Genomic DNA, 60,948 nt, shown 5'->3' on the forward strand with positions numbered 1-60,948 from the left:
CTGTGTATTTGCATTGAGAGAAGAGCTTCCCCAGAATGAACTTGATGAGAAGAGGACACATGACTGATCTTCCCCTGAAGTAAAGTTCCTGCCTGTTTCCCCGGGCCTGAGTCCCACCCCTGCCCCAGGCTTCATATGGTTTCCTCTGCAGCAGGGCTGGGCCCTGTGTGCCTCTGCATCTGCTGCCTATCACCGTTAGTTACCTCTGGTTTCCTACGTGTTACTGTGGTTTCCAGTGTGTCAATGCTCCCAGAGCAGACCAGAACTGCCCCTGTCAGCAAGTCGCTCTGCTTAGCCAGCCACTGCCCCAGATGAGCAGGCGCTTGTACACGGGACGATGATAAGGATGAGGCTGTGATTGACCCCAGAGATTACCTAAGGCAGGGGTGGGCAATTATTTTGGGCGGAGGACCGCTTACTGAGTTTTGGCAAGCCATCAAGAGCCACATGACAGGCAGCCAGGGGCAGATAAATATTAATTTTCTAAATTTTTTAGCGGCCCCATGGGCTGGAAAGAATGGGCTGGCTGGCTGCCTTTTGCCCACCCCTGACCTAAGGGAATGACTCTTGCCACTTCCTCATCAGCTGCTTTTGCTCATCTTGCCCTGTTGCTGCAGGGAAGGAAGATAAGCTGTGGAAAGGCAGCTCTCTGAGGCCTGGGCTGCCCCTCCTGAGGCTTTCTGCATTGCAGATCTGAGACCTCTGCCACACTGTGACACTGGTGCACGTCACACAACCGTGCAACAGCAGACAGCCCCAGGTCCAGCCCACCCTGCAGTGTCTCTCCAGGATGTTTTCCTACCTGCTCGAGGCTCTGGAAGCAGTTCTGGTCCGGTTTCGATCGGGAAATCTCTTGCTGTGGCAGAGAACTGGAAAGGATCCCTCTCCAGGTCCCCGGCTACAGTGGCAGTGGCCCTTTGAATTCAGCCCTGGCTGTAGACGGGGGGAAGTTTTGACTGCTCCAAAAGCTGTCAGCCTGCAGCTGTTCCATCTGTCGGCACCTGGAGTGGTACAAGCTGGCTAAACCCTTGTACGCCTAACCCTGAAACAGGGTTCGTTATGCACCACCCTAGCTATGCTTCCACCCAGACAGGAGCCGACAGAGGGAACAGCCGTGTCCGGCACTTAGCAACGTGCCACGACCAAGCAGGGCACGGCCCCAACTAGCACAGGCGTTCAGCGTCCGGCTGGCACAAGCGACGCTCTGGGTCAGGGCTGCGAGTGCACAGAGCTCCCGCTTCCTGGGCTAGGGCAGGGCTGTCACACGTACAGCCCATGGGCCCTGGGGCTGCTGGAGCGGCTGGGAATCCAGGGGCGCGGCCTGCTATCGGCTTCCCGGCTACAGAGCCCCCCTGGGCTGCGCTCTGGGGGCGGTGGGATGAGTGATGGATGCCGTAATCCCTGTAGTTTGCTGAGGTATCACAGTGGCTCAGGCAGCTGCAGGGGTTAACCCCCCTGCCAGAGGTGGATCCAGGTGTGGCCCATGAGAACCCCTGCAGCCTGGATCCAGACCAAGGGGCCAAAGGAGTTTGATGCCCTGGGGACTAGAGGATGACAAAAGCAGAGGGAGGCGAGTCCCGCTGGGTGCTCCCACCCCAGCCACTGCTCACGGAGCGGCAACTGCTGGAGGTCTCGTGTGCCGGGAGATGCTCTCTGCTAGAGCTAGCCGAGCTCAGAGCCTTTCCTAGCATCATGGTAAGTCACCGCATCCCCATCATGCTTTGCACGGGGTGTCAAGCGTTCAGCCCGACTTCGCACCGTCTCCAGCCGGACCCTTCTGCTTGGGGAGGCCCTTCTCCTTCCCGGCTGAAGCAGCCTGCGTTGTACACGCCTTGCACTTTCCAGCTTCCCCTTTTCACAACACTGGGGAGGGACCAGGAAGGGTGGGGGTTTTGGACATCCATTGCAGCCCTTCTAGGATGAATGAGCTGATGCTATGGGACAATGGGATGCCTCTCTCCCATGGAGGGAGGGCTGATCACACCCTGTTTGAGACGGGCCACAGAGACATTATGCAGCACTTCGGCTCTGACCCATCAACCCGCTGGGTCCTTCCAGACTCATCGTTAAGAAGTCACTGGCCACGGATGTGCCAGCCAGGAGGTCTGTGGTTGCTATTCACCTGCCCCGATGGGAAACCAGGTGCCTCAAGAAACTCTGCCCCAGCTGCAGCATGTTTTGGATCTAGGGCAAAGAGATGGAGCATCTATAGCTGGCGTTAAACAACTGCTTGGGGAAATGGCTAGTGCATCCAGGGATGCTGATGAGGTGGTGGCTCAGTGCCCAGGCTGGCCCCGTCCCGGTTCTCGGGCTGCCCTAGCACTCACCCCGCAAGTGAGGAAATGATGGAGTATCTGGAGGCAGACGGCTCTCCCCGAGCTGTTGGCTAACTCTGGCTGTGCTTGCATCACAAAGTGTCTGCAATACCCAGTGCACGGGGATCGCAGCATGAAATGCAGGGTGTGGCTGGAGATGGGGGTGCCCCCGTGGGCATCTTCCTGCCAGAAGCTGCTATAAAAGCCTGGATGCTCCTGGGCAGAGTGGGAGAGCGAGGAGGAGACGGCAGAGGAAAGATCCACTTGCCCTGGTGACATCTACCTGTGCCCAGCGGACACTGAGGGTGAGCCACAGGGGTGGGGACAATCTGGCATGGCAAGGAGGACCCCTGATGAGTGTGTCCCAGCAGCCAGATGTTGGGCCAGGCATTGGAAAGGCATGAGGGCCAGCTGTCCTGTGGCAGGGAGTGCAGTGAGAGGCCCGGGGGCACCTGAAACACCAAAGCAGAACCAGGGTTGATCAGTCGGGGCGAGGACAAGTCCGGGCACTCTGCAAAGCTCATCACTGATACTGCGAGGAGGCCGAAGGGTTGCATTTCTCACATTCTGGGTGGACTGTGATCCCATGGCCAATACACATTGCATCAGTGATAAGGGAGCAAGATCTGCAGCTTGGCAGGGCGTGAGCAGGTTCGAGATTGCTGAGATAAGTCAGCGGCCTTCAAAGCAGCGAACTTCAGCCCAGCTGGGGTAATCTCGGAGCCGAGGGAGGCTGGGGGCAGAGGAGTTTCCAGTGGAAAGGAGAAAACAAGAGTGCCTGTCCTTAAGAAGCGGGGAGAAGGGCATTGGAGGCTTTACAACCGCTCAGCCTTGCTGCGGTTCCTGGGAAGAGGCTGGGACACATCATCTGACCATCAGTTTGCGACAAGCAGCAGGTGGATGCATTAAGGACAAGGCCACATGGTTTACTTTGGTGACGGGAGCGGCTGGGGAGATCGGGCAGTAGACGTGATGTACCTGGACCTGAGGAAGGCTTCTGGGATCAGGATTCAGAGGGGTCTGGGCAAGCTAGAGAAATGCTTTGAAATCCATAGGACGTGAGGCCGTAAGGATGAGGGCAGAGCACCGTGGGGCTGGGTAGCCAGCAGCTCTGGCGGGAAGGCACCGGGCGTTATCACCGGTCAGGCTGAGCCCATCAGCAGCATTGTGCCTCTGAAAAAGAAAGCCGGTGCCACCTGGGATGTGTCAAGAAAGGTGGTGAAATCACCATCTCGAGGCGCTGGAGTTGGCAATACCCCCTGGGGATCGGCCCCTACCAGCATTATACAAAGGCTTGGGGCTTCTCCAAGAAGGGGCTGGAGCGTGACCTGGTCTGGACAGCCCTGCCCTGCCAGGCAGTCTTCATCCTGTTCTTGGCTCTCGCCAGGCCTCCCTGCTCGCCTGCAAGTAGCACTAGCAGGCTGAGGATTATGCGGGGGGCGAGGGTTTCTTGGGGTGAGATTGCCTGTTGGACCAACTGCACGGCCGGGAGGCAGTGAGGCGAGCTTTCAAGTGCAAAACATTTCTCTGGGTGGAGGAAGAACGCGAGCCTCTCCTTGCTTGGGCCCTGGGGCGAGGCGGGAGGTGGTTATCTTAGATGGTGCTTTCTTTCTTTTTCCCTTTTACAGCCTCTGGACTATCAGTAGATTGCTCCCTGGCCACCATGCAGTGTCTCCTGCTGCGTCAGCTCTGACCTTAGCTGCCCCGATCCATGGAGAGGGTGGCTGGGAAAAGCCCAGCCCTTTCCCCTGCACTCCCTGGGAGAGGATGGGACCAAAGCAGCCACCGGCTACATCCCCTCGCTGGGACCATCACATCCCAGGGGTACCCGCCTTTGTGCCCCCATCACGTTGCAACCCTCAAATGGGCCCAGTAAGGTCCTTCTGTCATCAGGGAGCATCTCCCTGCCCCTCTCTGAGGTGGTGATGGGCCTTTTCTGTCCTCAGCCCATCCTGTTAATGCTATGACTGCTTCCCTGGCTCTGGCTCGCGCCGGCCGGACAGCTCGGTGTCTTCCTGGCTCTCTGCTCTCCCCACCTGGCTCCCTTTCCTCTTCCTTGACGCTGTGCCAGGCCTGCTACTGCTGCAACCCGTGTGCCAGAGTGTGCGCTTCCACCCCGTGCCGGTGCTGCGGTGCCCCGCCAGCCCACCTTCCTTTCTGGCATGGGACACGCCGGCCTCCTCCCCTGGATCTTCTCCGCTCTTCCCGATTGCTTCCGCTGCTGCTCCTCTTCCTTCCCCTGCCTTTGTTCTGGGGGTTAAAAAGCCACCGTGCAAGCTGCTTCGGCCTCCTGGAGCAGTCGCTCCACGCAGCCGGGTGCATGAGCAGAGACGAGGGGCTGGGCGCGGGCAGGGGGAGAAGCCAGTTGGCAGCTTTGGAAATCGAGGGGCTCAAAAGCAAAGGGAATCGGGCACCGTGTGGGCGGCGCTCGGTGGGCAAAACTGTGGGACCCGCTGATCCGACCTCAGCCCAGGAGCAGATGTACTTTCCGCACGGGCAGGGCTTTTCCCGCGAGGCAGGTGGGAGCTGGGCCATGCTCCTCGCTGAGCGTAGCAGGCTCCAGCGTCATGCTGCTCAGCCCACAGGACCCGGGAGGAGCAGACGTGGCGCTAGACTCATGGATCAAACTGATCAAGCCCCTTCCCTCGGCAGAAGGCCCCAGGGGTGGGGGGAAGCCAGCCGTGGCCTTTCTTCATGTGTGGGGCTGCCCACTTTGTATTGCTAAGGGCATGCCTTATCCCAGGCACGTGAGGCTGTAGCAGGGGGGTAACCACACCCTGCACGGTTGGCCTCGGGGTCCCTTTTCATCCCGGTGTCCCTCCATCGGGGTTTTGTCAGATCCTTTTAAGGGTGCAGCACAATACAAGCACAGTTTGGTGTGCTAGAGACCCTCTGGGTAAAAATTCGTGGGGAATACGGCACAGAGGACACAACGGTGGGAGTCTACTACAGACCTCCCACTCAAAGTCCTGAGCTTGACCAGGAGTTCGCCCGGGAACTGACTGAGGCCGCTTGCTCCAGGACCTTGGCTGTCATGGGTGACTTCAATTACCCGGACATCTCGTGGGAAGATCACTCAGCAAAATCCGAGCGGGCGCAAAGCTTTCTCTCGTGCGTGGATGACCTCTACCTGACTCAAGAAGTCTGTGGGCCGACGAGAGGCAAAGCGCTGCTCGACCTGGTACTGGCTACGGGGGACGACCTAATCAGCGACCTAGTGATCAATGGGAAGCTGGGTGGCAGCGACCATAAGCTGATCACCTTCACCATCCGCCGTAAAGCTGGCAAGTCAGTCAGCAACACAGAAGTCCTTGACTTCAGAAAAGCTGACTTTGACAAGCTCAAGAGGCTAGTCGGTCAGGCCCTCAGGGACCATGACCCCAGGGAGATGGGAGTTCAAGAAGAGTGGTTGCTCCTCAAGGAAGCGATCCTCAGTGCACGAGCTAAATCTATTCCAACACGGAGGAAAGGCAGCAAGAAGGCACAGCAGCCCCCCTGGCTCTCCAAGGACCTAGTGGACCTCCTATGGCTAAAAAGGAAAGCCTACAAAGGATGGAGGACGGGATTCACCTCCAAGGAGGATTACTCCGCGCTGGTCCGGTCCTGCAGGGAGCAAAGCAGGAAAGCCAAGGCTGCAACTGAACTCCAACTAGCTTCAAGCATCAAGGACAACAAAAAGCCCTTTTTCAGATATGTGGGGAGCCGGAGGAAAAGCAAGGGCAACGTTGGACCCCTGCTAAACCAGATGGGGCAACTGACAACTGACGCCCAGGAAAAAGCCAACCTATTAAATAGGTACTTTGCGTCAGTCTTTCATCAGTCACACGGGATGCCCATGCCTGCTATGGGACAGGGAGAGCCGGGTGAGGGGAATCCCCTACCCTCCATCAATGCTGACCTCGTGAAGGAACACCTTGAGAAGCTGGAGACCTTCAAGTCAGCCGGCCCTGACAACCTGCACCCCAGGGTACTCAAGGAGCTGGCGAGCGTCATAGCCCAGCCCCTGGCACGGGTCTTGGAAAACTCCTGGCGCTCTGGTGTAGTGCCCGAAGACTGGAAGAAGGCCAATGTGGTGCCGATCTTCAAGAAAGGGAGGAGAGTGGATCCGGCTAACTACAGGCCCATTAGCCTGACTTCTATCCTGGGGAAGATCTTAGCAAAGTTTATTAAGGAGGCCATCCTTGATGGACTGGCCCAGGCTAACATCCTAAGGGACAGCCAGCACGGGTTTGTTGCGGGTAGGTCTTGTTTGACCAATCTCATTTCCTTCTACGACCAGGTGACCTATCATCTGGATGAGGGAGAAGAGATTGATGTCATATATCTTGACTTCAAAAAAGCTTTTGATCTGGTATCCCATGATCACCTCTTGGCCAAACTGGCCAGTTGTGGCCTTGGCTCCACCACGGTCCGCTGGCTGGGAAACTGGCTCTGTGGTCGGACCCAGAGGGTTGTGATTGATGGCAGTCACTCATCGTGGTGCCCTGTGACCAGTGGGGTCCCTCAAGGCTCTGTCCTGGGACCCATCCTGTTCAACATCTTCATTAATGTTGTGGACATTGGAGTCAGGAGTGGACTGGCCAAGTTCACCGATGACACCAAACTTTGGGGCAAAGCATCCACGCCAGAAGATAGGCGGGTGATCCAGGCTGACCTGGACAAGCTCAGCAAATGGGCAGACGAGAACCTGATGGTGTTTAACACCGAAAAATGCAAGGTTCTCCACCTTGGGAGGAAAAACCTGCAGCACCCGTATAGGCTCGGCAGTGCTACGTTGGATAGCACTACAGAAGAAAGAGATTTGGGGTCATCGTTGACCACAAGATGAACATGAGCCTGCAATGCGATGCTGCAGCTAGTAAAGCGACCAAAACGCTGGCGTGCATCCATAGATGCTTCTCGAGCAAATCCCGGGACGTCATTCTCCCCTTGTACTCGGCCTTGGTGAGGCCGCAGCTGGAGTACTGCGTCCAGTTTTGGGCTCCACAATTCAGAAAGGATGTGGAGAAGCTTGAGAGAGTCCAGAGGAGAGCCACGCGCATGATCAGAGGTCAGGAAAACAGATCTTACGATGAAAGGCTGAGAGCCATGGGGCTCTTTAGCCTGGAAAGGCGCAGGCTCAGGGGTGATCTGATGGCCACCTGTAAGTTTATCGGGGTGACCACCAGGATCTGGGGGAACGTCTGTTCACCAGAGCGCCCCAAGGGATGACGAGGTCGAACGGTCACAAACTCCTGCAAGACCATTTCAGGCTGGACATAAGGAAGAATTTCTTTACTGTCCGAGCCCCCAAGGGCTGGAACAGTCTGCCAGCGGAGGTGGTTCAAGCACCTACATTGAACACCTTCAAGAGCAAATTGGATGCTTATCTTGCTGGGATCCTATGACCCCAGCTGACTTCCTGCCCTTTGGGCAGGGGGCTGGACTCGATGATCTCCCGAGGTCCCTTCCAGCCCTGATGTCTATGAAATCTATGAAACCTAATGTCTATGAAACACCCGCACAGGATTCACGAGAGAAACCCAGAGATTTCCACCTATTTGCCACGGGAGGATGGCGCTAGTATTTTTCCTGCAGGACAAAAAAGGGAAAATCTGCCCGTGTGGTCCAGTTAAGACTCTCCTAGCGCTGGGGTGCAGCCAGCCAAACTCCCCCAAAGCTTTGCTAGCTCCATCCAGGGCCTGGCTGTACCCTGCGCCGTGCTTTACCCACTCTACTGTTTTAAGAAGTGTTTAGCAAGGACCGTTCAGCTCTAGCAGAAAACAAAAATCTGCAGGGCTCGCACTTCTATTTCTGCTTTTGGCAAAGCCATGATGACTGGGGCCTGGGCAGGATTGTGGTATCTCCTCCTTCCCTTCCCTGATGCAATCGAGTTCGGTCTCAGAGCACCGTGCAAGGGCACGTGGAGAGGCACGTCCATTCGTGGCACTGCACGACCGGTAATGTGGCTTCCCGCCGCCGATGGCTTATATAGTCCTGTATAGCCAACTAACTCATGCTTTTATTCCTCAATGAGCTGATTCCTAATTCATCCCCAGCGGAGGGAGGCTTGGACTCAATCCCTGGCTTTTGGCTTGTTGGGTTTGTTTCTTCCCCAGCGTCCGTGTTTGCTTTGTGGGTGTTGGCTGTTATAGTTCAAGATTTGGAGATTATGCAGCAATGTTTGGCCCCCACCTCTCCAGGCAGGGGATCAGCCTCTGTGTTTTCCCTGGATCAGCACCGCGGTGGCCCGACGCCTGCACAAGGCATCCTTCGTCCTCCTTATCTCCCACCACGGTGCGGAGCAAAGAAAAAAGTTCACGGCACAGTGCTGGGCACAGGGGGACTCCCCTTATAATCATTGGCCAAGGGCTGGGCAGGGAGCTGACCTTTGAGATGGGAAGCGGGCTTGCTTTGGGATCAGTGCTGCCGGCTGCCCCTGTGCCCCCAGCTCTCTGCCTGCCTTTGGGTCGCCTGCATTCAAGGTAACTTCCTAACTGCGATCTGGAGCCGGACGGAGGTGCCCAGTCGGCTCGCTCTGCCCCCGCTGCCAGCTGCCCCCAGCGCCTGGCAGCTTTCAAGGGCGCTTAGCAAAATGCCACGTGGGTGGGGAGCGGTGGGGTCGGGCGGGCTGATATAGCCGTGGGGGTCGGGGGACGATGCAAGGAGCAAAGTTGGCTGGGTGCTGGCTCTTCCGGGGTGGGTGGGAGAGGGGTCGGACGAGCCGGAGCGTGGGGGTGGCATTTCAAGGAGAACGTGTCTTATCGGAGTGAGCCCGCCGCATCCTGGATCCGCTGAGCTCTGCCAAAGGGCAGGGGGCAGCTTCTAGCAAAATAGGTGGTTGAGAAAAAGATTTGCTTCGTGCAGCTGTGTAGGGCCCTGTGGGTGAGACAGGGGTACCCTGCAGGGCTGGACAGCCCGCTCGCGGACAGGGGGAAGGACTGGACGGGGCAGGAGGAGCTGCCCCGAGCCCCCGGCTGGTATGGGGGGAAAGCTCAGTGATTGACTCGTCCCATGCACGTGGGAGCCAAGACCTGGGAGATGGCTAAACCGGTAGACGGGGTGAGGGTGACCCAGGAGCGCACACTGCCTGCTCTGGCGGCCAAGGATAGGGGGCACGGGTGTCTGGCAGTGCCAGCAAAACCCTTCCCTGTTCCACCGCTTCACGGGGGCAAGTCCACCCGGGCCAGGCATGCTGCTCCCTGCACGTGGCTGGGGCCGGCTGTGTCCCTGGCTCAAGCCCAGTAGTATCTGGCCGAGATCCCTGGACCAGGCCTGTCTGGCTCGTGCCCTCAGCGAGCGCCTGATCCTGTGTCACCGGAGGGTGCCCACGGGTGGGAGCGAATGGCGCTGGATGCCACGGCCCTCTGGCCCACGTGGGCTGTAACCATCCTCCCCTTGCTCCGTGGCAGGCAGATGGCAGCACGGTGGGTCCTGCTGGGCCTCCTGGCCGCCTGCACCACTGAGGCCGCCAAGAAGGACATGCTGAACGTGTGCATGGACGCCAAGCACCACAAGACCAACCCGGGGCCGGAGGGGGAGCTGTACAGCCAGGTAAGGGGGCTGTCATCGCCCACCCTGGGTGCCTCGGGCCATGGCAAACCCCAGGTCCTGGGGTCTGGCTCTGTGGCCAGCTGTCACGGCCTTCGAGGACGGCCATGCTGACCCCCAGGGGAGACTCCTGTGACAAACTGAGCACAAGCCAGCTGCCATACAGGGCCCCTTCTGCCACCCGAGCAGGGGTCCTGGCACTCCCTGCTCCCTCGCGGGGGACAGACACCCAGAGCCCTGGCTTCGCTCCCGCTGGCTCAGCGATACCCTGGGTGACGCTGGCCTTACAGAGGGATGCAGGCACCTGCCCCCATTTAGGGGTCTGCCTTGCCTGTGGTTGGATAATTAGCACCTGAAGAGAAAGGAAGTGCCAGCAGCATTTGGGGAACGTAAGAACCGCGGTTGGGTCCATCTTGCCCCATCCCTTTGTCATGCGGGTGCAGAGAGCAGAGGCTGGAAGGGAGCAGGAATGGGGTTTTCCTCTGCTCCTCTTCCTCTTGCAGCCTCCAGCACTGAAGGTCCAGGAAGCTCTGATGCAGAGGCCATACCCTCACCCTCTTGCCCAATAGCCACCAATGCCCTTTTCCTCCAAGCACGCGTCTGGTCCCTGGATGAATTGGGCTGAACTCACAGTTTCCACCACATCTGGTGGCCATGTGTTCCCCAGTTTGAATGCCATGCTGCGGGAAACGAACTTCCTGCTGCTAAGTTTTAAACTGGCAGACTGTGTGTTCATAAATGTTGTGACCCCTCATTCATAAATCCAGGCCTTTCTGCCTTTTGCATGCCCCCATCTCCCCCAGTCCTGCTCTGGTGCTCCCAGCTTGTCACTGCAGCGGCTTTCCCTAGGGAGAAGAGCCAGATTTGCCCCCATCCCCTGAGACGCGGGTGCAAACCTGCCCCCGCCACTAGGGAGCAGTGCTGCCATTGCCCCCCACAGCCATGCACCCACCGGGCCCTTTGCTCCCTTGGCAGTGCACCCCCTGGAAGGACAACGCCTGCTGCTTGGCCAACACCACCGTGGAGGCTCACAAAGACCAGTCCTACCTGTACTCATTCAACTGGAACCACTGCGGGGGTATGAAGGACAAGTGCAAGCGCCACTTCATCCAGGACACCTGCCTCTACGAGTGCTCCCCCAACCTGGGGCCCTGGATCGTGAAGGTAGGAGGGCGGGGGGCAGCAGCCTGGGCCGGAGGAGCTGGGACCCGGTGGGTCACGGGCTGGGCATGAGTCGACCAAGGGATGCGGCCGCCCAAACTAGCGTCGGGCTTTGAGGCTGCACCAGCAGGGCTGAGGGGTAGACGTGGACTGGGACGGTGCAGCTCTGCTCAGTGAGGCCTTAGCAAGATTGGGGGTGGCCAACCTGTGGCACAGGTGCCACGCATGATACAGGCAGGCTCTGCGTGGCGTGCAGTGGATCAGAGAGGGGACAGGTAGCACGGTGGCTGATAGGGCAGGGAGCAGAAAGTAGAGCAGCAGATCAAACAGGGAACTGGGGTTGGGGGGTGAGGTCCCAAGCTTCTCCTGTTTCAGTTCCTTGCCCCCTGCCCCGCCGAGTGCCATGCCATGGGGCTCTGGCTTCCCGGCAGCCCCTGGGGCTCCTGTGGGGGGACTGGGCAGCCCTGGGCTTGTGCCCCAAGGCTCACAGCCCTGTGCCCCCGCAGACAGACACCAGCTGGCGCAAGGAGCGGATCATGAATGTGCCGCTGTGCAAGGAGGACTGCGACCAGTGGTGGGACGACTGCCAGGACTCCTACACCTGCAAGGAGAACTGGCACAAGGGCTGGAACTGGACAACAGGTCAGCAAGCGCCCCGGAGACAGGACCAGACGAGCTGGCTGCAGGCAGGGCCGGCCACACGGGAGGGAGGGGGGCGGGGTCAAGGCCGGTCTAGGGCCTAGCACCCACTACAGACAATGCTCTCGACCAAAGCATCCTCCTCCCTGCCCTTAGACTGCCCCCAAGATCCCTGCCATGATTTCCCATGTAGCAGCAAGCAGGAGCTGGGGCTGTTTCCTGGCTCTGCCACCGATGGCCCAGGTAGCCTTGGGCAAGTCACTTAGCCCTGCCAGCTGGTAGGCTGCAAGATCACCCACACAGCACTAGCCCCACAGTTAGGGGCCCATGCGCAGGGGGGATTGGGAGGCTGGGAGAATCTGGTCCTAGGGAGAAGGAGGCATCACTTCCCTCAGCCAGACCAAAGTAAAGACCCAGGGGGTCCATCCTGTGCCAGCTGCTGCCCGTCCCCTTCTGCCTCTCCAGGAAGCAACCAGTGCCCCCGGGGCTCCACGTGCCGCCTCTTCAAGCTGGTCTTCCCTCGGCCGGCCGACTTGTGCGAGAAGCTGTGGTCTGGATCCTACAAATACACGACAGAGCACCGGGGCAGCGGGCGCTGCATCCAGATGTGGTTCAGCACCGCCCAGGCCAACCCCAACGTGGCCGTCGCCGAGTACTACGCCCAGCTTGGCAGGGCTCCCACGCCAGGGCCTGGCGCCTGGCTGTTCCTGCTGGCCCCTGCCCTGCTAGCTCTGCTCTGAGGGCCAGATGCTGGCTCTCCCGGCCTGGGGGGAAGGCTGCGGTGGCCCCCGCTGGGCTCTGGCTGCCCCTGGGTTACGCTGGACCCATTTTTGCTCTTGACACCGGGACAAAGGAGGCTGCTGAGGTGACAAAGACGACCCCGGCTCCCCTCGACACTTCGCTCCCTGCACCCATCTCCGCCCTGGCTGTGTGCAGAGAACACCTCCTCCACAGTGCCCAGGGACAGAACTTTCCCGCCACTCATCGAGTCTGTCCTGGGTGTCCGTCTGTCCAGCAGAGTGTGTGCAGTTGCCCACCCCAGTGCCTGGCTTGTCTGTGCCCTTCGCTACAGGGGAGCCCACAGCCCTGATCTTGCACCCAAGCCCTTGACTCTCAGGACAGCAGCAACACAGCCCCAGGTGCTCTCCGCGCAGCCTGGGCAGCCAAGCACTCCAAGGGGGCAAGCAGGGGACCGTCATCCCCAAGCGGGGGAGGGCTGGGAGCATGCAGTTACCGGGCACCTCATCTTCCCTGGAGGCTTGGGGCTGGGGGGTCTCCAGGTGAGGTCCGGGCACATTGCCCCCTCCTCTCCCATCAGCTTCCTTTGCAGCGAGGGGCAAGTCACCGCTGCAGGGCAATGCTTCCAGCGCTCGTCCCCCCCCGGCTCCCGCACTAGCAGGCTCCAATATCCCTGGCCGCTTGCACGCAGGCTCCCATTGCAACCCCAGCCAGCGCCTGCTAGCTGCAGCCAGCACCGATGCTGCATGGGCATTTGGGGGTCATGCATGAGTGAGGGGACACATCTACTTCCCCGGTGCACCTGGACCTGGCAATAAACTCGATCAACTCTCCGGGCTCATCTCTTTGCTGCATAAGTATTTGGGGGGTCATGCATGGGTGTGGATGTCACATCCACTTCCCTGGTGCACACAGAGCTGGCAGTAAACTTGGTTGAAACCTCCAGGCTCGTCTCCTCCTTGATGCGCCGGCAGCTGCTGCATCTCTAGCAGTGCCAGGGAGCAGCCCTGGCCTTCCAGCCTGGGCAGTGGCAGCAGGATCCAGGCATCCCTGGCTTGCAGCTGCAAAGTGTGTCCTGCTGGCAGGAGCCCGTGCCCAGAGCGCGTTGAGGTCCCCACGCCGACCCCTGCCTGCGCAGGGAGCGCTAGATGCACTCTGTGCGTGGGCCCATGCTGCCAGGCCAGCCAGCCCCTCTCGGGGTGGATCTAGTTCCCAGCACGGGGCAATGCGGATCTCCAGGGGGGTCCGGCGTCCGCCAGCAGCCCCCCAGTTCTACCCAGCGCACTCAGGCGTCGGCGGCCCGTCTGCAGCGAGGCCCCTTGCCTTCTGCTGCTGCTGGGCCACAAGCGGGTCTGTGGCCGGCTGGCTGCCCCGCTCCCAGGTACTGGGGCTCTTGCTTTGAAACCCGGTCTTGCCCTGCTCAGGGCCGGGGGCCTGGTAGCACGTCCCCTTTGCTGCACTCAGCACCAGCCCCCGCCCCGCAGCGGCGTGGGGCGCCCGGCACGTGGCACCCTGCAGCCCGGGCTGCGGCAGCGGGAAGCACTGGGGCGCGCACGGTGCCTAGGAGCAGGGCCGGCACCTGCGACCCCGGGCGGGCCCCCGGCGCTCTGCTCTCCCCGCTGCCGAGCGGGCGCGAGCCTGGCCCGGGGCGGCTCCGGCCTGCCGGGGCAGGGCCCTGCGCGGGGGCACGCCGCCCAGTCCGCAGACGCCCACGCCAGAGGCCGCCCGGCGCCCGCGGCCGAGGCCCGGCCTGGGGGCTGCCGCAGGAGGCTCTCCCGGGCCGCTGCCCCGCTGCTGCTCGCGGCGGGCAGAGGGCGGCCGGGCTCCGCGACCAGCGCCGCGGGCGCACGCGGCCCCGAGCCCGGGGGCCGGGGCACGTCGGGGCCGGCCGCGCGCGGGCTCCCGGGGCGACGGCCCCGCCGCTTCCTGCGAGGCCTCCGGCTGCCCCGGCGCGCCGCCCCTGCCCCACTCGGCCCGCGGAAGGAGGAAAGGCCGGAGGAAGCCGCAGCGAAGGTGCTTCCTCTCCCTCGGGGCCCGCGGCCGCCTCGCAGCTGCTCGGCTCAGTCTCGGCCGGGTCCAAAATAGCCTCCCCCCCGGGGATTCGCCCCGATGCTCCCCGCAGCTGCAGCTGCAGCCGGTGAAATCCCGCGGGGCCTCCCGCAGCACCGCGAGCGCCGCCGCCGCTCTGCTCCCCGGCCGCGGCCCCGCGCCCTGCCCGCCGGCTGCCTTCGCCCGGGCGGGGCCCGCCGCGCGGGCGGGGGCGGGGCCGGGGGCGGGGCCGGGCCGGGCCGGGGGCGGGAGCGCGTCCCCGGAGGCGGCAGGAAGAGCGCAGGTCGCCGGGAGCAGCGGGAGGCGGCGGCGGCCGGCCGGGCCGGGCCATGGCTTGCGGGGGCGCGGCGGCGCCCGGCCCGGGGCCCTGGTACCACCGCGACCTGAGCCGCGCCGCGGCCGAGGAGCTGCTGGCGCGGGCGGGCCGGGACGGCAGCTTCTTGGTGCGGGACAGCGAGAGCGTGAGCCGAGCCTACGCGCTCTGCGTGCTGTGAGTGCGGGCCGGGGGCCGCGGGCCGGGAGGGCAGGGACCAGCCCGCTGAGTGTGCGAGTGTAGGGGCCGGTTGGGTGTGCACGTGTAGGGGGCTGGGCAAGTGTGTGAGTGTAGGGGCTGGCCCAGTGCGTTGTAGAGGGACCGGTCAGGTGTGCAAATGTAGGGGACTGGTCCACTGTGTGAGTGTAGGGACAGGTCACGTGTGTGACTGTGGGGACCAGTCAGGTGTGCAAATGTAGGGGACTGGTTTGGTGTGCAAGTGAAGGACTGGTCAGGTGTGTGAGTGTAGGGGCTGACCCAGTGTGTTGTGTAGGGACTGGGCAGGTGTGCAAATGTGGGCTGTGCAAGTGTAGGGACTGGTCAGTTGTGACGATGTCGGGGACTGGTTTGGTGTGCAAGAGTAGGGACTGGCCCAGTGTGTCATGTAGGGACTGGTTGGGTGTGCAAATGTAAGGGATTGCTTGGGTGTGAGTGTAGGGACCACTCAGGTGTGCAAATGTAGGGGACTGATCGGGTGTGCGAGTGAAGGGAGTGGTCTGGTGTGTGAATGTACAGGACTGGCCGAGTGTGTGAGTATAGGGACTGGCCCAGTATGTCATGTAGGAACTGACTGGGTGTGTGAATGTAGGGGACTGGTCGGGTGTGTGTGTGCAGGGCATTGGCCTGGTGTGCAAATGTAGGGATTGACCCAGTGTACTAGTGTAGGGGACAGATCCAATGTGCAAGTGTCGGGACTGGTCTGGTGTGCTCTGTAGGGGCCAGTCCGGGTTGTGCGTGTAAGGACCGGCCCGGTGTGCGAGTGTAGGGGCTGCCCTGGTGTGCGGTATCGGGGCTGCTCGGTGTGCGACCTCCTCCTGCCCCCCCCGGTTTGGGGTCTGCGGAGGGACGAGAAAGGAGGGGTCTCTCCCGCTACAGAAACTCCCAGCCCCTCTCTCATGGCCTGGCCCGTCGGTGCTCTGGTGTGCGAAGGAGGGCCGATGGGAGGGGATGTGCCGCGTGTCCGGACACACGCCCACGCCAGTGCAGCTGACATCAGTTTTGTCCCCTTGCACACAACACCTGTGCGTGGAGCGGCCAGATGACCGCTCTCCGGGGCAGCCGCGGTTCCAGGTGCTGTCACGAGGCCGGGTGGGGGACTCGGGGGCACTGCCCGGACGGCTGCGCTGGGGTAGGGGTGGACACACGCACCCAGGCTGCAGCTACCCTGGTGCAGTGCTACCCTGGGAACACTCCCCGAGTCTAGCGAGTTACTCTGGTGTAGGGCAACGTGCCATGTGTCCGCGCCTCGTGTACCCCGGTGGAAGAGCAGGCGTCCCCGGGTAGCTGTGTTGTGTGGCCAGTCTGCGCGTGGCGGTGCGATCACATCCTGAAAGGCGGCATCGCCAGTGCCCGCCGCTGAAACCGGGGTGCTGTGGTATGGGCAGTGAGAGCCAGCGCCTGCCCTGGGGAGTTTGACCAAGGGCAGGAGAAAGGAAGGAGGATTGCCCACGTGTACGGACCGGGAAACCGAGGCACAGAGCGGCCAAGGGCCCTGTCAAAGGACGTGCAGAGGTCGGTGGCAGAGCTGGGGCCTGAATCCAGGCCTCCCAAGCCTGTGGTTAATGGGAGCACTGGACCTCCGGGCCCTCGGGTCCCGTGTGCTGCTGTCGCAGGTCCGAGAGCGCTGGCCCTCCCCGCAAACCAGTCGGGCTGTCTGCTCCCCTTGCCCTGACTGGGCCGGCAGGAAACAGCCGCAAGCCCCGCGGCTGAGAAGCAGAGAGGCTAGGCCTGGGCTCTGCTACCGATGCTCCACAGTCTCGGGCACATCCCTTAGCCTCGACAGGCTGCAGTTTCCCAGCCTGGCTCCGGGGGGAATTAGGTGGAGGACTTGAGAGGTCCCCCCGCTAGTGTGCATGCCCCGGACTTCTGGGGGCAAGGAAGAGGCACGGGCACCCAAGGTTGTGTTCAGCCTCCTCGCTGCCCTGTGCTGCCAGCCAGGCCCGATGCAGTGAGGAGACAGGAAACCCCAGCTGTGGAGGCCCAGGCAGCAGGAGTGTTGGGTCGGGCACTCTTCTTTCCTGCTTCTGTGCCCCACAAGCTTTTTGTCCTGTTGTTTGAGCCTCCTGATGGGGGCGGGGAGGGGGTGCTTCTTGGCCTCGGGCACAGCTGAGTAGCTGCAGCCTCCGCTGCTCTCGGCAGATGTCCCGTTTCTGCTTCTCACCAGCCCCCTCCTGCCGTGTCCATGTTCTGTTAAGTAGGATGCCCCAGGGCTCAGCCGGAGGGATGGCTCTGTGGCATTCCTGTGGGTCCGCTGGCATTCAGATCAGACCCCCTTGTCCCATGCCCGGCTCTGGTTCAGCCCTTACTGCCCCATGTCCCCCAGGGCAGATGTGCTCAGCCCGCACTCAGCAGCTGGAACCGAGAGCTTCACCCCAGTGGCACGGCTTCTATCCCAGGCCCCGGCTGAGAGACTCTCCGCTGACGGATGGCAGTACTGAGACAAGGGCACGTGGATGCGTGGTGGCAGTCGCATACAGCAGAGAGCAGCATTGCGGGCTCATGGCTGTCGTGATGAGCCGGATCCCTGCTCCTTGCTCTGCAAAGGGGTCATGTCTAGCATGAAGGGTGCTGCGGGGCTGTGCTATGTGATGCGTCCTGGTGCTGAAATCGGTACCGGCTGGGCAGGCAGCGCTTTGCAGTGGCAAGGGCAAGGTGCTGGGTTCTGCTCCTTGCCACGGAGCTGCTCTGTGACCTTAGGCAAGTCACTTCTGGGATCTGTGCCTGGACTCACCCAAACCCAGCCTGCACTGAAGGCAGCCGCAGCGCCCGGCTGAGCAGCTCGGGGACTGCAGGGAACCAGCCAGACCCGCGCCCAGTTGCGGCGGCCGCAGTCTGGTCTGCCCCGGCTCCGGGCTGTCCCTTGCCACGCCGTCCTTGTGGTAACCTCCGTGGGTGGGTGCCTGGAGCAGCGCCGGGCTGACTAAACCGGCTGGGCTCATTGGGCTGCCCGCAGAGAGCTTGCATCGTGAGTGCTCCTTGCAAGACTGGAGTCTCCGCGCTGAGGACTCGGGGGTCCCTGCGGTGAGGTCGTAGCACCACGGTGGTCTCCCAGCCGGGAGCAGGCCACGGGGCTTGCTACGTTAGTGGGGTCGGAAGAGGACGAGGACCTGCAAGGTTTAGCGGGTTCACCCTGGGACATCCCAACAGGGTTGCCACAGGCCCAGGCCAGGCACCGATGAGTGAGGACTGAGCCTCGTAGGGGCGACGGAGCCTCCAGGTGGTGGGCTTCGCTCTGTATCCGTGCATCCATGCAGGGGCTGCACTAGGGCTTCCAGTGCAGGGGCTGCTGCTTCCCTGGTGGGCAGGGCAGGGCAGCTCTGGGAGGTGGGAGACAGACGCCCCACGGCTGGTGCTGCAGTGGATGGGGGTCTTCACCACCCCTCCGTGCCTGTCCTGCCTGCTGGGTGCAAGGGGGGGTGGTGTCGGGGACAGATGACTGGCACTGCCAAAAAAATCCCCCCAGGGATTTCGGTGCTCAGGGGCTTTTTTATGAATGGCATTTGGGGTTTTCTCACTCGTACCGGGGCCGATTCAGAGCCAGAAGGTTGCTCATTTCCCATGGAAATGCAGTGCCGAGTTCGGACCTGGTTTCTGCCTGCTGGAAGGGACCTGCCCAAATCCCTGCCAGAGCAGGAACGGCTTTGCTCGGCCTGGCCCTGCGCTTGGCTGTTTAAGCAGGAGAGATGCATTCTCCTCCGAGATGCTGGTCCGGGTCCTTGACCACGGTGGGGTCTGGGGCGGTGACGTTCCCCCTCTCCAGCACCTCGAGGTGCAGCGTGCTGCCCGGCTCCTTCCCTTCTCCTAGGTGCCCGGCAGCCCTCTGCTCCTGCCAGCTGAAGAGATGGCACTGCTTTGGTTGGCAGCCTGTTGGCATGCGTGTGTGCGCGTGCATGTATGTGTGCGTGTGTGTGCGCGTGCATGCATTGGTGAGCGGGGGGCAGGGCCAGGCTTGAGGTCAAGAATTAATCTCCTGCACATGCCATTGCCCCAGACGAAGAGCCGGAGCTGACCCCTGATCAGAAGCCGGCGGGGTCGGGGCTTCCCCGGCACCTGCCCAGGCCCAGCGGCTCGTACACGGGTCGGTGGGAGGGCTGGGTCCTGTCCCGTCGCTCTCGGGCGGTTCTCTGAGGTGCGTCTGAGATGTCTCGCCAGTTTTGCAGCGCCGTGCCAGGGAACCCTCCGCACGGTCTGGCTGCAAGCGGGTGAAGCCTGAGCTGTGTTACCTCTGCGTGCTCCGGTCTTGCTCAGGGCTGGCCCCCTCCCGAAAGAGCGGGGTGCAGGTGATGTTTTGATCCCGGGCGGTTGGTGTAGCTGAGGCAGGCGACGAAGTGTTGTGCTGTAGGCCTGAAGAGCTGCGAGCTGTCAGCAGCAGACCCTGTCCTGGGCAGCCATGGGGTCTCCAGGCTGGTCTCTGTGCATCGGCGATGACTTCTGTCCTTCCGCGTAAGCTGGTCATCTGTGCCCCCGCTCTGTGCTTGCGGTGCAAAATGCAGGGCTGCCTGTGTCGTAGGAAGCGGTGCCTTCCCCAGGCTCTGAGAGCTCCTTCATAGGTGGTGATTACAGGATCACTGAGAAGTCCTGCTGGAAGGGACCTGCCGAGGTCACGTCTAGTCCAACCCTCTGCCTGGGGCATGATCAGCCCTGTCCAAACCAGCCCAGATAAGCCTATTGTCCAACCTGTGAGCAAAACCACACATTATACCTGATCCTGCTGCAGGCAAAGTAGGGGACCACAACATCCTGCTGCTATGGGGTTCACATGTGCATGCAGAAGTAAGGCTGGAAAGACCCTCAGGAGATCACCTAGTCCAACCTGGGATTGAACCAGCAACCTTGGGGTCATTAAGCACTGGGCTTTAACCAAGTGAGCTACAGGTTTAGGTGGGCCCACCTCCCCCGCTACAGGGGAAAGCAACCCCCACCCCCCCAGTCTGGACCAGTCTGACCAGGGGAGCAAATTCCTTCCTGACCCCGGTGCAGCATTGGTCTGAGCCTAAGCAGAGGGACAAGACCCTCTAGCCAGGGCCCTCTGGGGTTGGTCCCAGCAGGAGCACTGGCACAACCCAGGCCCTGTCCCCAGCTGGGCTGCGGCAGCACCCAGCGCCTCTGAGGGCACAACCCCCCCGACACACGTAGCAGCACCAGGGGAAGGTGGGGGTCCCTTCTGCCCCTGCAGCCACCAGAAGCCTGGCACATCCCCAAAGCAGCGCACAGGCATCACTGCACCTAGATCACCCCCAACCAGTGCCTGCCCAAACTCGTCTTGAACCCCTCCAGGGATGGAGAGTCCGCCCCTTCCCTGCACAGCTTGGGTTGAGGAGAATCTCCACCAGAGCAGCAATATAGGGCTCGTGATGCGCGGATGAGCCAGTCGGGTGGCAGCGGTGCACTAGCTCGTTATTGCAGTGTTTCAGTCCTCCCAGGCAACAGGTCCCTGCTTTTAGGGCTTGCGGGTCCTTGACCCCGCTGTCCTCGCTAGCCCGCACGCTGTCTGGAGACTCCAGGCTCCCCGCGCGGGGCTGGAGCGCTTTTTCCGGCGGCTCTCAGCTTGCGTCAGGTCTGGCCTGCCTTGGCTCAGAAAGATGATTTATCTGCGGCCTCAGATGTGGTTTGGGAGGTTTCTCTGCTCTTAATGAAAGAGGTGAGAGAGCCCGAGTCTTTAACAAAGAGGGTTTTTCTCCTGGATGTTTGCTCAGGTGTCTGAGTCCCCCCGGGTCTCCGCTGAAACCAAGCCCACAGAGCCCCAGTTTCCAGTGCAGGGGGGGACCTGAGTCTGTCTCTAAGTCAGAAGGACCCCCGGGGTCCGCCTCCTCCTCTGCGTTGCCTTCGAGGGTGGGCGCCGTGATCCCAGCCTGCCCCGCCAGCCAGCGGGTCACCTGCTCCCCCCCGCATCTTCCCTATGTCCCACGCTTGGCAATGCGCACAGGCCCCTTCCAGTTCGAGGGGGCCGGTCCCGGCATCGCTCCCCGCTGCTCTCGGACCTCGGCGAGGGGTCCAGCTACGCCACGTCGTGCAGCTTGCCCATCCGTGAGCGGGCTTCTCGCAGGCCTCGTATCCTCTGCTCCAGAGGCATCCTGGCAGGCACAGGGCTCGCAGAGGGACCTTGGCGTTGGCAGCTGCCCGAGGCCACGTGGCCAGGCTGGGGTGCGAGCTCCTGAGTCCCGAGCCCACGGCCCTGCTTCCTCGCCCCGGGAGGCCTCCTCTCCTGCTCCCCCGGGCTTGCGGTGGAAAACGTGCCTGTTCTTAATATACCCGCGCCCGGCCGCGGGCACCTCCCTGCTCCATGGGCCCTTTGTTCTGCGGTGGGAACAGTCTGTTCCCTCGCCGGCCGCGCGGAGGGCGGCCTCCCACGTGCTCCCCCTCCGCCACGCCCTGGCAGGCATTCAAAGCCGGCGGCTGCCTGGAAGCCTCCTGAAACCTCCTGCACACCCTCCCGGGGGGTTTCCTGCCCTCTCCTTCCCAAGGGCCAGGCTGCCGGTGCACCCATCCCTGTCCCCCCGCCCCGGCGCAGCACGAGTGGCCCATCCCAGGGTGCAGGGGCTGCATGGGCCCATATCCCCCCGGTACCCTGGGCACTCCTGGCTGGGGGCGTGGGGGTTGCTTTGGATGCTGCCCCAGGCTGGTTTGGACCCCCCGGCATCCCCAGCCAGCTGCCGGGGTGCCAGCGGGGCTGGTGCAGCTCCGGGCGCTCGGTGGCAGGCGGAAGCGACGGCTCGGGCAGCGACTGGCTGGGCGCGCGAGGGAGAGGCATGGAAGGGAAAATAAACCGCTTCTGGGACCTAAAAATAGCTCGGCGGCCAGGAGGAAGAAAGGAAGCATTATTGGGTTACAGGCAAGCGCTGGTGGCTTTTAACCCTTGCAGGGGCCCGCGGGCTCGGCCTCTCCACGTCACGGGGGGAGTGGGGGGGAGCTGGCTGCCTTTCCCGGCCCTGCCCAGGGAAACTCCAGCGATTCGGGCACCATCCGGGCCGGGTTAATGATTGGCAGAGGCCTGGGGGAGGTGTGGTGGAGGAGGGTGCGGAGCAGCTGGTTCAAATCTGCTGAGCCTTCCTCAACTCCTCATCCACGGGGCTGGGGTTTGGCTTGGCTGCCTTGGCCGAGGGCTCGGGGTCCTCCCTCCAGCTGCCAGGTCAGTGCCCTTCCTCTGCCACCGGCAGCCTGTATGACCATGGGCAAGTCACTCGCTCTCCCTGGTGCTTCTGTTCCTGCCACAGGAACGATCATCCCTACAACTTCTAGGTCTGTAGTCTCCAGGGAAGCAGCTGCACGGAGGAGCTTGCAGTCAAAGCAGCGGGCCCGGGCAGCAGGGGGACATGGGGGAAATGGGGGCTCAGCTCCGCCTTTATCTCTGCTTCCCGGGGCTTGCTCCGGGGACGGTGCTTCAGGGCTTCTCCAGTTTGCAGAGGGAGGAGTTGCTTCCCTCAGCCCCCGTCTCCCCCTCTTCTCCATGCCCTGCCGTCCCTGGGGCAGTGACCGGTGGGCTGGGGCGGCCCCGGCAGCCTGACGGCAGCCTGATGCCGAGCAGCCCTGAACATGCTCGTGTCCGGAGGGGAAGTTCCCAGCCTGGTCACTCCAGGTCATGGCTGCTTCCCAAGGCTTGCGAGACCCAGCCCTGCTCCATGCAAGGTGGAGGATGCCATAGGGATCGCCAGGGGTCACGCCGTCCTCGTCCTGGGTGATGGGGCCCTAGCCCTGGCTGTAGAGGCTGCTTCCAAGGGCAGTGGGGGAACCTTTCCAAATAGAGACCCCCAGCTCCCTCCCTCACCGTGCATCCCCACTGGTGCCGGCACGGCCGTGCTGACATGCAGTGGAGCCAGCATCGCCGTCTGCCACAGGGCTGACGGGGCTCGGACCCGGGGCCGCAGAGCTCTGCTGTGTCCAGATGCCCCGTTGTGCCCTCGGGCTGAGCGCCACCGCGCGCTCTTCTGCCAGGTGCGTCTCTGAGGGGAAGGGAAGTGATGCCTGCTGTGACGGCGAGCTATTTCAGGCTGGGGTGATGCCAGCTTCGCTGGCGGGGAAGTTTGCTCTGGGGGGTCCGTCTGCACCGCGCAGTTAGCTTGAGTGCCTGGCACAGGTTGGGGCACCGGGGTAGACTGGTATAGTGAGGTCCGGCTCCTGCCTTACTTTGTCGGTTAGTGGCTGCACGAAGGCTCCCATTCGGTTAAGTGACATGCCAGAGCCGCAGGTTATCCTGTCCTGCCCCCTGGGGAAAATCCCTGCCCTTCTCTTGTGGCAGGGAGTTCCCTGGGTGAACGCACAGCCTGATATCCGTCTGAAAGGCAGGGTCTCAGGTTGGGTTGCGCTGCGGCCTGGCACTGTGGCCCCTGCTCTGATGTAGAGGCCTGGGCAGAGGAAGCATGGGAGGGGAAACTGAGGCACGGAGCGGTGAAAGACAGTGGCCTTGTGCTATCCCCTGCATGGGCTGGTGTGTGTGTGTGGGGGGGGGGCACTAACATTTGTCTCCATAGGCCCCCAGCCTATATCTGGCTGCCTTGAAGGTAGCGCGCGGCCCCGCTGGCGCTGAGGTCACTCGCTGGGAGCCGGCGGCCGCGGCATAAAGGCTCTTTGTGCTCCTCCGAGCTGAGCCGCTGTCTGGAGGGATTAGTCACGGGGCTATCCATATCCCCAGCCTGCCCCTGGAGTCTCCCCTCCTGGCAGGGGAACCGGAGCCGGTGGAATGCGCCTCGTCCAGCGCCGGCGTGGCGGTCCCCAGCGCCGCCCGGGCTTCCCGGCACGGGGCCACTTCAGTGCGTGCCTGGGGGGAAGAAGGGCGGTGCTGTGCCCTTGCTGAGTTTGCAGCCCGGGCCAGCTGCGAGCAGGGGGCAGGGTGCTGAGGCTCTTCGGGTTGCGGCCTTTCTCTGCCCTTGGTATCCTGTGGCTGCTCTAGGCCTCGGTTCCCCTCTGCCCTCCAGCCTGGCGGGGTTAGCGTGGGGATGAGTGCGGAGGGGGTGGATCGCGCCTGTACCCAATGCAGCTGAGTTCAAGGAGGGGCTTGGGGGGGGTGGTCAGACCCCTGCCACGACGGGGAGGGGTGGGGGGGTCGCACCTTCCCGGGGTCTGTGCTTCTGTTCTCCTGGGAGCTGGGCCACGTCCCTGCCCCTCGGCTCTGTGCCGGGGCTGGAAAGTTTGCACAGGCCCTGCTGGCCTCTTGCCACGGCTCGTGTTTTCCCAGCTCAAAAAATGTCGCTTCCTGCTTTCACCCTGGCCCCCGAGCGGGGGACTTCCCTCCCTGGCCTGTCATGAACCCCAAGTCCACCCCACAAGGGACTCCGGGCTGGCTCCGCGGTCTGGCGGCTCCCCGCCCCCTCCGAGTTTCTCTTCCCTCTCTGTCTCTTTATCTGCATAGTTGTTCCGCTCTGGTGACAGGCACGTGCTCAGCCCTTCCCTTGCTGAGCTGCGGCTGCCTCTGGGGTGGAACAGCAGCGTGGCAACGCCGCCCTGGGCGGGGGGTCTGTCCTCTCGTCCGAGCCGACTTTCTGAATGGTCCGGACAGCACGTGAGAGCGCGACCAGCCGAACAAAAAGGCTGAATAACGGCAAGAGCCAGGCTGGGCTCGCGGCTCAGCACTGAGTCAGCGTGGCCTCGCCTGAGTCACCCTCATGGCTTCCTGCAGCCCCCCGGGAATCCCCCCCCGGGCCTGGCACGACCCTGGCGAGCCGCGGACAGAGCGGCACCTCGGGGCTTGCGCAGAAGTGCGTGCGTGGGCCGCGGCGTTAGCGGGCGCGCAGGGGAGCCGGGTGGCGAGGCCGCGGATATGAAACGGGAAGCAGGCGGGCTGTCCCTTTTGCTGTGGGGAAGGAGGAGCCCTGCTTACCAGCACCATGGTTAACTGAGGCATTCTGAAATCCTCCATGATTTCTGTGCTCAAAAAATCGAAGCAGGAGCCCTGAGCCCTGGCTGCTTTCGCCCCCGCCCCGCTTTGTCCTGGAGCGGGGTTTCCCAGGGGTGCCGCCGGGTCCTTTGAAGGGTGCTGGGGAGATATGAGGAGATAAATGAGTAGTGAGGAGATAAACAGCTAAGCCAGGCTTAGGCTGGTCCCCTCCTGGATGATCCCATCGTCCCTGTGTAAGGAGGCAAGCCGTGTAATATATAAATTAGTTATTGAAGTTGGGTGCCAAATGTTACGGAGGGTGCCTCCAATCCAGTGAGGGGTGCTTTGAGTCCCCAAAAAGGTTGAGAACCACTGTCCTAGAGACTCCTGTCCTCAGCGGAGAAAGCAGTCTCACCAAGCCCATTTCACAGATGGGCAAACCGAGGTTTGAGGCTTTTTCCAGAGCCCGCCCGGGAGGTTGTGTTGTGGTGCACGATTGCAAACTGCGGTCCCACCCCTAGTGTCCATGAAAAACTGTGACTTCGGGTCAGGGACGGTGGGAAAATGAGTCTGGAGGGCATTTCTTCCAACAGCGAATGGCTCTGTGTCCATGGGTGGATCTAGGAGTTTGAAAAGAGGGGTGCAGATTGCGTGGAGCCTCATCACATGCAACACAGCACACATTTTTCTCCAGTTAAACTAGAAGTGTTGCCAGTATGCTAAGGGGTTAGCACGATATTCTTCAGTTGAAGATTAAAACAAAAACAAATAGGAGCGTTGGTGTGTGCACTGACTTGCTAGATTATATATTAAGTTTTAAAAATATAGCAGAATAGGCAAAAGTCCGGGGTCGTTCACCCTGTAGTCATTATGGCTGGGATGATGTAGTCGGGGCTGGTCCTGCTTGGAGAAGGGGGTTAGACTGGATGCGACCTCCCCAGCTCCCTTCAGCCCTTTTTTTCTATAATTATCCACAGATGTGTGTCTCTTATTCAGACTGAGCATCTCAACAAGATGCATCTCAAGTATTTGGTGCCTCCAGAGACTTCGCCGTCAGTCGTGTCTGCCCCTGAGCTAATACGACCGCACCTGAGTTCAGGTTTTTAGTTAGTGCTAAAAACAACCTGCCGGGCTGTGAAACAGGAGAGAGACATGACCAGGACCCCGACAGCAGCATTGCCGAAGAAACAACAGCCTGATGGGTGGAATAGCAAGGCCCTTAAGAAAGGGGAGAGGGTCGTTAACCCGCGCGGAGTGGGGAGAGATTAGCAGGAATCGGAGAAGACAATGGCACGGAAACGAGGGGTCTCAGAAGAGGGGAAAGGAAAGAGAACCAGGGCTGGCGGGGTAAGGTGACAGCAGGCAGGTGCGGGGCGGGAAGGACAGAAACCCCTCCGAGGCAGGAAGGCTGAGCGCCCGGGAGCGGGCCTTAGGCCAGGCCATGAGACGTCCCGAGCCTGAACAACTGGGGCACCTAGACGGGCAAGAAGCAGGGGTTCGCTGGGGAAGGGCATGGAGGAGGAGGGCTGGGCATTTGGAAAGCAGGGAGTTTGCAGCCGAGGGCCCTACCCTTCACCCAGCGCCGTTCTCCCACTCCCCTCGTTTAAGGTCTGGGTTAGCGCTGGGCTGGAGAAGCCCCGGGGAAGCTGGCTGGGGAAGACACGGGAGGAAGAGGGGACCCACTGCCCCGGAAAGGTCTCGGGCCGCTTCAACAGCCCCCTGGCCTCCAGCATCGTCCGGCACAGCCCGAGACGTCACTTAGAAGCCCAGGCTGGCCAGGAGGCAGGACTCAAGGATTAAGGGCTGCACGCCTGCAAGGCAGGGCCCTGCTGTGCCTGCCGCCCGGGGGAGAGGATTTGATTGAGTTGTGCTGGGGCGACGTTTGCAGCCGATGCAAAAAGGGGAAGTTTGGCGAGGCCGAGCCCAGCTGGAGGAACGGGCAGCTCCAGCCCACTGCTGCATGCAAAGCAGGCCCCAGGCCGGGCAGGGGAGTGGGGTGGTAATAAGGCTACCCACACCGCTTGCAAGTTAACCGTGTCGGCTCCAGTACGAGGCATGAGCACCACTGGAGCTCTCTGCTCCTGCAGGGAGGTGGCCGTGGCAGGTCCCCTGCCTCTGTGAAGGGGGCTGGGCAGGGTGGCCCCGGGGGTCCCTTCCAGCCTGGGGATGCTGCTGAGTCGGGATAAGGAGAACAAGAAGCATCCAAGGCTTGGAAGTGCCCTGCCTCCCCCCGACCCCTAGCGTCCTTGGCATGGAGATAGCAGTGGAACTCCCTGCTGCGGGGGGCTAGTGATGCCAAAGGCAGAGAAATGGGATGGGATGGGACACGGGTGCCGGGAAGATCCAGGGGAGCCTAGCGCTCACCAGAAGAGGAGACGAGCTCTTCCAACAGGTGCACTAGGGTCTGCAGCCTGAGTACTGTATTGCTCCCGCATTTTCAAGATGGTAGGAACAGGCACCCGCATTTTCCTATGGTAGGAACAGGCACCTACCTTCCCCCCCCATGGAAGTGGATAGCTTCACCCTGCTTCCATCCTTACGAAACCCCACTGGAGCATCAGCATCCCATCTCAGAGCTCAATGCATCAAACGTGCTGGGATAAAAAGCCTTTCCGACAGCCCTGCAGAGAAGTCAAGTGCAGTTTTCACGGTCCCCACAGAGAAAACAGAGGGGTTGACTTATAAAAAGGACAATATGGTGTCGGAAACTGGGGGAAGGGCCGTATGAGCTTATTGCCTCGCCTCTGCTCCTGGGGCTTGTGCCCTCCTTCCCTGGAAGGCGCTGGGGCTGCCACTGTCAGGTGCCTGGTGCATGGCCCTGCCAGGATCGAGTCTGGGAATGCCCTATGTGCCCTGCTGGCGTGGGATCCTGTCTCCTAAGGAAAGGACTTGCCCAGCAAAGAGCCTGGGCACCCTTAACTCTGCCCCCGGTAGAGGTCAAGGTAGAGATATAGATGAAGGTGAAAGTCCAAATGAAAGCTGGATAGAAACCAGCTCATTCAAATGAAAGCCGGATGGAAACCAGCCTGGGAGTTGCGACACATTTCCAAGCACTAACTGCAGGGTAGATTGGCTCTTTCTATAGCTGGATAGCCGTTTTTATGGTGCGGTTGTTACTTTGCGCGCGTGGCCAGCGTAAGTTTGTGGCACGATTCACCAGGGACTTGCGTAATACATGTGACACGTAGTGGGGGGCTGTGTGTCTGATGCCCAGCACTGCGACCAGCGGGAGATCCTCCGGTAGTGCAAGCAACCAGGGCCCATCCCTCTCCGCTGTCCCCGTGCGTGGCACTGCCGCGGGAGCTTCCCGTGGGCAGGGAGGCTGAAGCCGGGGCTCTGCGTGGAGCCACAAGTTCGCTCTTCTGTGCAGAGACCCTGCCCCGGGGCGAGGGGTCAGACCTGGGTGCCCCAGAGCCCCGCAGGGATGCCCGCCCCTCACCTCCTCTTGGCTTGGCGTGTTTTAAAGGCACTCGGTATTTTTAGGTTTCCTGCTGCTGACACGGGCGTGTGGTTGCAGCGAGATACAGTGCGGTCTAACGTCCTGCTGGCGTGCGGTCATGCCACATTCACCGCTCCCCCCGCACCCCCGCGCGACAACCACACGTGTGTGCTTTCACTCCGAAGCACTTCACCTGCGTGCCACGAGGGTTGCTCCGTGCTCCCCGGGGCAGCTCTGGCACCATCGCTGCGTGCCCCCGCCTGCCCACTCGGCGAGGGGCGGCTCAGCCGGCACTGGAAACCCTCGGGTTCTGGGTTTGTGTCCCTCCTTACAGGCCCGTGGCACGTCTCTCATTGCTGCCCACGTCCCCGTGGCCTCCGACCGCGTCCCTGGTTCCTGCGAGCTTCCATGGGAAAACAAAGGGCTTCCTGGCCTCCCGGCTGCCAGCGGCCCCAGGCCTCGCGTGCGCTCCGGGCAGCAGGAGCTGCCAGGTGGCTGGGACGAGGCGGTGGCCACGGGGCCTGAGCGGCGCTGGGCCAGGGCTGGGAGCCAGCGCCTGGTGGGGCCCTTGCAGATGTGCTGCAGGATAGGCTGAGCTGGCTGTCGGGGCAGGTGTCGGTGGGTAGATGGGGGCAGGTTTGCCTGGTCTGACTAGTGTGAGCTCATGCCCGGACCAGGCTGTGACACAAATGCATGCACACATGCACGGATGTGTTTCGGGGCTGGACTGTTTGGGTTTTTTTAACCTCCCCCAGAGGCGCCGGCTGCTGCTGCAGCCCAGGGTGGGGATGAGGACTGGGCTGTGCCAACGCTCCAGCTGGGACCACGCTTGCATGGTCTTGGCTAGAGGGTCTGGGCCCTGTGCTCAGGGCCAGACCGATGCCATTTTGGGGGTCAGGAAGGGGTTTTCCCCCCGGTCAGACTGATATGGATGTGGGGGGTTGCCTTCTTGTGTAGTGGGGCAATCCACGCTTCAGTATAACCTTTTGCAGCAGCAGGACGTTGGCAGCCACTGCTTTCCCCGTGGCAGGGTGGGGTGTGATGCCTGGCGCTGCGTCAGGGGTGACTGGAGTTTTATGAAGTTTAAATGCCGGGTTTGTCCAGCTGGTTTGGACAGGGCTGGTCCTGCCTCGGGCACGGGTTGGACTAGATGTGACCTCTGCCGGTCCTTCCAGCCCCGCGGCTCTGGGATTTCTGTGCATGCAGGTCTATATGCACAATGCAGCCACGTACACACACATCGTGCACGCGCATAGTCTTGCACCCATACACACGCTCATAAATGCATATACACCAGGCAGGAGCAAACATGCGCTGACAGATTTACACTGATGCATGCGTGCGCGCACATGTATGCACAGAGATGCACATGGGTCTATATGCACACATATGGGCACATGTATGCACAGATATACACATCACACACAAATGCATACACGCCCTGCAGACACACACACGTATGCACAGTTATGCAGGTCACACACACACGAATGCATACACGCCCTGCAGACACACGCGTATGCAGTTATGCACGTCACACACACACATGCATGCATACATGCCCTGCAGACGCACACGTGCACACACACACAGTGTTGAAGGATGTCTAGCTCTTCGCAGGAGCTGATTTCTTCTTCCCTGGGGAGCCCTTTAGCCCCGCTCTCACCCCAGATGCAGCGCAGCAAGAAGCAGCCGCACCCAGCCTGCTTTGAAGTGGTCGGCCCTCGGCTTCCAGGGTAATCAGTTGCTGTGTGCATGGCGCTGCAGCTGAGTCCCACCGCTGCCCAGGCATTGCTACCCGCTTCCACCATGAGCCCAGGTGGAGAGTGTGCAAGGTGGCTTCTGGCCAGGAGGGTCAGAAGCAGAGCTAGGGAGCCCCGCCATCACTAAAAGGAGGGCAATAGCCCTACCGCTGTTGCCTCTGAAAGGAGCCCTCCCTCACTCATACCTGTGGTGGTGAAGCTGGAGAGTAGGCAGGGTTCGTCCCCCGTGCCCCAACTGTGCTGGAGGAGAGCGGCTGGCACTGGCCTTTCCCCAGGCACTGGAAAGCGGGCTGCATGTATGTGCGGTGCGTGTCTCACTGCCCCGGGACTGGGAGAGGTTTCTTTTGATGTGTAACCAAAAAAGCCAGTGAAATGCTGGGCATCATTAGGAAGGGAAGTGAAAACTCAACAGAGAGCATCATCGTGCCGTCATAACGATCCTTGGTGTGCCCACATCCTGAATCCTGCAGGCAGGTTCTGGTCCCCGCCTCTCCAAAATGGTGGAGTGGAGTTGGAAAAGGTCCAGAGATGGGCAGCCAAAAAGTGATTGGGGCCTGACCAGGACAGACTAGAAGATAAAGGCCGGGACTCTTCAGTTTGGAGAGGAGAAAGCGGAGGGGGAGTAGCAGAGACAGCTATATAATCGCAAAGTGAACAGGGAACAGTTGTTCACCAAGTCCCAAAACACTAGGACGAAGGGGCACCTACGGGGATGAGCAGACGGTAGGCTTTTTAAGACAAAGAAGAGAAAGGACTTTTTTGACTCCATGCGTTGTTAACGTGTGGGACTCACTGCTGCAGGGGCGGTGGAGGCAGAGAGCAGAGGTCAGCAAGGGACTGGATATGTTTATGGGCGATAGATCTATTCATGGCTACCGAACGGAGCTGCTGGAGACGTTTCCTCTGGCCTCTCTAACCCAATGGATGGTGGAGGCCAGGGAGGGTAGTGAATAGGGGATAGATCCCTCCAGAGATACCCGGTCCGATGCTCCCTCTCGAGCGTCCGCTCTTGCTGCTGCGGAAGATGGGCTGGAGGGACCCGTCTGGCACCCGCAGTGCTTTCATGTTCTTGTGAATGGAGGCGGGTGGGCAGGCGCAGGAGGGAAGAGAGGCAGCGGGACAGGGAGCTCAGCAAACGAACATTCCCGGGGGACATTTGAACTGGGGCAAGAGACGCTGAGCAGCTGCTGCCGCCTGGCACAGGAGCCTCCGGGATGTGCCTGCCAGCATCCGTGGGGGCCCTCCACCGGGATTCAGGCCCCTGTGGTCTGTGCTTGGCTGGCAGCATGCATGGGGCGTGGGACACGGGACATGGTGAGCTGGGCTGGCGCTCGCGGCACCCTGGGGAATCGTCAGCAGTAGAGGGCGTTGGACACGCGACAGGGCAGTCTTGGCAGCGTCGCCAGGCTCCAGTGTCTGTGCCAGCTTCCCACCAGTGCATCTCAGGGCAGCTGGGGCGGGGTGGGGCAGCCGGCGCTGGGACCTGGGGAGGCTCCGTCTGCCTGGGACAGGCCTGCGCCACCCCTCGCCTGCCGCGGGCTGCTTAGACAGCTGCCAGCGGGGCTGCGGACAAAGCCGGCACTGTGCATCCCCGTCGGGCAGGGGGGTGGTAAACACAGCGCTGGTGTGGGGTCAGGGCCAGGGCACCTTGCCCCGTGTTTTGGCAACAGGGCGGGGGTGGGAGGCTGAGCGGAGAAGCCTGGACAAGGTGCCTCCGGAGAGGGCTCTGCCACTGACTCTCTGGGCGACGGTGTCCCCGTCACTTCTCCCTGTCTCAGTTTCCCCTCAGCTTTGGGTCATCACTTCTGCCCTATGGCATTTCTAGAACGCAAGACAAGGGGTTTATTCTGGGGGAGGGGACCTGAGAGGCAAAGGGACTTGGCCACGGTGACCGGGTGAGGCAGTGGCAGAGCAGGGGTGGCATGGGGCCTGGCTGCGCCGCTGACACCTCCCTCTGGCTCCCCGCAGGTTCCAGAAGCACGTCCACACCTACCGGATCCTGCCCGACGAGGACGACTTCTTGGCCGTGCAGGTGGGAGCTTCGCATGGGGTCACGGGACCCCACACGGGACACAGGGCACTGCCACACATGGTACACACTGCACAGCACTGCCACACCCAGTTCACACCACACACAACGTGGCACACGCAGAGTACGTGCAGCGCACAATGTGGCACACCCACAGTACATGCAGGGCACACACACAGTACGTGCAGCACACAATACGATGCTGCCACACACAGCACACAACAATGGCACATCCACATGCTACACAGCACACATGACACAGTCATACAGTATCTGCAGCACACAGCGTGGCATACCCACACTTGGTACACAGTGCACAACCTGGTACACCCGCACATGGTACATGCAACGCAGAACACAGCACTGCCACACACCAGGCGTGTGGCACACAATGTGGCACACCCACACGCTGCACTCAGTGCGCAACACAGCACTGTCAAACGCCGTGCACACTGTGTACAACATGGCACATCCACACATGCTGCATGCTGCACAGCATGGCACACTCGCACAATACATGCGGAGCACAAACTGGCACACCCAGCCACGATACATGCAGTACACAACATAGTGCACACACACACTCAGTGCACACACTACACAACATGCCGTACCCACAAACAGTGGCCCTGGATGCACCTCCCCACGATGGGGCTGTGTCCTACTGGGGGGGCAGGGGTGCCCCTCTGATTTGCCGTGATGTCGCATCCGATGCCCTTCCTATGAAAGGACCTGTGCCGTGCTCTGACACCACCCAGTACAGCCCCGTGCTACTCCGTGCTTCACTTTCCCCAGCTGGGCAGGGCACCCCTGGCCTCGAGTGCACGGGGAAGGGGTCAGGGCTCGGCCAGAGGCATGACCCCAAACACACGAGGGGCTGAGACCTGCTGCTGGGTGGCAGGGAGGTAAGTGGGGAACGTGTGCACTGGGGAAACACGCTTCGCCCACCCTGGTGTGGCAGGTGTCTGTGGCCAGTCCAGAGAGCCCGTGTCTGTGTCCGCCTCAGCGTACATGTGTGCACGCCCACGCCAGGCCACAGGATCACACCCGCCCTGCTCCCCTCCAGCAGCTGCCGTGCTGTCTGGGCAGAGGGGCACCGGCAGGTGGGATGCCAGGGCACGTGTGGGGAGAAGACACACCGGGCCCCTAGCTCGGCTGCCCCGCAAGCCGCCTCTCCTGGGCTGAGCGGGGGCTGGCAGAGGAGGCTGCAGCCCTCTCCAGGGAGGGCTCCTTCCTGTCTGCTGGACTGGCACAAAGGGGCCAGTGTTGGGCTATAAATACTTCTCCCACGCACCGGCCGACTTCCTGCTCAGAGCAGCCGCCTCCGCAAGGCCCCGACACGCTCCCAGCCCGGCGGGAGCCCGCGGCGCGCACAGGCACCCCCAGCCGCTGCAGCTGGGAGCGGGGCACGGCCGTAGGGGCTCGTGGGGCAGAGCCCGCACGGAGCCTGCCCGTGGCAGCCGCTTCCTCGACGTCCTCGGGGGGGAGGCGTGCGAGTGTGTCCCGTTGTGGGCGGGGGGGGAGACGTCCCGCGTGTCCGGCGTCTTCTGTGTACTGCATGGGTGTGCGTCCACTGGTGCTCTGTGTGGAACGCGTGTGGCTGTGGTCCATTGTGTCCTGTGTGTGTTATGCCCCCCCACTAGGACACAGCCCCACCGTGGGGAGGTGCATCCAGGGCCAGGTGCGCATGGGGCCTCCAGCTGGCAGCTGCAGCTCCAGGGGCACCTGCCCCCTTGCTGCCTCATTGCAAGCAGAAGGTGCCTGCCCGCTCCCCTGCTGGAGGGGAGCCCAGCCTAGTGGTTAGTGCATGGGGAGGAGCATGCCCTGCATGGTTGAGGACAGCTGGAGAAACAGATGCACAGAGCCAGGCAGCACCTGGAGCCCCTGTAAGCAGGGGCTGGTGTGTGCCTGGGCCAGCCCAGCCCAGCCAAAGCGGTGAGAGCGCCTGGGCCGAGCAGCCTCAACTCTGCCGGGAAGCAACCCCACGTGCCAGGAGCCGCCAGCCTCCAGGGGCAAAGTCCAGGGGGGTGGACCTGCAAATGCTGGTTCCTGAGGCAACCCGGGGCCTTGCAATCTGCCTGGTGACGTCCTGCCTCCCGGGCTGGGAGGATGGGCTGCTTGGGCTCTCCCGGCACAGGGGCCGTGAGGCAGTGCCTCGTTCCCTAGGCATCCCCGGGGCAGAGGTGCTAGAGGCCCGGCAGGACCGAGTGCAGTGCCCAGGTGCAGGGCTGGGAGCCAGGACGCCTGGGCTCCATTTGTGGCTCTGCCCTGGCCCAGGCTGGTGCATGCCCAGGTGGGGAGCAGGCAGGTGAGTGCCCCGCTCCCAGTGCTGAGGTCCCCTCCTGCCCTTGTGCCCCCAGACATCGCAGGGCGTCCAGGTGAGGCGCTACAAGACCCTGAGCGAGCTCATCACCTTGTACCTGCAGCCCAACCAGGGCCTGGTCTGCACCCTGCTCTATCCCGTCGAGCGCGACAAGGACAAGGAGAACGCCGAGGACAGGGATTACTCAGGTGCGACCGGTCTTTCCTCCCGTGGCACTGGTTACCGGGGTCCCAGCCTGGTCTGGGGGTGAGCTGGGCCAGCGGGCCTCTGGTAGCTGCAGAGGAATTACCCTGACCCATCCTGGCCTCTCTCTTCCAGATGGCGAGGATGAAAAGCCCCCGTTGCCACCACGCTCTGGCTCCACCAGCTTCTTCATGGTCAGCCCCGGGCCTGGCTCGGCCAGCCTGGGACCCACGGCTGCGGCGGATGGGGCAGTTGAGAGGTAAGAGCCACCAGGCATCCCAGCCCCCCGCGCTAGACTGTGCCCCGGCTCTGCCCTCACGCCCCCACTGCCTTTACACATGCATGCACTCTTGCACACTCCCTCTTGCCCCGCCTCTGCCCCATGCCCATGTCCCCGGGTACCCATCACACGCTGCCTTGCACACTCACTCTCCTGCCCTCTCAGTGCCAATGGCCTCAGCACCATCTCGCACGAGTACCTGAAGGGGAGCTACACGCTGGACCTGGAGGCAGTCAAGGCGGGGGCCAGCAGCTTGCCCCATCTCAACAAGACCCTGGTCACCTCCTGCAAGCGCTTGCATAGGTGAGCACGGCTAGGGGGGCGGCTGCTGGCAGCTGGGGGGTCCTGCCACCCTCCCCCCGGGGGCATCTCATGGCACAGGCGGCGCTGCCCTGTGGTTCTTCCCCCCTGGCTGCCAGGATCGGGGCCGGGGCATCAGGTTGGGCAGGGGCTTACGGCTCCATCTGTCCACCTGCTGCCCGCCCACCTCTCCCCCCTGCAGCGAGGTGGACAAGGTCCTGTCAGGCTTGGAGATCCTCTCCAAGGTGTTCGACCAGCAGAGCTCGCCCTTGGTCTCCCGCATCCTCCAGCAGGTAGGGGGGCGGCGGGGGCAAAGCGGCAGGGCCTGGGCCCCCCGGCTGGGCCCCCGGACCCCAGGCTCCTTGAGGCACGGGGGGCTGGGAAGAACCAGGGGGCTGTGGAAGCCCCTTCAGTCACCGCCACCGTGGCTGCAGAGCCCTTGTCCCGTGCTGCCCCGGGGGTTCGTCTGCCCACGGGGGACACGAGGTGGGGTCTCGCCGGCGCGGTGCCATGGCTGCAAGCAGCGGAGCTGGAAACCCAGCAAAAATCAATGCCCTCCCTCGATGAGCGCATTAATCGCACCTGGCCTGGTACACACCCCGTGGTCAGAGGCATAGCGGGTCCCCCTGCCTCAGGTTCCCCATCTCTAAAGTGACCCTCCCACCCCCTGCCGACACATAGATGTGCTGGGGGTGGGACACAGGAGGGACACAGCAGTGTTGCCGTGTGGGTGGAACAGCCCGGCCCCGTCTGCAGGGAGGGGGCACACGGGGGCAGCTGCCTGCATCTCGCCGGCGCGGCTGAGCGTGGCGCTGTGCCTGCAGAGCCCCGGGCACAGCGGAGAGCAGGAGCTGGAGAGCCTGGTGCTGAAGCTGTCCGTCCTCAAGGATTTGCTGTCCAGCATCGAGAGGAAGGTGGGTACCGGGGCCGGCTTTATTGAGCCTCCCCACCGGGGGCTCAGGCCAAAGAGAGCCTCTCTGGGTCAGGGTTAGGCTGGGCTGAGGACCCTGGCCAGTCCTGCCCTGGACGTGCCCCCCGAGCAGCTGCAGCTATGCGCCCCGTACCTCTTTGCAAGCTGCTGTGCCTCGCTGAGGCTCGGAAAGGATGGCATTAAACTTGGCTGAACGCAGGGCTCAGAGCAAATCCACTCTCAGCTCCGGCACCAATGGCCTCACTCAGGCACCGCCGCCCCATGCATACATACCTGCCACCCCGGTGCCTCCCCGGGCAGTGGGGAGCCTGGCAGGATCAGGCCCTACCACCAACCTGGCTGCTGGCACGCAGTCTGCAGCATCCCGGGTGCATCACCATGAGATGCACCCGGCTCCCCGTGGTTGCAGCCCTGAAATCCTGGGTGCCGCCCTCCGACGGTGCCTCTTGCAGAGCTCGGCAAGCCCAAGTGCAGACGGGGCCGCTGGAGGCAGCCAGGCGGATGATCGATGGGTCGATAGCGCTGGATCCCAGCTGCCCTTGCCTCCCGCTGCGGGTCGATCGCAGCCCTGCATGCTGCTGGTAGCTGAGCAGGAGGCAGGGGTTCAGCCGCCAAACACCGTACCTCCACCCTGGGCTCTGCCAGCCCCCATCCTGCATCTGGGACTTGGGATTCTGCTATGAGCCCGGGACTCCAAAATACAGGCTGCTGTGGGCTCGTGGGAGCTGACACCGAGGGGCTGGGAGCCCTGCCCTTACCCTGCCCTGGTGCCGGGCTCTCTCCCCTTGAGCTCTGGAGAGGCTTTAATGCCCGGCTCTGCCCGCAGGCCCTGAAAGCTCTCCAGGACATGAGCTCCACGGCGCAGTCGGCCCCGGCTCAGCCCCTGTCCCGCAAGGCCAAGAGCATCCCTGTCCAAGCCTTCGAGGTGAGGAGCAGGAGCGAGAAGTTGGTGCCTGGGTCTGGGCCCCATTAGGGGCAGGGTGAGCTGGGGTGAAAGGTCAGGTCGCAGCCAGGCCTTGGGTCCCCACATGGGACCAGGGTGAAGCTGGAGACACGGTGGGGGCCTCGGGGCGTGACTGGGGGCAGTCGGTGACTGCACAGCAGGGATCGGGGCCGGGTTTGGGGGGATGGAGGGATGCAGCTTGGGATCCAGAGAGGACGAGGCTCCAGGATCGGGAGCAGACGGACAAGCGGCTTATCCCAGAGTACCTGCGTGCACTGGGCAATGGTAGCTTGTTTGCCCTGAGCGAGCCGCTACCATGGGGGAAGTCACGGGCACACAATCCCTACACCCGGGGGCACCAGGGGGGTGCACCAGCCCCGGGCGGCGCGTCTTCTCCTTGCACTGGCATGAAGCCCCTGGGCTCGTGCCCGGCGCCCCGTGCACCTGGGCCAAGAGCAGCCTTGTGCCTGCCCCAGGTGAAGCTGGACGTGACGCTGGGAGACCTCACCAAGATCGGCAAGTCGCAGAAGTACACGCTGAGCGTGGATGTGGAGGGCGGAAAGCTGGTGGTCCTGAAAAAGCAGAAGGACTCTCAGGAGGACTGGAACACCTTCACCCACGACAAGAGTAAGAGCCCGTGGCCGCCCCGGGTCCTTCCTCCCGAGGTGCATGGTGCCCAGGGGATGGTGGCGGGGAGGAAACGAGGGTTTGCTCCAGGGTTGCTCACACCTACAGCCCTCTCCCATCCCGGTGTGTCCCCCCCCCCAAGCTTGCGGGGAGGGCACCGTGCTGCCCCTGAGGACCCCGCTTTGCTCTGATGCCCGGCGTCTCCCCGCAGTCCGGCAGCTGATCAAGTCTCAGCGGGTGCAGAACAAGCTGGGCATCGTCTTCGAGAAGGAGAAGGACAAAACCCAGCGCAAGGACTTCATCTTTGTCAGCGCCCGGGTGAGTGGGGCTAGCTGAGCTCGGCGTTGCCCCCCATCAGCCGGCGCCAGGCAGTGGGCACGGTTTCGAAGCCGGGGGTAGCGGGGCTGGGACTCAGGCTGGCGCCCTGCGGTTTTCGGGGTAGTCCACCCCAGAGGCGGCTGCCTCACGGGAACGGGAGAGCTTCCCCAGCACAAGTTGTGCCCCTTTCTAGGCCTCGCTAGAAGGGGGGTCTGTGCCCCCCATGCCCTCACCCCCTCGCCCCCCTGCAGAAGCGCGAGGCTTTCTGCCAGCTGCTGCAGCTGATGAAGAACAAGCACTCCAACCAGGACGAGCCCGACATGATCTCCGTCTTCATCGGCACCTGGAACATGGGTCAGTGCTGGGGGAGCAGCCCGGGGGTTCGGTGCCGGGGCGCGCCTATGCAGGTGCCTCCTCCAGCACGCTCCCCCCTGGAGCCTGCACGCCCGCGTGCCCCGCCCATTGCGAGCGGCCCGGGGCTGTTGTGATGTACACGCTCGCCGTCTGTCTGAAGCAGGAGCGGCTGGCTGAGGGGAACAGCTGCCGGCTGCAGGCGTGCGCCACGCTCGCGTTCCAGCTGCCGCGTGTCTTGTTGACCAGGCAGCACGCGCACCCCTCCCCCTGGCTGGATAAGTCCCTGCGAGCGACTGCACCCTCATGGCTCAGTCATTCCCCCACAGCAAGACCCTCTGCTCCTTTCAGCAGGCAGCTTGTGACCCCCAGAGCCCCCCCTCCCCGAGCCTGGCCCCTCCTGCACTGTTCTGGCAGCGCGTCATTGCAGCCAGACCGTGCCACGCTGCCTGGCTGTTGCGTCTCCCCTCGCTGCTGTCTCCGCCCCTTGCACGGCACCTCCTAAGGTCCCCGTGGCACAGACACGGCGGGGCTAAGTGACTTGGCCAAGGCCAGGCAGGGAGTGTGTGGCAGAGGAAAGAGGCGCACCCTGGTGTCCAGCTAGTGCCCCTGCCACCACCCCGCCCCTGGAGCGAGCCCGGCTGCCTGCCGCCCTGACAGCGTCTCCGCGGGGCCGTGCCCGCTCCAACAGGAAGCGTGTTCCCTCCCAAGAGCGTCACGTCGTGGTTCACGTCGAGGGGGCTCGGGAAGACGCTGGACGAGGCGACGGTCGCCATCCCCCACGACATCTACGTCTTCGGCACCCAGGAGAACTCCATGGGGGACAAGGAGTGGGTCGACTTCCTCCGCGGCACGCTCAAGGACTTCACGGACATCGAGTACCGCCCGGTAGGCACCCCGGCGGGCCTGGGGGCCGCCCCGAGTCCCACATCCCGCCGGCCAGGCTTGTGGGGCGGACGGCTCCCGGGATGCCGCAGCTTCCCGGGATGCAATGCGGCACTGCTTCGGTCAAGGAGCATCGCATGCTGGGAAACCGTCGTCTCTGGGGTTGTCTGATCGCCCTCCGTTTTAGGCCCCCCTAAGTGCAGGCAGCTGCGGGCCAGCGGCTGGCCCCGGGACCGTGGGGGGGTTTGGGGAGGGGGCAACGTGCTCTGTCCTCAGCATGGCCAGGTGTGTCCTTGTTTCCCCACCAGCCTCGGCTGGCGACAGAGAAGGACAAATCCCCGTTCTGTTATTCTGTCCCGGGGATTCAGTCCGCGTCGCCTGGGGGTGCTGCCTTTGCCCCCTGCGTGGGCCATCTGGGGCAGGTGGGGCTCAGGAGAGGTTGCCCTGGGGATCTTTGGAGAGCGGGGCTGCAACGCCATGTGGTTGCTCCCCGCAGATCGCAATGCAGTCCTTGTGGTACATTAAAATCGTCGTCCTGGTGAAGCCGGAGCACGAGAACCGCATCAGCCACATCAGCACCTCCAGCGTGAAGACTGGCATAGCCAACACGCTGGGTACGCCCGCGCCGAGCGCCAGGCCCAGCCCGGGGAGAGGCTGGCGGGGGGTGCATGCCCTGGGGAGCGCTGGCGTGAGCTGCCGTGGTGCCCTCCCTCAGCCGTGAGGCTGCGGCATCATCCCGGTACCCAGCTGGGCACCCCCCTGGAGCCCGCACGGACAGCGCCGTCCAGGGCCAGGGCAGCAACTCCCAGCTCGGACCTGCCTCTGCTTCCCTCTGGCTCTGGGGACGCTGGGATCCTCGGCTGGATTCTCCCCCAGCCCCAGCCCTGCTCCCCCCAGGCCCCAGCGTGAGCTGTGGGGCAGTCCTGGGAGCCGTCACCGCCCGCCCCGAGCTGGGCGCCCAACCCTCCTCGCTGTCTTGCAGGAAACAAGGGGGCCGTGGGGGTTTCCTTCATGTTCAACGGCACCTCCTTCGGCTTCGTCAACTGCCACCTGACCTCGGGCAATGAGAAGACGGCCAGGTGAGTGCCCAGCCCGCGCCCGGCGGGACCTGGATTAGGGGGTGAGAGGAGGAGCTGCTGAAACACCTGCGTGCCCCAAGGTCAACCAGCGTCCCCGGGGTGTGGCTGGGCAATGCCAGGGCAAGGGCAGGGCATGGGGGTGCCTGCAGCCGGGGGAGCTGGGACTGCCCTGGGGCCCAGCAAGCTGCCTGCTGCACGTACGCATGCTCCCTTCCAGGCGTGCCTTGCTCGCGCCAGGACGCAGCCCCCCTTGTGCTTTGCCATGGGTACGTTCCTGCAGCCTGCTCTGTCCTCAGCACGGCCAGGTGTGTCCTTGTTCCCCACCAGCCTCGGCTGGCGACAGAGAAGCACGAATCCCCATGCGCTTTCACACGCTCAGAGGCACCTTGTGGGCAGGATGCCTCTGCTGTGCTTGCACGCGTGCGTGCTCCCAGCTCGGGCCCCGGCATCCTCCGGCAAGCGTGCCTGCTCTCTCGGGTGGCCTTGGGCGCTGCTTGGCACGCTCGCTTGCACTCCGGGGACGTACACACTACCATCATCACGCCTTGTTCCCTGGGACCCTGCTGCCTCGGGTCCCAGCTGGGGGGACAAGGGACGTGCCCAGGAGGCTGATGCTTCCCCACCCAAAACAGGCGCAACCAAAACTACGTGGACATCCTGCGGCTGCTGTCCCTGGGCGACAAGCAGCTCAGCTCCTTCGACATCTCGCTCCGCTTCACCCACCTCTTCTGGTTCGGGGACCTCAACTACCGCCTGGATATGGACATCCAGGTGAGGGCCCCCGGGGTGGGCAGCACGGGCAGAGGGGTGGGGGTCCTTGGCTGAGGGCAGCGGGCAGCTGACAGCTCCCCGCAGCCCGCACCCAGCGCCCATCCTCCCCGCACCCCAGGAGATCCTCAACTACATCAACCGCAAGGAGTTCGAGCCGCTGCTCAAGGTGGATCAGCTCAACCTGGAGAAGGAGAAGCACAAGGTGTTCCTGCGCTTCGGTGAGGGGCGGCGGTACCGGGATCCCCCAGGGACGGCGGGGGGGTCTCCCTGTCCGCACTGCAGTATGGGGGTGCTGATGAATGGTGGGGGGTGACCCTGGGTTGCTCCTGACGCTGGGGCTGTCTGTGCAGCGGAGGAGGAGATCACCTTCCCCCCGACCTACCGCTACGAGAAGGGCTCCCGCGACACCTACGTGTGGCACAAGCAGAAGCCCACGGGGGTAGGTGCAATGGGGGTGGGGGCACACCCGGGGCAGGGGGTGGTGAGGGCCTAGGCCATCTGCCACGGGCCCCAGGCAGGCGAGTGGGGTGGCACGGGCTCGCAACCTGGCCGCACTAACGCCCGGCGCCCTGTGCCCCCTCCCAGGTCCGCACCAACGTGCCGTCGTGGTGCGACCGCATCCTGTGGAAGTCCTACCCAGAGACCCACGTCAACTGCAACTCCTACGGTGAGCCGGCAGGCGCGGGGGGGCACACGGGTGGCAGCAAAGCCGCCCTTGGATGTGGGGACTGGGTGGCCTGTGCCCGCAGCTGCCATCCCCCGGGGAGTCTGGCATCCCCCTCGTCCCAGAGCTGCCATGGCCTGTGCCCTTGAGGTCTCACCACATCCCTGGCGTCACGTTAGGCCTGACAGCCCGCAGCAAGGAGGTGGGCATTGGTCTTGGCTGGGAGCTCAGGGTGGGGGAGAGCTGGTCCTGTCCCCCCGCTGGGGGTGGACGGGGCACGTCTGAGCTGTAGCACCCTCTCCCCGAGACCCGCTGGCCTGGAAGGAGATGCCGGGCTCTGAGCATCCCTGTTCGTCACCAGGGTGCACCGATGACGTCATGACCAGCGACCACTCCCCCGTCTTCGGCTCCTTCGAGGTCGGAGTGACGTCACAGTTCGTCTCCAAGAAAGGTAGGGCGCGAGGGGTGCCTAGGGCAGGAATCTGCCCCCCTCCAGCTTGCCTGGGTACCACCAGGGGCATCCCGGTGATGCAGATGCTGTGCCGGGTGCCATGGTAATCAACCCCGGGACCGCGCTCTTGCCCCTTGGCTTGGCATCATGTCCCCAGTGCAGCATCGGGCCGGGACCCAGGAGACCCCTGGCAGGTTGCTGTGGGGGTGAGGGAAGAGCCGAGAATCCTGAACAGGGGCCTCCCATGAGCCGGGGCTGACCTAGCCCCTCCCCGAGGAGCAAGAGGAGGGGACTTGAGACTCCTCTGACATCTTTCTCCCCGTCCCCAGGGCTCTCCAAGTCCTCGGACCAGGCCTACATCGAGTTCGAGAGCATCGAGGCCATCGTGAAGACGGCCAGCCGGACCAAGTTCTTCATTGAGTTTTACTCCCCCTGTTTGGAAGGTGAGTGCCCGACTGCCTCCCCCAGCCCCCAGTCCCCACACGAGCCTTCGCCCCCAAGGCAGCGGGTGCTGCGAGCAGAGAAACAGCACTAAGCCCCGCACCAGGGAGATGCCCCCTTAGCTGGCTTGGCTGCAGGGGTCAGGGCTGCGGGTCTAATTCTGAGGCTGCCTCTCGTGCCCCCCCAGAGTTCAAGAAGAGCATCGAGAACGACTCCCAGAGCAGCGACAACATCAACTTCCTCAAGGTGCAGTGGTCCTCCAGGCAGCTGCCCACGGTGAGCACCCCTCACGGCACCCCGATCCCCACCGGGCTGGCAGGTGACATGCCCAAGGGTGTTGGCAGCTCGGTGGCAGAGCCCAGCAGCCAGCCCAGGTCTCTGGAGTCCTGGGGCCGTGGCCTGTTGAGGTGTATACGGGGGGAGGGGGACAGCTCCACCGCCAGCCTGGTCAGGAGAGACACGGGCGCCTGGGGGTCCAGTGCAGGGTGTGATGGGGAGAGTCCTGCTGGCTGCTGGGGTCTCGAGTGCATTGTAAACAGCCCTTGCAGCAGGGGACCCTGGCAGACCCCTTGTCCCCCTGCTTCCCCTGGTGCAGGCTGGGGGTGCCGGGTGCTCTGGGCACCGTGCCCAGCCACTGTGCAGCTTTGCAAGCAGGTTGGACAAGCCCTGGTCTGGGTTGCGTCTGAGCTGGGGCTGGAGCCCTGCCAGCCCAACCTGTAACCACCCCTTCCACCTCCCGGCTGGCCTGTGGTCCCCACGGCATGACCGTCCCCTGCTTGCCCGCAGCTCAAGCCCATCCTCTCCGAGATCGAGTACCTCCAGGACCAGCATCTCCTGCTCACCGTCAAGTCGCTGGATGGCTACGAATCCTACGGTAAGGAGCGGGCGAAGGGGCCACCACTCGGAGCTTATCCTTCCCCTGGCTGAGCCTCTCCCATCCCTGCAGATCCCCTGGCCTGGGGGTGTGCTTCCCCCGCCCTCAACTCCTGCGGGTGCTAAGTGACTTGCCTGAGGTCATAGAGTGAGTCAGTGGCAGAGCTGGGCATTAGTGTCCTGTCCCCCGGGGCCCTGCCACCTGGAAGGGACAGAGGGAAGGATCAGGGTCCATGGGGGAGGTGGGAGTGTTTCCTCTGGCCCCCCCGCCCCCGGCGTCCAGGCCACTCACCCCCACCCCTACCCCTCTTGCAGGTGAGTGTGTGATCGCCCTCAAGTCCATGATCGGCAGCACGGCCCAGCAGTTCCTCACCTACCTGTCGCACCGCGGGGAGGAGACCGGCAACATCCGCGGCTCCATGAAGGTCCGGGTCCCCACTGAGCGCGTGGGCACCCGCGAGAGGCTCTATGGTGAGCGCGCTCCCTCCATCCCTCTCCGCGGGAATCGCTGTCTGTCTGCTGCCCCCACGGGGAAGCCCAGCCCCTTTGCAGCTCCTGGCACCGACTGCATGGGCCGGGGTGGGGACGTGGGGGCAGTAGCTCCATCTCCTGGCCAGCGATGCCAGAGACCTCTGGGCCCAGCTCCCCTCGCTGCCTGGGAGCCAGTGCAACAGTGCCAGGGGCTCAGCGCCCCGTCCTGTCTGTGCAGAGCAGAGCCGCTGTGCCCAGCCGAGGGGCTGGGGTCCGGGCCGTGCTCTGGGGCACCCCGGGCCAGGGGGGAGGCCAGCCGGCTGAGCAGGGTGGAAAGGGGTACTCGGGCAGGCGTGGGGGGCTGAGCCGGCGCGTCTCCTGCCCACAGAGTGGATCAGCATCGACAAGGATGAGACCGGAGCAGTCAAGGGGAAGCAGCTGCCCGTCTCCCGGGCCAGCCAGGAGCACAAGTAAGGACGAGGGGGAGCTGCAGCAGGGATCGATGCTCACCGCAGGTGCAAGTGTAGGCGCTGCTCTGCAGGATCCCCCCCTGAGCTGGGCTGCACCCCCTGCCTCGTTCAGCTCCAGTCTGGGAGACTCTTCCTGGGCCCCTGGAGCTGCGGTCTGGCCCTGGAGGGCATGGGCAGTTCTGCCTTTCCAGAGGGGGCCGGCCCCCGTGGCTCTGCATCGTCCAGGGGGACGTGGGAGCCACCCAGCATCTGACCGGCTCTCCCTCCGGCCAGGTCGTCCGGGCGGAAGCACCTCCCGGGGGAGACGCCGGCCTGCCCCGTGGGGAAGCTCTCCGAGGAGCCGGACAAGGCCGGCGCCCCGCTCGCCGCCCGCCCGCCCGCCCCGCTCCGCGGCTCCTCCAAGGACGACGCCTCCCAGAGCCGGTGAGTGGAGCCGAGCGGGGGGAGAGGAGGCATCGTGACGCCCCTCTATAAATCCACGGGGCGCCCACGCCCTGAACGCGGCGCCTGGGTCTGGTCCCCGCGCCTCCAAAAGGACACGGGACACTGGGAGACGGTGCGAGCGGGCAGCGAGGGCGATTCGCGATGCGGAGCCTGACCCTCCCGGTGCCTTCCCGCAGGTCCAAGCAGGAAGCCGCGGCGGAGCCGGACGGGGCCCCGCTGAAGAACAGCTTCAACAACCCGGCCTACTACGTGCTGGAGGGGGTCCCGCACCAGCTGCTGGCCGCAGAGCCCCCCGCCGCCTCGCCGGCCGCCTCCAAGCCGCCGGCCCCCAAGAACAAGGTGCAGATCATGGTGCCCGTGCAGCCCGAGCGGCGCAGGCCCCCCACAACTGGCCAGACGCCCCCGGGCCGGGGGGACGAGACCTCCTCGGACGAAGAGCCCGCGCCCCTCAACCTGCCGCCCCCCGACTTCCCGCCCCCGCCGCTGCCCAAGTCGGTGGAGCTGGAGATGAGCGACAACCCCTTCTACGCCAGCACCAAGGAGGCAGGCCGGCGGGACGACGCCGAGGTCAAGGCCAAGGCCCGAGCTGCCGTGGCCTTCAGCGAGCCCCTGGAGACCAAGCCACCCCCACCCAAGCTGCACCCGCGTGCCCATGCGCCCCCCGAGCACGGCTTCCTGCTGGAGGGCTCCGGCGCGGCGCCGGCGCCGGCGGGGCTCCTGGACGACCGCTCCTGCTCCGTGCTGCAGATGGCCAAGACCCTGAGCGAGGTGGATTACCTAGGCGGCAAAGGGGGCGGTGGGAGCCGGGAGCCGGGAAACCGCCCCGCGCCAGCCCCTCTGGGCAAAGGGCGGCTGGAGCTGCCCCCCCGATGCCTGCTCCCCGACTACAGCCGGTCGCCCAGCTTCCCGCCCCGCTCCATCCGGGAGAGCATCGAGGAGGACCTGGCGGAGGAGGTAGGGCTGGGGATGCCTCGCGGGAGAGCTGTGGGGTGGGGCTGAGAAGGGGTTTGCCCCCCTGCTCATGCTGGCAAGGACCTTGTAGCAGGAGGCACGGGCTGGAGTCTAGACTCAGAGAGACCCGCGGCTGCAGGGACCTGGGGAGGTCACGTCTAGTCCAGGCCCTGCCTGGGGCAGGATCAGCCCTGTCCAAAGCAGCCCGGATAAACCCGGTGTCCAGCATCTTTGCAAAACTACAGTCCCCCCTGGCACGGGCCTCAGCCTGCCGCGGGGAAGGCAGCGGGGGCGTCGCTGCCAACATCCGGCTGCTGCAACGGTGGTTAATCGATGCAGAGGCCGTGCCCCCGCTGCAGAGGAAGGCAAACCGCCCCAGTCTGTACTGATCTGACCGGGGGGAAAGCCCTTCCTGCCCCCAAACGCAGCAATGGTCTGACCCTGCGCGCAGGGCAAGTCCCCCCAGCCAGCACCTTGCAGGCTTGATGCCAGCAGGAGCATTGGCACAGCCCGGTCCCCATCCCCAGCCTGGGCTGGAAGTAGTAACTGGCCCCCCCGGAGGAGTCCGACCCCTCATCCGGCTGCCAGTGCGCGTTTCGATCCCGGCTGTACCACCTGGGGCCAGTCACTGCCCTGCCTGTGCCTCAGCTTTCCCATCTGCACAATGGGGATACAGACCCCGCGCAGCTCCTGAGGCCCCCTCCCTGGGGCGAGAGGGGTTGCAGTCAGCGCCGGGATGGGGATGGGGATGAGGGGGGCAGGGGGTGGGCAGACACACCAAGAGCTGCCCACTGCCCCCGTCTTGTCTGTCCCGTGCAGGCCGTGTGCCAGGGGGGCCGGAGCAGCGCCAGCCTGGACGAGCCCAGCGTGGGCGCCTGGCTGCGGGCCCTCGGGCTGGAGCGGTACGAGGAGGGGCTCATTCACAACGGCTGGGACGACCTCGAGTTCCTCAGGTGAGTGCTGAGGGCGGGGGTCCTGCACGGCCTGCCCCTGCTCCAGGGCTCTGGCAGGGGGTGCTGCTGGCACATCCGTGAGCCCCGGGGCTGGGAAGGGGCAACAGCTGTGGGGCAGAAAGCGTTGGTGGGCCAGGGGCAGCGTTGGCTCTCCTGTGGCCTCAGCAGGTCCCCGTTGCTGGGGGCATCCAGAGCCTCCTCGTGGCAGCTCGGGCACGGTCGCCCGTGGCGGGCACAAGGCCTCTGTGCACTACCAGGGGGTGCTGGTTCCCGCTCTGCCCCCGGGGAGAGTGCAGGTGATGCAGCCCCCATCGCCTGGAGCCGTGGAGGGTGGTTATGGGGTGGGGGAAAAGGCGGCAAGGATTAATCCGTGGGTGCTCCCGCTCCCCCTCGCAGCGACATCACGGAGGAGGACCTGGAGGAGGCCGGGGTGATGGATCCCAACCACAAGCACCTCCTGCTGGACAACCTGAGGCTCAGGAAATAGTGGGACCCCGCATGGCCCCGGACACGCCGCCCTCCCCAGGCCGGCGGGGGGGTCCCTGCAGCCATCCCTGCCCCGCGGGGAGGACACGGGGCGATGACCCGGAGCGCTGGGTCTGTGCCCCGCGCCGCAGCTCTGCGCTGAGTATTCCCTGTGCCTTCCAGGAGGACTCGAGCTGGAGACCCCCAAACCCGGGGGGACGTGGGGGGCCAGCGTGGTCCAGGCTGCTCCATTTCCATGCAGCCTCCTGCTCTTTTAAATTATTGCTTATTTATTGTCGGAGGGGGTGGGCATTTGTGACCAGGCCGTGCCTTGAGGGGGGGTTCAGTCCAGCCAGCGTGGTTTGGGACCCCGCCAAGCCCTGGAGGGGCCTCAGCACTGGGGCATGGGGGCTGAAGGGGACACGGCAGAGAGCAGCTGGCGACATGCCTGGCCCCCCCAGGGATGGAGGCTGCATTAGCTGGGGGATACCCTGAGACTGAAGGGGGCAAGTGGAGGGTCTCCAGGGCTGCAGCCCCAGCAACTGGAAGGGGCTTCAGCCCCTGCACCCCCAGCCTCACTGCCCCAAGTGCCCCACAGCCTCCTGGCCCCCTACAGCCCTGTTGCCCCCTCTGTTCAGCTGTTCGGGGGGGCACAGGGACAAAGTGGGTGTCCGGCAAGAGCTGGGCCACGCACCCGGTGCTTCCCGGTGCAGCAGCTCCCGCACTGGGGGCAAACCGGAGGGCGCTGGGATGGGAGCCATTGTGGACAGGGACCCAGCCCCACCACGGACACTTCCCTGGACCCTGAGCCACTCCTGCCACCCCCTGCCTCAGTTTCCCCACCTCCAAAGTGAGGGCAGACAAGACTTGCCAGCACAGCAGAGGTGCCCGGAGCTGTACAATGGAGACCGCGCGCCTTGCAGTCCTCGGTGACGGGACCCCAGGGGGGGAGAACCCACAAGCTGAAATGAAGGAGGCGCCCGGGCTCCAGCGCGGGGTGGACCCAGCGCCCGCGTGACAATCTCCCCTGCTGCCTCTCGGGTAGTTAGTGAGACGTGGTGTGACCTTAACCCCACTAACCCGCTGCCCGGGCCTCTCTGGCGGCTTTTTTAAAATCCCGAGCTATTTTTTTAATGTGTAATTTAAGCCGAAGGTTATTTCTCCCGGGGGAGGTGACCCCCAGGGCCCTCCCCCCGAAGCGGCAAGTTCTGCAGCCTTTGAGCTGGGTCCTCAGCACTGCCTGGATGATCACCTGCTCATGCAATAAAAGGGCTCATTTGCTTAGACCCCATTGCCTGGTCCAGATGCTTTCTCCGCCGTTGGGGGCCAGGGCTGCGGAGGGGAGGGCGGGGGATGGGGCTGGCTGGATTAATATTGGGCCCCGGGGCCAGAGGAGGCTGGAGGGCAGCGGGGAGGCAGCCTGGACCCCGACCCAACTGCACACACAGGCCGCGCTGTCCTGGGATTGGGGCCCGTAAAGGACCAGGACAGCCGGTTTCAGCTGCCCGAGCCTGGCGGTAGCTGCAGGCTGGAGGAATCGCCCCGTCGTGTCCCATGCCCGGGGCAGGCCCACGTGCCTGCAGTCTCCCCGCTTCCTGTCCCAAAATGCTTGTGGCAGGGGTGATGTGTCAGGCCCCACCTTGGTGCTCATACACCCTTTATTGTGCCCCCTCTCCACCACGAGGCAGGCCCGGGTAGTCCTCCTGAGCCGATGGGGAAACTGAGGCACGGCATGGGGCCCAAGCCCACGGAGGGCAGCCGTGCTGCAGAACCGGGCCAGCAACCCAGACGCCGTCTCCCGCGTGCCCTCGGGCGCCCGTGCCGCTCTCCAGTCGTGGCTATCCGGCCGCGGGCGACGGGTCGCTGGCAGAGAACGACACCGCTGGCGATCTCTCGGGACCGTCTGGAGCTCCCTGCGCAGCGCGGGGCGGGGCCCCCGTCGCACCGTGCCCCGCTCCTGCAGCACCAAACGGGCCCTGCCCCACGGCACAGGAGGGGCTGAGCCAACACTGCTACCTGGGGGGAGGAAACTGAGGGAGATGTGAAGTGAGGTGCCTAAGGCCACAGAGGGAGTCTGTGGCAGAGTCGGGAGCTGAATGCAGGCAGCCGGGGCTCGAACCCGTGCCCGTTCCCGTTCGTCTGCCAAGCAGCCAGATTTCATATGGCTCTCGTAGGGCTGGAGGGACCTCGCAAGCCCCTCGGGTCCAGCCCCTGCCCAGAGGCCGTTTGGAAGACAGAACCTCTCCTCGCAATGGCTGCGGGGATGGGCCCCCGCAAAAACATCCCAGGCCCCCGCATCTCCTCCCTCCCTGCAGTCCCAGTCCTGCCCCGGTGCAGCCCCCCGGCCGGCTCGTCAATAAATTAAGTTTTATTGGGATTAGCATCGTTGGCCAACGGGCTCAATAAATTACAGAACAGGTTAAAAAAAACCAAGCAAAAAACAGAGGTCCGCCAGGGAGAGGCTGGCCCCGGCCGCGCCGGCAGAGCCCCGGCAAGCGCCGGCCGCCCGTCGGGCCCGCAGCCCTGCTCGCCCGGCCCGGGGGGGCTCCCGCCCCGCCCCGCCCCGCCCCGCCCCGACGGCCGGCCCGGGGGGGCTCCCGCCCCGCCCCGCCCCGCCCCGCCCCGACGGCCGGCCCGGGGGGGCTCCCGCCCCGCCCCGCCCCGCCCCGACGGCCGGCCCGGGGGGGCTCCCGCCCCGCCCCGCCCCGACGGCCGGCGCGGCGCGGCGCGGCGGTGGGAGCGGCCTGCGAGGGCCCGCGCGCCGGGGCGTCCTCTCCGGACGGGGCGGGGGCCGCCAGCGCGGGAGGCCCCGCCCCCGGGGGGCACCCCCCTGGGCCCCGCGCGGGCGCGTCACGCCGCCGCCGCCGCGCAGGAGCGGGCAGCTGCTCCGGAGCCACCTCCGCTCCCGGCCCGTCGGCCCCGCCTGGCGCGGGAACCGTCTCGGCGGCCCGCAGGCACGCGGGCAGTGGCTCGGGCAAGGCCACGCCGCCGGGGGTCCGGCCCTGCCTTCAGCCCAGCCGCGGGGAAGAGGTCCGCGCACCCACGCGGCACCAGGGTCCTGCCCGCGCCTGTCGCACGGCTGAGGGAGCCCTTCTGCCCCGCCCGCCCGTGGCGTGGCACCGGACCGGAGGAGTGCCTGCTGCGCTCGCGTTGCACCCCCCCACGCAACTCGCACGTCGCCCTCGGGGCCGCGTCTCAGGTCCCGGGCCGCGCGGGGGAGCACGCCCTGCCCCGACATAAAGTGCTTGCTCTCCTCCGCCCGGGCTTTGGTGATGCTCCCCGTGGCTCCGGCCGCGCCCGCCCCGCCGCCGCCGCGTCCTGGGTGGGAGAGGCAGGGGCGCGCCCACGCGGCGGCGGCACTGCTTCGTGCTGCCCTCCGCCGAGACGCCTCTCGGGCCGGACGCGGTCAGGCCCCCCCCAGGGGTGTCACGCGGTGGCCACCAGTGTCCGTGGGGCGAGCCCGGAGCCGCGCGCGCAGAGCCGCCGGCGGCAGCCGGGTCCGGAGAAGCACGCCGCCGCGGCGAGGCCTGGGGGTGGGCGAGGGAGATGCAGAGGAGGGAAGCTGTCCTGTCCCGTGGGCCCATCCTGCAGCCCCCGACAGTGCCGGTGCTGCCGGGCGCGGCGCCCGTGGGGGCCGAGGGACCCCCTTCCTTCTCCGCTGCCGGCGGGGAGACCCCCCAGGGCCGAAAGGCCGGGGCTCAGCAAACCCAGGAAAGGCTCAGCGTGGCCTTCGGGCCCTGGGGGCAGCTCCCCGGCCGGGGCGAGACGGGGCGGGCGCCGCGGCACCGGGCTGGCTCGCTCGGGGGGCGCGAGTCCCGGCCCCGGCCGCCGGAGCCGGGCGGGGGGCGCGGCGGGCCCAGTCCATTAGAAGAGGTTCGTCTTGAGGGCGCTGGGCTTCCTGTGGAAGGAGGAGAGGACGCCGGAGAAGGGTCCGGGCATGGCCTCGGCCGGCTGCCAGGCCTTCAGCAGCTCGGCCGTGTTGCTGGGGCCGTTGCTAGTGCTGACCCCGGGCCAGAGAGGAGCCTTCAGGGGCTGGGCGGCGTGGCCGGGGGCCAGGCCCTGGCCCGTGCCGGGGCTGGGGCTCAGGCTGCTGCCGGGGCTGAGGCCCCCGGCGGCGGGCAGCGAGGCGGTGCTGTCGGGCGTGGGGCTGCAGTTGGACTCCTTGGACTCGTCGTCTTCCGAGGAGGAGCGCGGGTCCGGCTTCTTGCTGGCCGCGGCGCCGCCCCCGCCGCCCCCGCCGGCGCCCTTGGCGTTGGCCGCTCGCTCCTGCTTGCGGAACTTGGCGCGGCGGTTCTGGAACCAGACCTGCAGCGGGCGGCCGCGCCGCGGGAGAGCACAGAAGCGGGTCACGCGGGGCGCGGCGCGGGACAGCGCAGAAGCGGGTCACGCGGGGCGCGGCGCGGGACAGCGCAGAAGCGGGTCACGCGGGGCGCGGCGCGGGCTGGCGCTCCGCCGGCTCCCCCGCCTCTCCGGCCCGGCCCGCGGCAGAGGCGGGGGCAGCGGCTGCACGGCAGCCTCCCCTGAGCCCCGCTCCGCTTCTCCGGCAGCCGGCCGGCGCCCCCCGCCACCTACCCCCACGTCCGGCCGCTGCAGGGGTAAATGCTCCAGAGACCCCAGGCAGAGGCTGCAGGGGAAGGCGACCCCGCCCGGGGGAAGCCCCTCCCTGCCCCCAGATGCGGCCGGGACTCTCCGGCGCTGGTCCCGGCAGTACGGGGGAGCATCTCTTGCCCTCGAAGCCGCGGGGCCTGGCGCCAGGGCGGAGGCAGCCCGGCGGGACGCGGCCGTGCCCGGAGCGGGGCACCGCGCTTCCGGACCGAGCCCATGTCCGGAGGGCCCGGAGAGGCCGCCGCCGCCGCCGCCTCCGCCCCGACACGCGCGCGGCGCCCCGCGGGGCTCCCTGGCTCGGCCCGCTCCCCGCTCCCCGCTCCCCGCTGGGCAAGGGCGGGGGAGGCCACGGCCACGGAGCAGCTCGGACTCTGCCCGGGGAGCAGGTTCGCGCCCCCGCCCCGGCCGTCCCCAGGACGCGAGGGGCAAAGCCCCTCTCTCCTTCTGCCGTCCGAGGCTGGTGCCGGCAGCCCCCGCGCCGCCCCGCAGGCCGGCACCCTCTGGCAGCCGCGGCCGGCGGAGGCAGGGTCTCGCGTGACGGCCGGCCGGCCGGGCGGGACCTGACCCCTGCGGCCAGCGCCGGGTGCGGCGCGCTCGGGGCCGCGCGGGGCGGGGCGGGCGGGCGCGCAGCGCCAGCTTTTCTGGCGGTGTCTCCAGGCAAGAAGCAGGGGGAGGCCGGGTCCCGTCTCGCGGATCCAGCCGGCAGCCCACTCCGGACACCCGGGGAGGCCCCGATCCACGGGGCTTGGGCGGCTTGCAAATGCCGGCTGGTGCGCCGCAGCTCTCCCTGCACGGGCTGCTGGTGCCCTGCCCCTCCCGCCCTCGCCCCTTCCTCAGTTTCCCCGTGTGCCCTGAGGCCACTGGGCCGTGCTGCCTCCTCCACTGTGGGGTCCCGGCTTCCGGGCTTCGCTGCTTGACCCACCTGCTCCGCCCCGTGTCAGGGCTTGCAAGCCTCGCCGAGAGGCGCTGGCCGCAGCCGGGACGGGACCGGTGCTCCCGCTGGCCCCAGCCCGGAGGGCCCTGGCTGGAGGGTCTTGCCCTGCGCTCGGGGTCAGACCGACGCTGCAGTTGGGGCCAGGCAGGGGGTCCCCCCGTCCTCTGTCGTGGGGGCACTGGGGTCTCCTGAGCATCTCGGGTCAATCTTTGCAGCAGCAGGACGCTGGCGGCCGCGGGCCCCCGGCCTCCCCCGTGCCGGGGGGGGGCACGCCTGGTGCTGCCGAGTTTTGCTCAGGGGTCGGGCCCTGGGTTTGCCGGGGGGCTGATCCTGCCCGCGGCGGGGCTTGGACTAGACGTGACCTCGGCAGCTCCCCTCCACACGCACGTCTAGTACAGCACCGGGGGGGGGGGGGCCGCCTGGGCGGCTCCTGGGGTGCTCGTCGGCCTCAGCCCGGTGCTTCCCTCGGGCCTGGCCGCTGGGCTTCCCTCCTCCACGCCCCTGTGCTCCTGCCCCCTTCCCCGGGAAGCCCCTGCTTCCCTCGCCCGAGCCCCACCCAGAGGCAGCGGGTGGGCGCTGTGGGCCCCCGGCTGCTCCCCCCGTCCTCCGGTGGGGCAGGGGACCCCCAAATCTGCTGGAGATGGGCTGTTAAATCAGCCCAGCCTGAGACCATTGCCCCGCAGTGTGCCCTGGGCCCCGGCGGGCATTTACCTGGTGCACCCAAGTCTCTGCCCCCGGCTAAACCCGTCTCCTCGGGGGCCCGCCTTCTTGTGCGGAGCCTGCAGCGCCGAGCACGGGGGCGGGCGGGAGGGGCGGCGCTGTGCAGCCCCGGGGCAGCCCGCGGCGCCGTCCAGCCCCTCTCCTGCAGCGCTGCAGCCCCTGCCCCTCTGCACGGCCGAAACTGGGGTCCCCCGCACCGCTGTAAGTCCCGCAGGCGCCTGCCCGCTCCCCCTCGCGGCGCGCGGCTCCCGGCGGCCTCCTCCGCCCGCCCGAGCCGGGGCAGGGAGTCCCGGCTCGGCTCTCGGCCCCCTGCCAGGCTGAGGAGCCCCGGCCTCCGCCCTCCGCCTGCACCCCGCGCCCGCGGCCCCTCGGCCCGCAGCGGTGCACCCCCTGCCCCTGCCCCGGGCCCGGGCGAGGCCCGCAGCGGCCCCGCGGGAGCGCGGACGTGGGGGCGGGCCCCGGCCCCGGGCAGCCGCGTCGGGGCACGGGCACGGGGCTGCCCGGGAGGTCGCGGGCCCGGCTGGGGCGGCCCGCGAGGGCAGTCTCGTGCCCGCCCTGCCGCGGGCGCCGGCGCGCGGGGGGAAGGGGCGCGCGAGGTGCGGGGCAGCCCGGCCCGGCCCGGCCCCGGCCCGGCCCCGGCCCCGGCCCCGGCCCCGGCCGGCTCACCTGCACGCGGGCCTCGGTGAGGTCGATCTTGAGCGCCAGCTCCTCGCGCGTGTAGATGTCGGGGTAGTGCGTCTCGGCGAAGACGCGCTCCAGCTCCTTGAGCTGCGCGCTGGTGAAGGTGGTGCGGATGCGGCGCTGCTTGCGCTTCTCGTTGATGCCCGCCGGGTCGGAGAAGAACTTGTAGGGCACTGCGGGGGGAGCGCGCGTTAGCCGGGCCGGCCGCCCCCGCGCCCGCGCGGCGCCCGGGGGCGGCGGCCCGACGGCGCGGTACCTGCGGCGTAGGGCGAGGGCTGGTGGTCGCGCAGGGCGCCCAGCGCGCAGCTGGCGGCGGGCAGGGGCGGGCAGGCCGGGCTGGCGCCGAAGCCGCTCCGGATCGGGCTGTACTGGAAGGTGCCGGCCTGGCTGCAGGGGCTGAAGTCGGCGTAGGCGGACGCCTCCATGGCCGCCATGCAGGAGTCGTAGGAGTTGAGGTAGGAGTAATCCATGCCGGCCCCGACGGCGCGTCCGCCCCGTGCCGTGCCGTGCCGTCCGTCCGTGCGGGCGCCGCGGAGCAGGGCCGCGCCGCGCCGGGCCGAGCAGGCTTTTGCATGACAACGTGCGGGGCCCGGGGGGGATGCGGGGCCCAGGCCCCTCCCCGCCCCGCCCGCCCGCCCGGCCCTTAACCCTTTGCGGGGCCGCTCCTCCGGCCCGCGCCGGGGGGGCCTGAGTGCGCGGGCGGGGCGGGCGTGCCCGCGTGTGCGTGCGCTTTGGGGAGGCGAGCCGCGCGCGTGGGAGCACGGACGTGTCTGCCGGGCCGGGCGCTTGTCCGCGCGTGTGAGCGGAGGCGCCCGTAAGGCGTGCGGGAGTGTGTACACTTGCTGGTGTGTTTGGGAGCGGATGCGTCTTCGGGGGTGTGGATATGCTTGTGTTAGTGTGCGTGCGTGTGCGCATTGGGAAGTGGCAGCGTGTTTGTCTAAGTGTGGATGTGTCCGTGGGGTGTGTGCGCCGGTCTGTGTGTGTCGGGGTAGATGTGTTTATGGGGGGGTGTGCGTAGGCTTGTCTGTGTGTGTTTGGGAGTGGATGTGTCTGCGGGGGGGTGTGCATGTTAGAAGTGTGGATGTGTCAACGGGAGGTTTTACACTTGTCTGCATGTGTAGTACGTCTAACGTGCATGAGTAGATACGTCTAACGGGGTGTACGCTTGTTTGTGTGCGCGCTTGGGAGTGGATGTGTCTGTGTGTGTGTATCTATAGTCTCATGTGTGTGTCTGGGAATGGATAGGTCTGTGGGGGGGTTACTCTTGTCCGTGTGTGTGAGTAAATGTGTCTGTGTGTGCAAGGGTGTGTGTGTCTAGGAGTGTGGATGTGTCTAGTGTGTACACCTGTGTGTGTGTCTAAGCAGATGTTTCTGCGGGGTGTATATGCTTGTTTGTGTGTGTGTTTGGGAGTGGATGTGTCTAGTGTGTGTGTGTATGTTTGTGTGTGTGCTTGTCTGTGTTATTATGTGTGTCTGGGAGTGGATGTGTCTGGGGGGGTTGTATGTGTATATATACTTGTGTGTCTGTGAAGCGTGTGTGTGTGTCTAGAAGTGGATGTTTCTGTGCAGGGGGTGTGTATACGTGTGTGTGTGTGTGTGTTTGGGAGTGGATGTGTCTATGGGGGTGTGAACACTGGTCTGTGCGTGTATGTGTGTCCTGGAATAGCTATGTTGGGGTGGGGGGGCGTATGCTTATGTGTTTGGGAGTAGATGTGTCTGGTGTGTGTGTGTGTGTCTGTGTGTATGCTTGTCTGTGGGTCTGCGTGTGTCTGGGAGTGGATGCATTTGTGGAGGAAGGGGAAAGTGTATATACTTGTGTGTCTGGGTGCCTGAGAGTGGATATGTCTGTGTGTGTATGTGTGTATATACTTGTGTGTATGTGTTTATGGGATGTGTGTAAACATTTATGCTTGTGTGTGTGTATATGTGGCTGGGAGTGAATATGTGTGTGTGTGTTGTGAAGTGGATGTGCCTGGGAGGGTGGGTGTATATATGTGCACACTTGTCTGTGTGTGTGTTTGTGTCTGGGGGTGGATGTGTCTATGGGGGGGTATATAGGTATGCCTCTGTGTGTGTGTGTGTGTGTGTGTGTGTGTGTGTGTTACAGAGTGGATGGGTCTGGGAGGTGTGCATATGTATGCATGCTTGTCTGTGTGTGTGTATATCTGAGGTGGTTGGGCCTACAGGTGTGTGTGTGTTTGCATGCGTGTGTGTGCACGTACGCTTTTTCGCTGCATGTGTATGCTTGTCTGTGTGTGCAGGGTGGGTGTGTCTACAGGTGTGAGCATGTGTAGGCATGTGCCTATATGCTTGCCTGCATACGTGTGTGTGTGTGTGCTGCTCGTGTGAGAGATTGTATGTGTTGGTGTGCATGCACATGTGCACTTCTGGGTGTATACAAGCAAGTCCGCGTGTGCCTGTGTACACGCGTGTGTCCCGTGCCCGTGTCCCTCCCCGGTGCCTGAGCGGGCCCGGTGCCCTGCGCTGTGCCCGCGTGCGAGCAGGGCCGCGGGCCGCGGTGTGTGCACGCATGCACGCGCGTTGGGCCCTGGGGCGCTCGCCAGCACACAGGTGGGGGCTGTGCCGGGCTGCGGGCGCCCGGCACCTTCCCGCACCGCCGTGCCCTGTGCCCGGCTGGGGCCACGGCTTTCTCTGCTGCCCGGTCATTCATCGGTTAACATTTCCATTAATCCCTTTTCGAGGCAAATATCTCCCTTTCCATCTTCCTTCTAAGCAGCCCTGTCCTCCTCCCTAATTGAATCAGCTCACTTTCCCCTCATCAGACCCCGGGCTGTTGTGCTAGGCTTCTCGGCGGATGCACACGCGAGACACCCAGCCGGCGGGGGAGGCCGGTGCCCTGCACCTAGGCAGGGGGTGCAAGGGGAGGGTGGTCTCCATGCCAAGGGCTGGGGGGGCAGAGGTGCCACAGCGGGCCCAGGGGAGGAGAGGATGGGGCTCAAGGTGTCTGGGGGCACCGGCCCTGGCTCCACTGCAAGGGACGCGGTGCCAGGTGGAGCCCTGGCCGGCCCCAGCCCCAGCCGAGGCTGGGCCGATCCCTGGACCATGGTGCAAGGAGGGCTTTGCAGCGCAGTGCGCATGTGTGTGTGTGTGTGTGTGTGTGTGTGTGTGTGTGTGAGACAGAGAAGGGCACCCTTGTATTTGTGGCAGCAGGACAGGAGGGGCCGGGCGCGTGCACGGGCGGGGACAGGTGTGGGCACAGGGCACTGCGTGAGGTGCGCACCGAGCTGGGCCGGCGCGCGGGGCTCTCGGGGGCACACGCCCGCGCGCCCCACGCATCCCCGTGGCGTGCGCGGAAGCGCCTCTGGCGTGCGCATGCTCTGTAAGCAGGGGAGGGGGGGCTCGTGCACGCTGCCTGCGCGGCACGCGGGCGCACGCGTGTGCGGAGTCCCGAGGGAGGGCGCGGGTGTGCGGTTGCGGGGCTGCCCTCGCGTCTGCTTCCCCTGGGCTTTTCGTTTCCCTTCCTGCGAGCGCCGGGGCCTGGGGCATGCATGCGGCGGCCCTGCGGAGCCCGGGCGAGGGCCGCAAGCCCAGGGCGAGGCCTCCCTGTGCCGGTCTGCACCGGGGGCAGGTCGGGGTGGCACCGGCTCTGCTTCCCAAACGCCCTCCTTGTGCCTGGCAGCACGTGCAGAGCCTGGCCCGCCCCGCGGCGCTGCTCCCCCTCCCCCAGCTCTGTCGCGCCAGCCATCCATCTTCTGGACCCCCCCGACCGCGCCCATTCACCGGGGTCGGGAGATCCGTCTTGGGCCCTGTCAGAGGAGACACCTGCAGCTCCGCGAGGGCTCCTTTGTGCCCCCCGTCTCCGTGGGGCGCGGGGCCTGTCCCTCGCCAGCACCGCGCTCCTTCCCTGCTAGCCTCCGCCCTTCCCGGTGCTTCGCTGGGGCCCCTCGAGGCCGCCCGCGGCCTGGCAGCCTGTGCTTTGTGGGGCCACGGAGCACGTGCCCAGGGCAGGGGTTCCCACCATGCCCTGCCCTGCCTGCCCCCTGCACCGAGGGGCCCAGCCCCGCTGTGGGACGGCGCCCCGGTGCAGCCCCGGAGCAGGGGTCAAGGCGGGAGCGAAGTGCCGCGGCCAAGCCCCGCGGCTCCCGTCCCGGCGCAGGCGTGACTCTTGTCTACACACAGCTCCCAGGCACGGCGGGTTTCGGAGGCCGCCGTGGGCTGGGGCACCTCTCCGCACTGGGCTTGCACACACACGTTCACGTGCACGTGCATATATATAACCTCGCGTATAGATAGCGTATTTCCCCCCCCAAAACACCCAGGCTCACACGTTCATGCGCACACCTATGCGTGTGCCAGCCCGCATGCAGGTGGGCGCCTGGGTGCTTGCACACATCCAGGCACAAATGCACACACGTGTGTGTGCACGCACAGTTCCCTCCCCCCTCCCCACCATACTGATGCGACTCCCCCTGCATGCATGTCAAAGGCCCCTCGTTAGCACCCCGCGGGGGCCCATGAATAACCCAGAGGCTTTCAGGGACCCCCCCTCCAAGGGGCTTAGGGAGGATTAGGGGCATTTTCAAGACAAACACTTTCAGTCCGGGGACCGCCACAGCTAATTGCGGCTTTGTCATCCTGGAGATGCCTCGCTGCCCCCCTCCACCCCCAGCGCCGTCCAAGAGGGGTGGGGGCTCTGAGGCCTGCTAGGATCCAGCCCCTGCCAGGCACTGCAGCCTGCAGGGCCCTGGAGCTGGTGTGGCTCCTCCAAGGCCCGGGGGTATCACCCAGGACCGCGGGGCAGGGAGATGCTCCTGCTGCACCCACGGGGCAGGGGCTGGGGTCCCCGGGGGAACCCCTCGGCCCTTGGAGACCCGTGATCTCTGCCAGGGGGACATCGCTCCTCTGTGTGCTGGGGCGTGGGCCCGGCCCTCCATCCATCCACCCCCGGCGGACGTGCAGAAGCGGGAGGCACAGGCCTGGCCCCCCGACTCCTTTCTCCCCCCCGGAGCCGGGACCCTTTGATCCCCGGGGGCAGCCGAGAGAAGCGGAGCCCCCCGCTCCCCCCTTTTCTGCTCCCACCCCCCAGCTGCCGGGCTGCGGGGCTGGGCTGGCTGTCTCGGGGCCCAGGCAGGTTGCTAAACAAGCTAATTAGATCACGGAGATGGAAGCTGGCTGGTGAAAGAGAGCCCCAACTGTCAGGCTGCTGGAGCTGTGAAAAAGTTAATTCAATTAAGTTTTCCCTCTAAACTAATTAGGCAGCAATCTGCCACGCGAGAGCCAGAGCCGGGGGCAGGACTGGGGAGGGGGCCAAGGAGGGACAAAGAGGGAGGTGGACACAGCAGAGGGGGCGGGGGGACCACGGGATGGAGGAGACCAGGCGACAAGCAGGTGAGGTGCCCCGCTCGGCGTGGAGCTGAGGGGCTCAGGCCCTCGGGTCGGACACGTCTGCCCGGGTCCCTGCAAATGCCCCCGCCAGCGCCAGGCAGGGGACCAGCTCCCCCTGGCTGGAGGGGGATACGTCAGTCTGTGTCCCTCTGGAAATGCTCCGGCGTGGGTGCCTGGAAGTCTTTGGGCACGGTCCCGCGGGGTGTTTGCTGCCGGGAGGGGTCCGGCGGGGCTGGCGGAGGCGGCTGGCGGCGCGCTCCCAGCTCCGAAGGAAGTGGGGTCTTGCAGACACCCCAGAAAGCAGGCGGGATGTGGCCGCGTCCGCCTGAGCCTGCAGCCAGCCGCGGCGTGGAGGCCTCCCTTTCTCCCAAACGTGCTGTTAACTCTGGAGGCTAACGAAGCCACCGCCGTGCCACCAACTGCAGGCAGGCCGATGTGACCGCAGCCTTCGTAGCGGGGGGCTGCTCTCGGCCAGCCCGGACCACTTCCCAGGGCTGCCCCTGGGTGAGCGCAAGGCACTGAGCATGCCCCCCACCGTGCCCCGCGTGAGCCCAGCTTGTCCGCCCTGCGCACTAGGCCCCGCGTGGAGCTGCAGAGCCCGGCCTGTTGCAGCCGAGAGCTAAGGCTTTCGGGCTGTCATGATCTTCTCCGTTGTGCCGGCTCTGCAGGGGCTGGCTACGATTCAGGGGTGGCGGCAGGGATCGTGGCTCCGCTGGAGATGCAGGGGCTGCTTGGCCCCGGGGCTGTGCCGGGCCTCAGCACTCCCCGGTGCTAATCAGAGGGGCAAGGACAGGCCGGGCACTGCAGAGACGGGCTTGTGTTTGCACCCGAGTGCTTAGACACGACGGTGGCATCGATGGGCTGTGGCTAGAGACTGGGCCAGCACGCCTAGCACACCTTGCAAGCAGATGGATATGATCCTCTCGGGGAAACTGAGGCACAGGGCAGGAATATGCCCTGCCCCAGCTCGCCGGCCCCCCAGTCGTGCCCATCCACCGCAGACGGGTCCGCACCGCCTTCGCCATGGCTGAAGGCACTGTGGGGGCCTGGGCATCTGGGAAACGCAGCAAGGCCCCCGCTTGAGCTCTGGGTGCTCCCTCTCGCGGCTCTCCTGGCCTCCCTGCCCCTGGCAGCGTGGGGCACCAGGGTGGGAGGGAGCAAATCCTTCCCCTGTGGGTGCGCGAGTCCCTGGCATCGCCCGCGACCGCTGCACAGGGCCTTTCTCCCGGGCGCCGGGGTCCCGCGGCCCCGATCCGGCCGCGCACCCCATCCCTCCCACCTGCCGCCCCGCGCCATTGTTCATCCCAGCCCAGCTGAGGCCGCAGGGCCCGGGCCTGGCTCCCAGCGCCTGCTCCTAATCGAATTACGGCCGGCACGGGGCTGAGGGCTGGCGGTAATTGAATTTCTCCCGTCACCGCCTGATGTCCCCCCCTCTGCCTCTTGCCCAGGCTTTATTGTTTCTGGGCCGGGCGGCCGTGGAGC

The 60,948-nt window shown here is 64.9% G+C and overlaps 3 protein-coding genes across 14 annotated transcripts in view; 2 read left to right on the forward strand and 1 right to left on the reverse strand.

Annotated features, from left to right (window-relative positions):
• Window positions 1-13,326, forward strand: part of LOC149875492 (folate receptor gamma-like) — a 20,266-nt gene extending 6,940 nt beyond the window's left edge. For 7 of the 12 annotated variants that reach the window (XM_090030862.1, XM_090030858.1, XM_090030863.1 and 4 more), the window contains 4 exons: window positions 9,707-9,848; window positions 10,821-11,009; window positions 11,513-11,648; window positions 12,111-13,326. In XM_090030862.1, coding sequence (XP_089886988.1) covers window positions 9,711-9,848; window positions 10,821-11,009; window positions 11,513-11,648; window positions 12,111-12,385 — 738 coding nt within the window. In that variant the 5' untranslated portion in view covers window positions 9,707-9,710 and the 3' untranslated portion in view covers window positions 12,386-13,326. Of the gene's footprint in view, window positions 1-7,858; window positions 8,255-8,294; window positions 8,780-9,706; window positions 9,849-10,820; window positions 11,010-11,512; window positions 11,649-12,110 lie in introns of those variants that run through there. The other 5 variants (XM_090030860.1, XM_090030868.1, XM_090030866.1 and 2 more) reach the window with 3 other exon arrangements.
• A 1,352-nt stretch (window positions 13,327-14,678) lies between these two features.
• Window positions 14,679-48,466, forward strand: INPPL1 (inositol polyphosphate phosphatase like 1). Its single transcript, XM_090030871.1, has 28 exons — window positions 14,679-14,922; window positions 31,946-32,009; window positions 34,367-34,517; window positions 34,648-34,771; window positions 34,958-35,095; window positions 35,295-35,385; window positions 35,917-36,006; window positions 36,850-36,948; window positions 37,443-37,593; window positions 37,805-37,911; window positions 38,163-38,265; window positions 38,954-39,150; window positions 39,644-39,761; window positions 40,130-40,226; window positions 40,859-40,997; window positions 41,116-41,215; window positions 41,348-41,436; window positions 41,583-41,664; window positions 42,023-42,112; window positions 42,442-42,555; window positions 42,741-42,829; window positions 43,340-43,427; window positions 43,742-43,897; window positions 44,286-44,367; window positions 44,641-44,790; window positions 44,988-45,765; window positions 46,582-46,715; window positions 47,112-48,466. The coding sequence occupies exons 1-28, from the start codon at window positions 14,762-14,764 to the stop codon at window positions 47,200-47,202; spliced, it is 3,873 nt and encodes a 1,290-aa protein (XP_089886997.1). The 5' UTR covers window positions 14,679-14,761; the 3' UTR covers window positions 47,203-48,466.
• Window positions 48,467-51,036: 2,570 nt separating this feature from the next.
• On the reverse strand, window positions 51,037-54,662 carry PHOX2A (paired like homeobox 2A). Its single transcript, XM_090031792.1, has 3 exons — window positions 54,377-54,662; window positions 54,106-54,293; window positions 51,037-51,485 (listed from the first exon to the last, which is right to left on the reverse strand). Exons 1-3 carry the CDS (start codon window positions 54,588-54,590, stop codon window positions 51,045-51,047), a joined length of 843 nt encoding a protein of 280 aa, XP_089887918.1. The 5' UTR covers window positions 54,591-54,662; the 3' UTR covers window positions 51,037-51,044.
• Window positions 54,663-60,948: the final 6,286 nt, after the last annotated feature.

Source organism: Crocodylus siamensis, chromosome 1 (assembly GCF_052110815.1).
Source record: "Crocodylus siamensis isolate JL-2025a chromosome 1, ASM5211081v1, whole genome shotgun sequence".
In the NCBI taxonomy this organism is placed as follows: Eukaryota; Metazoa; Chordata; order Crocodylia; family Crocodylidae; genus Crocodylus; species Crocodylus siamensis.

Coding starts and splice junctions, on each gene's coding strand:
- INPPL1 (XM_090030871.1), top strand. CDS start 14,762: ATGGCTTGCGGGGGCGCGGCGGCGCCCGGCCCGGGGCCCTGGTACCAC. Junction 35,096..35,294: donor TCCTGCAAGCGCTTGCATAG/GTGAGCACGGCT, acceptor TCCCCCCTGCAG/CGAGGTGGACAAGGTCCTGT. Junction 44,368..44,640: donor CGGGCCAGCCAGGAGCACAA/GTAAGGACGAGG, acceptor CCCTCCGGCCAG/GTCGTCCGGGCGGAAGCACC.
- PHOX2A (XM_090031792.1), bottom strand. CDS start 54,590: ATGGATTACTCCTACCTCAACTCCTACGACTCCTGCATGGCGGCCATG. Junction 54,294..54,376: donor GCCCTCGCCCTACGCCGCAG/GTACCGCGCCGT, acceptor CTCCCCCCGCAG/TGCCCTACAAGTTCTTCTCC. Junction 51,486..54,105: donor TCACCGAGGCCCGCGTGCAG/GTGAGCCGGCCG, acceptor CGCCCGCTGCAG/GTCTGGTTCCAGAACCGCCG.